Source organism: Oryx dammah, unplaced genomic scaffold (assembly GCF_014754425.2).
Source record: "Oryx dammah isolate SB20612 unplaced genomic scaffold, SCBI_Odam_1.1 HiC_scaffold_12, whole genome shotgun sequence".
Classification (NCBI taxonomy): Eukaryota; Metazoa; Chordata; class Mammalia; order Artiodactyla; family Bovidae; genus Oryx; species Oryx dammah.
Window position 1 is genome coordinate 68974520 of NW_024070196.1, and position 54807 is coordinate 69029326.

Here is a 54807-nt window from a genome sequence, read left to right on the forward strand (position 1 = left end):
ATGATTCATCACCTGGGACACAGTGGGGCTCCAGACAAAATCAGGGCTCAGTTAACGAAGAAGGAGAAGGAAGGCTGATGGGAAGATGGTCGAGAGAGTCAGCCACAGTCATGATGACAAGGATGAAAGAGAACAGGGCTGCCAGATAACTCTCTGCCTCAGTATGCCTGAGACAGGGAATTCCCTGGAATAGGACTCCCTGCTATCACTGCCTAGGGTGCAAGTTCAATCCCTAGTTGGGGAACTAAGTTTCTGCAAGTCATGCAGTATAGCAAAAAAAAAAAAAAAAAAATCGCATGGGACATATTTGCATGAAAACACTACTTTTTGTATGTCTGAACGTCAGACTTAACTGAGTGTCTTCTATTTTCATTTGCTAAAACTCTAGCACCCCCTCTGTGGGAAATAAGTCTTCAATAGTCACGAAAAGGAGGCCAATGAGAGTATTTCTTGGGCAAAAGGAGACTGGGACCGTCTAGGGAGAGGAACAGACATTTCAAAGCCTGGATGAGGTTTTGTTGGGGAGGCAGGTGGGTGAGGTTGAGGTCTCTTGTGTCCCAATCGCTCTTCTCTGTTCCCACCACCACCACCATCACCTCCACTCTAATCTCAAACACACCTAGGAAGTTTCTAGCCAGAAGCACCTCTCTTCTCAACACCCTGAAAAGCCAACTCACAAAACCAAAGTTGGGGAGGTGAGGGCAATGCTGCAAAATGCGTGCACGGGGTGGGAACATGGAAACTTGCTGTGTGACCTCAGGGAAGGCCTGCCTTCTCTGGGCCTCCTTTTCTTTGGCTGCATAATGAAAGGTTGGTCTGAATGGTCTCCAAGGGCCCTTTCACTTGGCCTACGTGTCTCCCCCGAAAGGAAAAACTAGAGGGAACAAAAGGACATGGGTGGTTTCTCTGGTCCCATCTCCAAGCCAGATTCAGATGAAAATGTCCGAGTGACATAGATTTAATATAAACAGTGATGCATTAATACTTACAAATACCCCAAAAGGAGTCCCAGATGGGCTATTTTTATCCCTTAAAACACACACACACTCCAACCCCCATCATCTCCACCCATGAGAGTTCCTCCAGTTGGTTTTTATAGGAAGACAAGAGTTCCAGTTAAGAGTGCTAATTAAACAGCTCTGACTGTGGGCAGCAGGAGGCTGGCAAAAACCTCCTCTCTGGGCATGATGTCACCGCAACTGTGCATTTCTCATGACCCAAGAATGTGAGTGTGTTTGCACTGCACGTCGAAGCTGGTGATGCAAGTGCGGCCTGGTAAACAGGCCCCAGACAGGCAGGCCCTGCGAGGAGACGCGGTGCAGAGGCCTGGCTGAGGCCCAGGTGGGGCTTAACTCCTTCCTGGCAGAACTGGATGCTGGGCCATGGAGGCTGAGCCAAGGAACCTTCTCTCCTCCGTCCCTGCTTCTCTCCCAGGCAGGGTCCCTGGCGGTGGCAAGCTCTAAATTTAGAGTCACTGAGACCGGCACTCCCACCCACCATTCGCTTGCTCCAGGAACTTGGGCCTGTGATTCCTCTGCCCCGTGTCTCAGTTTTCTCATCTGTATAATGGGGAGAGGAATCAGGTCCTTAACACCTACCTTCCGCACCATAGTCCAGAGCACCTAGACAACCAAGAGCTTTTCTGTAGACTCCGAAAAAACTCATTTGGAGGCAAAATCTGACCCAAACGGACTGAAGCTGGGTAGAACTTTTATTTATCAATGCTCACACTTCTCACTACAGCAGTATCTGTATGTTTGATTGGAATGAGTGGGCCCAGACCCCACCCAATCACCATTTAAGATCCCCCAAATTTCTGAATTCTGAAACCCATCCAGACCCAAGAGTATTGATCTAGCATTGTGGGCCTGGACCACCAGACTCTGGTTCTTTGAGAGACTTACCGAGAGATTGCCTTCTGCTGGAAAGTCACTCTTGGAGGACAGGGCTTAGCTCTCACCCCACTGTGCCCCCAAGCAGCCAGCTCAGTGCCTGGCACATAGCAGGCACCCAGCCGATATTTGTTGAATCAATAGCTGAAGTTATTCAGACCCCATAAATGCCATGGTGGTGATGAAGGGGAAACTGAGGCCAGAGCCTCTGAACTGGCCTGCCCTGGATCCTTTTCCATAGACGGAGTTATGGCTTTCCCCAAAAATGGTAGCTGCTCTTATTTCTCGGCTGGCCAGCTCACAAACAGCTTGATGACCCCCCTCCAACATTCCAGGGCAGCCTCCTCCCTGGCTGGCTGGTTTGTGGGCATCAATGAGTTTTCCTTGGCCAAAGTTTCAGCTGATTTTTTTTTTTTCAAAGAGGGGGTCCATGTGGAAAGCTTGCGGTGGGGAAGGGATGATCATGGGGTGTCTGGGGAAGACGGGATCTGGGGGGCAACCTGAGATTGTGGATGAGACCCCCAGACCTGAGTTCTGAGGACTGTGAATGTATTATTTTTAGCCCTAGGGCTGGAGAATTATCCAGATCCATGTGGAGCTGCCAGAATGGAAAAGTCCTCTGTAATGTGGTCTGACCCACCCTCAACTGCTGTGGGGCCCTGAGTAACTCTCTTTCCCTTTCTGGGCCTTAGCGTGAGGGAGATGAAGAATCCAGCACAGTGGATCCAAGCTCATGTTGTCGACACAGACTTGAGTCCACAACCCAGGCTCTTCCCCTCACTGGGCAGGGAATTAGGGTGAGTCATTTTCCCTCTCTGAGCCTCAGTTACCCCATCTGTAAAATTAGTTCATTAGTTCATCTTCCCAACCTCTTTCAGATGGCTGCTAGCACTGCCCCCATATTTCAGAGGAAGAGGCTGAGGTTCAGAGAGTGAAGTGACTCCCACAAGGCTGCAGAGCTGGTTGGGTAGCAGAGCTGGGATCTGTCAGACTCTTTAAGTATTTCATATCATGGCCTCAGGAGAGATCCAGCAGACAATTCACACTCCGTTCCCTGAAGCACTGACTTGTAGGGATGTTGTTCCGATGAACGAGTCCGGTACACAGCAATGATAAAGGAATGTTAGGGACTATTACCCTTGGCCTGGATGAGCCTCCTGATCTGATATTCCACGTTATGCACTTAGAACAATAATAACCTCATTGTCTGAGCACCCACTATGTTCCAGGCTACGTGCTTCGCGAGCATTAGTTCATTTCAGCCTCCCAGCCTCTCTCCAATGGGTACGAGCATGCGTGCATGCCAAGTTGCACTGCTCCCGTGTTTCAGAGGAGGAGACTGAAGCTCAGAGAAGTGAAGCGACTCCCACAAGGCTGCACAGCTAGTGGGTAGCAGAGCTGGAATCTCTGTCAGACTCTTAAGTACCTCAGACCAGGGCTTCACGAAAGATCTAGCAGACAATTCCACACTCCATTCCTTGAAGCAAAAGATTTCAGACACAGCCGGGCCGCCTCCTGATGTGCCCGGGCCATAGTTCTCCCAGCGGAACTATGAGGAAGGGCCTCCCTCCCCTGCCTCCCCTGCAGGGCTGAGGTGAAACACTGGTGATCTTGAAAAGGACTTTGTAGGCTCTGAGATGGGACGTGCATGCTATGCATACTAAGTCATTGCAGTCTTGTCCAACTCTTTGTGACCCTATGGACTGTAGCCTGCCAGACTCCTCTGTCCATGGGATTCTCCAGGCAAGAATACTGGAGTGGGTTGCCATGCCCTCCTCCAGGGGACCTTCCCAAGCCAGGGATCAAACCAGCATCTTATGTCTCCTGCATTGGCAGGCGGGTTCTTTACCACTAGCACCACCTGGAAAGCTGAGATGGGATAGGCATTCTCAACGTCTCAGTCAGGGGGAGGCAAGGGAAAAAAGTTAATCCTTCCCCAGCCACCCTGGCAAGCGTCAGACCACCTCTGGTCACAGAGGAGCTGAGCAGGAAAGGCAAGTGACGAACAGCTGCCTCCAGACCGGAAAGGCGCTGGATTAAGGAGACTACTCGAGAGCCAGGAGCTGAGAGAGAAGTGGTCCCAGCCCTTCCCCAGAACCCAGCTCTCACTGCCTCCAGCCCTCCACGGGGAGCAGGCAGCACTGCCTAGTGGCCAGGAATCTGGCATCCAGAGTCCAACAGGTCAGGGTTCGAGCCTCACCTCTACTCATCTCTGTTGAGTCCGGGGTGGGGAGTGCATTTGTTTTAAATATTTATTTATTTACGCGGCTGTGTTGAGTCTTAGTTTTGGCACATGGGATCTTTCATGGCAGCGTACAGACTCTCTAGTTGTAGCCTGCGGGCTGTTGGCTCCTCAGCATGTGGGATCTTAGCTCCCCAATCAGGGATTGAACCCTCGTCCCCTGCATTGCAAGGCAGATTCTTAACCACTGGACCACCAGGCAAGTCCCCTCTGCTGAGTCCTTTGGACATCCACTGTCTGAGTACAGTGTCAGAGAAGACTCTTGACAGTCCCTTGGACTGCAAGAAGTCCTGTCATTCTTAAAGGAATCAGTTCTAAATAGTCATTGAAAGGACTGATGCTGAAGCTGGAGCTCTGACACTTTGGCCACTTTATGGGAAGAACTGACTCATTGGAAAAGACCCTGATGCTGGGAAAGATTGAAGGCAAGAGGAGAAGGGGACAACAGAGGATGAGATGGCTGGATGGCATCACTGACCCAATGGACATGAGTTTGAGTACGCTCCAGGAGTTGGTGACGGACAGGGAGGCCTGGCGTGCTGCAGTCCATGAGGTCGCAAATGTCGGACATGACTGAGCGACTGAACTGAACTGAGTACAGTCTTTCCAACTGTGAAAAGGGGGTGATCATGATAAGAGCCTCACCAGGACTATGGTACGGACAAGACTTGGCCCATGGATATGAGTAGAACAATTATCTTCTACCTCTGGTCTGCAATTCTCAAGGAGCTTCTAGTCTGGAAGGAGTGATATGTCAAAATGCTTGGCACTTGGTAAGTGCCCACTGGATTGAAGGATGGGTGAATGGATGGATGGATGGATGGAGAGGATGAGAGATTTACTCCAGGTCACACAGGTCATGACAGCTCACACTGGGCACCAAAGAAAGCATAAGAGCTGGCTAGAGAGGGAGAGGAAGTCTGGGCGGAGAGGACTGTGTGAGCAAAGGCTTGGAGCTGGGAATCACCACAGCAGAGAAGAGACACTGGTCTTGCATGTTCTCCTTCAGTAACCTGCTCAACAAGATCCTATAAAGAGGGGGATCTGGATGGGCCTCTATTCTCCCAGTGTCCTCTGGGGCAGAGCCAGGAGGCTGCACAGCGAGCAAGGCCCCACAGCACAGAGGAGCAGGCAGAAGCAGGCCCAGCCTGGGGGTCGGACCTCCGAGGGCCTGGTCTGGCCATATTTGGTTTTCAAGGAACCGGGAGGCTTCTCACTGGCTCTGCTGCCCACGCACTGGAGCGAGGCCACCCACAATGGCTGAGTCAGGCTGGCAGCTGGGGTCTGGAGTAGGGGCCCCACAATGGGGTGACTGGAACACAGTGGTTCAGAGCCTGGCCTCAGAGTCAGGAAGACGTGGATTCAAATCCTGCTCGACCACTGATGGCTGTGTGCCTGGGCTGGCCGCAACACCTTCTCGGAGGCTCCATTTTCCTCACCTGTAAAATAAAACAGGAGCAGCAAGGACAAGCATCATCACCGAGCCTGCAATGTGCCAGCCAGTGCTAAGCGCTCTGCCTGCATTATCTTGTTTAATTCTCATCACGACAGAGAAGTATCAGGCTGGCCACAAAAGTTCGTTCGAGTTTTCCATAACCAAGCTTTTTGGCCAATCTTATGATTGTCCCCATGAAACAAAACACGTGAGACCAGTATTTCTTATCCAGTAATTCCTAACTGCAAGCCTTCCTCATGCAGACTCCGCCCCCTGGAGCGCTCCTCTCTCTCCAACTAGCTGTCCGCATACTTTGATGCCCTGTGTGAAGGATCAGGAAGAGTTATTTCCTGACAGTGGGACCTGGGTTTCCAGATAAAGAAACTGAGGCACAGAGAGCTAGGGTCACATGCAACTAACAGACAGAGCCAAGACTAGCTAGAAGCCCTTTGCCACTCCCCTGCATGCCCCTGAATTCCATTTCTATTTCTTCATCATTTCCCTATCCAATGCCCCCACAGCTCCTGTAAAACAACGCTCGGTACCTGTTTCCTCCACGTCCAATTCCCAAATTGCTGCCAAGGCCTTACTCAGCCCCTATCAGTCCTGTACAGAAGGTAGGCTAGACATCATCCCTGTTTCACAGATGGGGACGCCGAGGCTCACAGAAATGAAGCAGGTTGTCTAAGACCTTGCAACCAGCCAGAGGGGAAGCCAGGGAAGCCAGTGCCGTCTGAATTCCATTCCGGTGTTCTCTCTCACCACAGTGAGCTCGTTGTGAGCTTTCCTCCTAGCCACGCCACTCCTTGACAATTAGGATAACGGGGAAAATGATTTGATGTCCACTTAAAAGGAAAAGTCAGGCAAGTCTAGTGAAGCATTATGCAAATATATAAAGAAATTGGGGCGGGGAGAGGGGCTTCCCTGGTGGCTCAGTGGTAAAGAATGTGCCTGACAACGCAGAAGACACAGGTTCGATCCCTGGTCTGAGAAGATCCCTCGTGCCTCGGAGTAGCTAAGCCGGTGTGCTGCAACTACTGAGCCCACGTGCTGCAACTCCTGAAGGCCAGGCACCCAGAGCCCAAGCTCCACAAGAAACCACTGCAGTGAGAAGCCCGTGCCCTGCAGCTAGAGAGTAGCCCCTGCCCGCTGCAATTAGGGAAAAGCCTGCACAGCCAAGAAGACTCAGCACAGCCCAAAATAAAATAAATACATAAATTTTAAAAAATGAAGCTTCCTTTGAAAAATCATAAAAGAATGAATGAACAACCTGTAATAGTTTTAAATCAGATCATCTTGTCACAGGCAGGAGATCAGAACTGCTCTCTAAACCCATTAGCTCATCTCACTCATTTTTGGAGGCATCTCCGACCCTGTGCTATGCCAAGAGCTTCAGAAAGAGCCAGGCAAGGGCCCTGCCAAAGGAATCAATACCTGGACAGCGTTCCCCAGACTCTGGGATTGCACATCCCTGAAAGAGGCACACAGTTGCCAACACTTTGTTATTTGTCAAAGAACATTAAAGAAAAGGTAAAATAAAGCATTACTTTCTGTCACCATAAAATTTAAAAAAGACTAATCTCAGAATTTAGTAGTTTTTGAAAATTATCTTTGTATGTAACTGTCCTAGCTTTCTCACTAGCTGCAGGCCAGGCAGAAGTGTATCTACGATGGACGCTTGGCAATCCCCAGATGAGTGGGAGAGATAAAACACTTACGTAAATAACTCAGAGTAGTTATACTCTGAGTATCTTTCCATTGAAAGCCACAGGAAACTGTGCTGGCTACCTTAATAAAGATATATTGGAAGGGGATTTTATCAGAAGATTGGATTCTGAGAGTTACCTAGTAGACAGCAGGGCCAACCAACCAATCAACTATTCCTGGAAACGATGGAAAACTTCAAGAGCAAATAGAATCAGAGTCCTCTCTTTGGTCTTATCAAGTAACAATACAGTCAGAACGCTGCTGTCTCAATCCAAGAAATAGGCCTTCATCAAAACTCAGCCGTGCTGGCAGCCTGATCTCAGACTTCCCAGTCTCCAAAATTGTGAGAAATTAATCTGCTACTTAAACAAACAAACAAACAAAAACACACAAATCCAAGCAAAAACAGCCAGATGAAACCAGCTCTCTCTCCCTCCTTCTTTTGCTGTGTTAGCCATCTTCTCTCTCTAGTTGCAGACAGAGTTCCTCCATGTGTCAGAGAACACGATGGCTAATGCTTCCACATTTCCTATCTCAAGGCTCTAGGAACCAGGAACAGACCAATGAACTTCTCAGTTCCAGTGGGGGAGGGACTCAGTTCCAGTCCCCCTCTGGAACCAAGTGTCCGATTGGCCCAGCAGAGTCAGACGTCTACCCGCTAGACCAATCAACTATCGCTTAGAGTGTGATCTGTAACAACAAGGCGGCCCCCAGTAAGAACATCATGGTTGGAGTCAGGGAGAGGGGAAAAAGAGCTGGACCGCTGGGCTGGGCGGACCATACCATAGATGTCCATCACGAGGTGATAAATGCCTTAAGAGAGGTGCCAGTAAGGGTCGTGGGATTTCAAGGGAGGAAGACGCACCTTCTAGCGGTAGAGATTATGTAGAGCTTCTTGGGAGAGGTGGCTTTCGAGGTGAGAATAATCTGGAATATACAGAGATTTGAAATATTCTCTCAAATTAGAAGAGAAAAATGAGCACTGGTAGAGAAGGTGTCATCCAAAGGAGCTATCTATTAATGTGACACTTTGTCAAGATTTTTATAGTTTATCTAATTTTTAAAAATTTTTATACAATTGTAAATGTTACATTTATAATAATTACAAAACTTTAGCTGTATTCTCCGTGTCTTCTATAATACATCCTCAAAAGCCTGTCTTACACCCAATTCCCTCATCCCTACGTTGTCCCCCAACTAGTACCCCCTAGTTTGTTCTCTGTATCTGTGAGTCTGCTTCTTTATTTTTTGTGACCCCATGGATTGTAGCCCACCAGGTTCCTCAGTCCGTTGAATTTTCCAGGCAAGGATACTGGAGTGTGTTGCCATTTCTTTCTCCAGGGGATCTTTCCAACCCGGGGATCTTTCCAACCCGGGGATCAAACCCGGATCTCCTGCACTGCAGGCAAACTCTTTACTGTCTGAGCCACCAGGGAAGCCCCATTATATTTTTTACATTCCACATATACGTAACATCATACAGTATTGAACTTTGCTGGACTTATTTCACTTAGTGTATTGACTTCCAAGTCCATCCATGTTCCTGAAAATGAGAAAATTTTGTTCTTTTTTATAACTGATATATATATATCACTTGTTTTAAGGAAGTTTCTCTGTGGTAAAGGGTATCTTTGTAATTAGTATCTGGTGGGAAGATACTTAAGACTATCTAACAATGTGAAGTTCTCATCATTTACAATTCTTTTTCTTTATTTTTTGGCCGCAGTGCATAGCATGTGGAATCTTTGTGCCCCCTGCAATGGGCACTAGACTGCCAAGGGAATCCCTGCAGTTCTTTTTAAAGGTGCTATGTAATGCACACTTTCTACTTTTATTCAACAAACATCAACTATTCACTCATGTACAAGCACAGGTCTAAGATACACGGCTCACTTAAGTGTAGCTCAGTGACCTTGCAGGACCTTAGGATCCTCATTTGTGAATTGGGTGTGATTACATTTTGCCACTCAAGGCTGCTGAGGCTGGAGGAGGAACCTGCTTATGAACGTGTTCTGCAAAGCTAACTAGGGTTTTTCATTCTCTCTTCAAAGCACTCAGCGCTCCTCATCTCTGCTTCCTGGCAGTCTCCATTTCTGTTCTGCTTGGAGGTTTCCCTGGTGACTCAGATGATAAATAATCTGCCCAAAATGCAAGAGACCTGGGTTCAGTCTCTGGGTAGGAAAGATCCCCTGGAGAAGGAAATGGATACTGACTCCAGGATTTCTTGCCTGGAGAATTCCAGGGACGGAGAAGCCTGGTGGGCTACAGTCCATGGGGTCGCAAAAAGCTGACACGACTGCGCGACAAACTCTTTCAACACCCTTTTGCATCCGTGCCTGCAGGCTTCTGTCTGTCCTCACTGGTGAGACTCCCTCATCCTATTTGCCAAGCCTTATGATGTCACTTAATAAGTTTTGGAGACACAAGGCAAGCCTTGCAGAGACTGACAGTTTTCTCCTAGAGCGTCTGTCTGCAATTTGGGGAGCTGCCTCGTGGTACTGAGTAATGCTTGGGACCTGCGGGTGGCAGGCAGGAGATCCCTTCTCCAATGGCAGCAATGGGAGAAGGACGAATTGGCTTCTTCCAGTAGTGCTCCAGCCCTTAAAGGGAAACTCTTGAGCTCCAGAGAGTACTGAATAAGCCTGCGTGGATACTTGTGTCTTACTGAGAAATCTACACAGGCATGTTTTAAATGAACAACTTCATAATGTGAAAGAATGGACTCACCCCTGACACAACCTCTTAATCCAACAGCACCTTTAATTTGAGAACAGGATTTTAACAAACTAAGAAGGAGGTACAAGTTAAGTAGCAACACTCCTGGGATTGCACTTCACCCTTCTTTAAAGGCAGGAAACTTCCATGCTTGACTGGTGGTTTTGTTCTTTTTGTTTGTTTACATATTTTGTATAAGATTGTTATGAAGATCAAAAACGATAAAGGGTGAAAGTGCTTTGGAACTCCTACCCTGCCGAGTGAATCTGGCTGGTCCCAGTTCATGCCCTGAGGGCAGCTTTTTAGGAACTGCTTGCCTGGATCGGAGCAGGCGGAGTGAAGGTCCCAACTCCAATATCCTCCCAGGCCACCTTCTGCCTTCCTTCAGCCAAGCAGATGAGCCTTTCAAAATAGAGTCCCCTAGACTTCCATGGTCGTCCAGTGGTTAAGACTTTGCCTTCCAATGCAGCGGGTTCGAGTTCAATCCTTGATCAGGGATCTAGGATCCCAGTTGCCTTGAGGCCAAAAAACCAAAACATAAAACAAGCAATATCGTAACCAATTCAATAAAGATTGTAAAAGTCGTCCACATTAAAAAAAAAAAAAACCTTAGAAGAAAAAATTTTTTAATGCCCCTTAAGTAGGGATCCAGCGGCGTATAGTAGATTCCCTCCAGAGTCCTGAGCAGTTCCTCCCTGGCAGCTCACAAGCCAGATTCCCCAAGCCCGTCGGCTACGAGAGGAGCAGTCTGCTGTGGGCTGACTCCTCCCCAGCCAGCACCTAAGCAAGAATCGGTAACAGCAGCCCAAGACTGCTGATTTCACTGACCTCTCCTCAGTGGACCCTGGGGAACATCTTTCTCCTGGAGATCATGGAGGCAGCAGCTCTTCTAGGGACATTCAGGTGTAAGGGACACCTCCCCACCCTCATCATCCAGTTGATTCCTGTGGTCATGAACCCCCCTGAGAGTCATGTTAAAATACAGATCCTGATTCAGTAGGTCTGGGGCGAGGCCTGAGATTCTGCATTTCCAACAAGCTCCTAGGAGATGCCAAAGTTGCTGACCACGCTTTGAATGAAAAGCTACAAACCACAGGGCGCTGTTGTGAGAATTGAATGAGGGTATGCACAAACTTGGAGAAGGAAATGGCAATCTACTCCAGTACTATTGCCTGGAAAATCCCATGGACAGAGGAGCCTGGTAGGCTACAGTCCACGGAGTCACAAAGAGTCGGACACGACTGAGTCACTTCACTATGCACAAAGTAGTGGCTTCTCTGGTAGTTCAGCTGGTAAAGAACCCACCTGCAATGCAGGAGACCCTGGTTTGATCCCTGGGTTGGGAAGTTCCCCTGGAGAAGGGATAGGCTACCCACTCCAGTATTCTTGGGCTTCCCTAGTGGCTCAGATGGTAAAGAATCAGCCTGCAATGCGGGAGACCTGGTTCGATCCCTGGGTTGGGAAGATCCCCTGGAGGGGGGCATGGCAACCCACTCCAGTATTCTTGCCTGGAGAATCCCCATGGACAGAGGAGCCTGGCGGGCTGCAGTCCACAAAGGGGTCGCAGAGAGTCAGACACGACTGAGCGACTAAGCACAGCCCAGCACATGCACAAAGTAAACGCGTGACGTAGATGATCTACTATCCCCAAGCTGGGCTTAATAGCTGGCAGGTGGCATTAGTATCATGTCAACCAAACCCCCATTTTACAGAGGAGAAAACGGAAGCTCAGGCAGGTGATGTGACTTGCCGAGGCCACACAGCTAAGGATCCGTGATGTCACCAGCGTACTTAGGTCTGTCTTGATTCCAGAAGCCAAGGTCTTACTCTCTCTAGTACTAGAGTCCTGGGTCTGAGTGGCCCCTTGCAGCCATGTGACCTCAGGCAAGTCCCTTTTTCTCTCTGGATCTCGTTTCTTTTCATCATCTGAATAACTGCTGATCTGCCTAGGATGCCTCATGCCTTTTCCTCAAATGGGAAAACACATGGGAAAGTGCTTAGCATGGAGCCTGGGATGGACATGGATGTGCTTAGCAGTAAGACGCTGTTATAACCAACAGGGGCAAGTTGCTTAACTCTCTGTGCCTCAGTTTCTCTATCACCAAATAGAGCTAATAAGAGTCTTATCTCATTGGGGTGATCATGAGGAATAAATGAGTTACTGTAGGCTGACCTTAGCACAATGTCTGGTACATGTGTCCACTTCATAAGCAGTTGTTATTATTTTAAATATTCAGAAACCTGTTCCAGGCCCGAATGAGATGATGGGGGATCCCAGCGTCCCGCTGGCTGTGGTTCCAGGCCCTGCCTTTGCTACTATTCTGCCTTTATTAGGCCCAGCGTCCTCATCTCAAATCCAGATGAGGAGCTAGAAGGGCGGGCAGGGCCAGACCTGGCTGGCGGATGGCTGGAACGCTGCTGAGAGGCTGGTTCGATTTGGGGCCCCACCCCGCCTGCCCTCCCTCGCCTGCAGCGGCCCCAGCCGCCACGTCTACACTTGGCTCTGAGGTCTGCACCAAACACTCCCTCCCACCGTGGCCGCCTCCTCTGGGAAGGTTCAGAGCATTTCTACAGCCTCAGCACTTTTCTGCCCGCCCCGGGGAGGCCAGGCCTGTATGGAAACTATAAATTGGACACTGCTTACCTCGGGAGCCTGCAAAGGGGCCGTGCACCCTCCTGTCCAGAGGTCTTCGTGCCTCCAGTGAGGCTTCTTGGGTCCACCAAGGGATTGGTTCAAATTCCAGCCCTATCACCAACATGCTGTGTCAGCTTGGGCAAATGACTTCCCCTCTCTGAGCCTGTTTCTTTCTTTTATTTAATATTCATTTCTTTTATTTGGCTGTGTCAGATCTTAATTGCAACATGCAGGGTCTTCGTTGGGTCATGTGGAATCCTTCGTGGTAGCACACGGACTCTCTAGAGTTAGGGCGCACGGGCTTAGTTGCTCCACAGCAGGTGGAATCTTAGTTTCCTGACTAGGGACCAAACACATGTCCCCTGCATTGCAAGGAAGATTCTTAACCTCTGGATCACCGAGGAAGTCCCTGAACCCCAGCTTCTTTATCTGTAAAATGGGTATAATCTCAGCACATACTTCTCATGGCTGTGGTGATGAGAAATGACTGAATGGCACATATAGGGACTCAATATATGTTAGTAACTACTATTTCGTGCATGGGTGTGCCAGGCCTTGAGGGAGAAACAAGGATTTGGGGAGGGTGGGGATCTGGGGTACAGAGTAGTTCCACCTCCAAATTGTTGTGTGACCTGAAGCCTGTTCCTTGACCTCTCTAGGACTGATTACCTACCTAGAGCACGAGGTGGGCATCTAGGATTCTATGACGCCGTGATTCAGCTGCTGTGCTCACAAGCAGTTAAAAAATATGTAAGGCACCATGTGGGCAGAGATCCCAAGTGGTAGGTGGCAGGGAACTGTGGTTAAGATCAAGGGTTCTGGGTTCTAATCCTGTGTGAGGTGCTGGTGTGGCTTGGCCTCGCCAAGCCTGTCTCCTCTTCTGTATATGATGGAGCTCTACCTCATGGGGTTCAAGCCATGAGGCTCGTAGTAAAAATAAAACTGCCACTCATGTATTTTCATGGTTCCAACCCACTGGCCAGCAGTTATACAGGGCCCCTGCGATAAGCCTAGATGACACCAGGCATCAGGGAACTCCCGGAAGTCACAGGAAGTCCAGGCTGGCCCATCCAGAACCCTCTCCTTTGTTGGGGAGGCTGTTCCTGGGGTTCATCACAGCCCAGTGGGTGTCTCAGGCCCGCTTCTCTTCTTCAGGGCTCACTTGTCTCCCAGTTTCCTACACTGAAGAGTCACTCCTTCCCCACCCCTCAGCACCTGGGCCCGGGGCCCCTTCTCCTCCAAGCCCAGACGTTTATCTGACCCTGTCGCACAGAGAACACCACGGCTGGATGACATCATGGAGGAGACAGCCTTGCCAAACTGGTTTGCCAAACAGATCCCCAGCCCCACTCCTGGGGCTGCAGGCCATGGCCTTGGCGGCCTCCAGTTCTGCCCAGGAGGAAGACGGTCACAGCCCTTGGGTCCAGCCAACCCCAGCAAGAACCAGTTCTTCTCCAGGTCCCCCCCATGCTCCAGCCTCTCCTATAAGACCTTTCCCCAGCAAAATCCTCAGAGTCCCACCTGCCTTCCTGTTCTCTCATGCCGTACCCTCTTGGCACCTCTTCCACATGCCAAGCAGCAGGTGAGGGTTCTTTGTCTACAACTTTTTTTTTTTTTAATATTGCTTCTGTTTTATGTTTTGTTTTTCTGGCCTCGAGGCATGTGGGATCCTAGCTTCCAGACCAGGGATCAAAACCCACACCCCCTTGCATTGGAAGGCTGCTGGACCACAAAGCAAGTCCTTCTACCACTTTTAGAGTCCAAATACCACCTCTCCCCCTACTCTCACGAGGCAGTGAGACCCCAAGAGCAGGCCCAACTCTGACCCAGCTTTAACCCCTTCACTCCTCCTGGTGCCCAGCAGCCTCTGGATCTCCAATAGGCCCACCGTCTCAGCCTTGACTGGACTTACAGCCCTTTGTGCACACATTCCCAAGGTGGGGTCTCCCTGGAAGTCTTGGAATTGTATGTTATCTAGTCAATATGGAGAGGGCTTAGAAAGGTCAGGCCACAACTACCCCGTTGTGCAAATGAGGAAACTGAGGCTCCAAAGGAAAGAAAATTTTACCTGGGCTGCAGCTGGGTCTAAAACCCATCACTCCTCTTGCTTCTTGACCCCAGGACTGAGCTTTCTCTGCAGGACCCCGAATTGGGGGAGGGGAAGCCAGGGAGATGCAGGGATCTGGCGCTGCCAGCTTGGTAAAAATATTTATTTTCAGACTCAGAGACTGGAACAAAATATTACCCTTGGCCCATGAGCTGTTCCAGCCACTCCCCACTCTGCCAGTCTAGAGTTGGACCTAGAGGAATCTGAACCCTTTCTGGGAGGGCCTGAAGTGAGCTGGTCCAAGACCCTTATTTTATAGATGGACCAACTGAAGCCCAGGCCTCCCAGTGTTCACCCTACTCACTTGGCATTCAGGGCCCTTCACAAATGGAAGGTCTTCCATCCCCATTTCCTGCTCTATCCACAGCCTTTCTCGCCTCCTTTTCCCACTTACAAACCTCTGGCCTTATTCACACTGTTCCCTAGCCACTAATACCCTTTCACGTCTTCTTTGCACCCTTCCTCATGTATCAGTTTGCAACATCACCTCCTCTAAGAAGTCTTCCAGGATTTCCTCAATCCTAGAGGCAGCAAGGGAAACGAAAGAGGCTTTGGCATGGGACAGAATTCCACTCAAGTCTGAATAGCATTACCAGCTGAATGCCATTCAGCTGAACTGAATGGAAGTTCGTTCAGTTCACTTCCGTGAACTTTAGTTTCCTCCTCTGTAGAATTTGGGTTAATACATATCTAGCTCCGTGGTCAATTTGCAACCGGGTAAATCCCATGTCAGGATGCAACAGGTGCTCAGTAAACATCAGGGTCCTCCTCTTGGGACGTTTTGCTCCTTCCTGTACTCTGTCTGCAAGCTTCTCCAGGACCTTACGGGCTGCCCTTTGATCTTTATTTCACCGCCATCTCGCCCCGCCCCTTTCAGATGGGAAGGGAAGGCAAGTAAGAACGGAGGAGGACCCCAGCTCTGAGGGCTTGACGGGGGGCGGGGGGGTTGGGCGGGACCTGTGCTTATCTTCAGTATTACCAGGAACTAGTGAGCTCGTGAGTGTCAGATAAAGTCCACACAGAGACTCATCCGTGCCGTTTCTCCCTGCTGGGGGTGGGGAGCGGAGCTAGGACGAAGAAGGCCATTCATTGGAGCAGACAGCCGCCACTCAGGTGGCCTACCTGTGCCCCGCCCCAGGGGGCTGCTCCAATGGGCGCGCGAGGTTTGAATAGGACCTAGTTGGCCTTGGAAGGTGCTGACCCTCGTCCTGGAGAATTAAAAGGGCATCTAGGTTGGGAATTCCCTGGCGGTCCAGTGATTGGGATTCTGAGCTCTCACTGCCAGAGTGCTCGGGTTTAACTCGTAGCAAGGGAACTAAGATCCCATAACCCACGTAGCCAAAAAAATAATAGTAACAATAAAATAAAGTTTATTTTTAAAAATTACATCTAGTTTGACTAGAGAGAGAGTAGATGCGGCTTGCTCGAATTAAAGCGCCCCAATTGGGCTCTGTTTGCTCCTCCTCCCATGTGACCTTAAGGAGTCTCTTCCCTCTCAGCGCTGGGGTTTTCCCATGTGTAAAATGGGACCACCTCTCAAGAATGTGGGGGTGAGTAAGTTGACGTCTTTAACAGAGTCTCAGAGTGGATACTGCCCCTCTGTCTAGATGGGGGTGAGGTGTGGTGGCGGACGGTCACAGAGGCTCTAGACAGTGGGGCTGAGTCTCCTGATGCAACAGGCTGAAGCCACTTCCCTACAACCCCGTATCACAATGGTTAAAAGCACAGGTTCTATACTCAAAACGTTCTGGTATGAATCACAGTTCCACTACCTATCACTTGTTGTCCTCAACTGTAAAATGAGACGGTAATCTTGGGCTCAAACAGTCATCATAGGAATTATATGCCTGGTACATGGCAAGTACAAAATAAATGAGTTTATATTATTATTGTTATTATTTGACAGACAGGACTCCAGACGCCACCTCCCAGGCTCCAACTCCCTTTGGTCTCCAGGGGGACCTGCGGAAGGGACCCTGATCTCTAGCAGAAGGGACTGAGTGGTTTTTCCCAGAGGGGTCTGAGCTCTGGGGTCCCCTTATTTATTCCTTATGTTGTCTTGGGCATGTCGGCTCTCTCGGGGCCTCAATTTCCTCCATTTACTGAATGAGATTCTGGACTTGGTGTTCCCAGTTTAAAATCCCAGCACTGCAAGAGGGCGACCCTGAGGAGCTTGGCAGGAAGAAGTGACAGATAAGGTGAATGTGTGTGCAAAGGTGTGTGGGCTGGGGAAGTGGTGTGTGATTGACCTACTCCATCTGAGGCGGTCCCTGAGGTGCCCCCACGTAGGGTCAATGTGTTGCCTGTCACTTAGTCCCTGCTCTGAGGTGGCCTGGACCAGGTGTCCTGAAAGCAGCCTGGGGGCAGCGGCCAAGCCCGGGCACTGAAGCTAGGATGGGGCGGAGCTGAGGGAGGGGACAGGGTCTCACGAACAAAGAGGAGGGCGGAGAGAGGCTGTGCCGAAGGCTCCGCGAATAGTACGATCCTGGGCCACTTACCCCGGCTTCGCGCGCCCTCCCCGACTTTGGCGCAAAGTTGCGTCCTCCTAGCGACGCCCACTCGACCAGCCAGGGTTGCAGGAGCAGTGGCCCCAAGACCGCAATCCTGTACTTCCAAGGCCCGCGAAGGGCGGGGCCTCCACTAGGGGCGTGGCAGTCAAAATTGAATTTCCCCAATAGGGCGAGAGTGTGGGCGGGACCCTCCCCGGAATTGGCTGGCGCGGGGGCTCGGGGCGGGGTCCTAGGGGCTGCTAGCGCGGCTGGACAGGCGGTGCTAGCAGAATCCCGGGGACGGTTGCTGAGCGGCCTGGGATCCCGGTCGCGGCGCCTTCCGCCTGACCGCTCCTAGTCGTCCATCTGTTGGATCCCGAACGACCTATCCTGAGCCCGCGCGGGACGGGCGGACCAGACGGAGAGGTGGGTGTGCGGGGCCTCCGGGCCGCAGCAGGACCCCCGACGGGTCCGAGGGTGGCACCCGGATATGTGGACTCCCAGGGTTCTGGGACCCTCAGATCTGGGAGCTCCCACCCATCCACGGGGGCGCTAAGCCTTGGGGTAAAAGTTCTGAAACCCGGGGTAAAGACGCTTACGGATCTCCAGGAGGCTCCACGACCTCTAGGGGTGTAAGTCTACGGGGGCAGAAACCCCGAGGAAGCTCCTCCGTTCCTCTGAGGCCCATCACAAACTTTCGGGACCCCACACTGTGTGACAGAGAGCCATGGGACTGGCATGGAGCAGCGGCAGGAATTCCTAAGGAGAAAGAGTAGGGACCCCTGCCCCTCAGAAGACATGGGGGAACTCAAGAGTGTCCACAGAACCTAAGTCTGGTGACTGCTCATGAAAGACCGCAGCAGAGGGAGTTTGGGAGGTTGCCACCTGTCCGAGACTACAGGGATGGGGAAGCAAGCAGCGACTTGAACAGGCAGAGTCCCGCGAACCCCAAGTGTATGGACTAGGACACCCCCAGACCCATTCACCGGATGAGGTGACTCGAAAAGTGACTGTTCTGGGGAGGGGGAAGGGATGACTGCGGGATGAATCAGCGGGAGCAGGGGCAATCCTGAGGCCATTTCAGTCTCCGTACAGTAACTGAGCACCTCTGGTGTGTCAGGCCATGGGCCCCGGAAATTCCAGAAAGGTTAGGGCTGCAGGAGGAAGAAAAGAGTTACACTGGGAAGCTGGGCCAGGATTTAGGGGGCCATTTTGAGAGACAGTAATAGGGCAAGAGGGAGGGTCCTGAGCCCCTGAGGGCACTTTGGAAGGGGACTTCAGAAGCTAGAGGTGGCCAAGATTAAATCCTTTCCCTGCCCTCTGGGTCTTTGGGATCCTCCTTCCCCCACGACAATCCTCTGGCCCTTTCCAATCCTGTTTTTCAAAGTCCAGGAGCTGGGCGGATCAGTTTCTGAAGGCTCTTCCAGCTAGGGAACTGAATTCTAAGTGTGGGAATTGGCAGGAGGAGCTGGGTGTCGGACACCTGGCTTCATGAAGTCAGGGCAGTTGGCATCGGGGAGGGCGGGAAGGGGAGGGGTGGAGAGGGGTGTGTGCAGAGGGCTGTCCTCAAGAATTGGAAGACAGGATGTTACCTCCAATGGCTTAGGTTACCTGGGGAAGTGCGAGTGGCGAGAGCAGCAAGGACTTGGGCTTGGGCTTAGTCCATAGCCAGAGGCTGAGCTTTTGGGATGACTTGGGGCTGGGCAGGCCCTGGGGATGGGTGGGTGGGGCAGGAAGCCATGGAGTGTGGCGGGCACCCCCTGGTGGTGAACACAGCTTGGGTGGGCCTTGTTAGGCCCTGGCTTCACAATCCAGATCGCTACCCTCCCTGTTTGATGCTTAGATATGGCAAGGGCCCAGCTGAGGCTACACAGCAAGCTAGCAGTCCAGGTGACTGGAACTAGGGGCTTCTCCTCTTGGTTCGTTGGGTTTTCCAGCACACACTACCTGAGGGAAGAAGGCACCTCCCAGCTAGGAGTGACATCACAGATAAGAAGGATGGGACAGCAATGCATGTTCATGGGTTAGAGAGGGAAACTGAGGCCCAAGAGCCCAAGTGCCTGTGGTTTCTGGAGGCCTCCGAAGGCCTGACTCACGTCTATCCCCTGCAGAATTTCCTGAGCTGGCGTCAGGTGCCACAGGCACTGGGGAACTCACCGGGAAGGGACGGACGGAGCTCAGGGCCAGCCAGATGGCGGACGAAACCTTAGCTGGGCTGGATGAGGGAGCCCTGCGGAAGCTGGTAAGTGGTCCCATCATCTCTACTATGAGGACAGACAAGCCAGGCCAGAGAGGCAGGGTCTGTCCAGGATACCTCTCAGCTGACAAGAGGAGGTGATGGGGGAGGGGCCAGAGGGAGGGCTCAGGGAAACAGGGCTAGGCCTGTTCCACGTGGCCGGTGCAGAGGTTCTGGTGGCATGTGCCCATCCATGCCAGGTGCTGAGGTTGTTCCTCCCAGCCCCCCAGTGCCACCACCTGTTTAAACAGTAACTGGTGAGGACTTGCCCATGTGCAGCCACAGGTGTGGGGAGGCTGGATTTGCCTCTCCCAAGCAACAGCCTGGGCAGTATCCACCCCTGGAGGCCAGCCCAATGATAACAGTAGCAGCAATGATTAATAATACGCCAGGGCATAGCAGGGAGCAGGCTGGGCGGCTAAGCACAGAATGGTCACACAGCTCCAAGAGCCAGGAGGAGAATACTGTGGCTTGGAGAGGTGAAGTCACCTGCCCAGGGACACCCAGCTAGGAAAAGGATTAGCCAGGATCTAAAGAAACCCCCAAAGAGGATCATGGGAGAACAAGAGACCTGGATAAGTCAAGGCCAGAAGAGTACATCAAGACAGGCCTTGGGGACCCTTAGGAGCTCTGTGACTTCTAATCTATCTGTAAAATGGGAGGTGGGGGCAATGTGTGTGAACGTAATATCTAGGTCCTTCAGCTGGCATGAGGATGGAATGAGGCATGGGCCCAGATCTTGGTGTGGAAAAAGATGGGCCCCCTGTATCCCCTTTCCCTAGCTTCTTCTTGAAGCCCCTCCCCCAAAATCCGTACCATGCACAGAGAGGCAGTGGGGCAATCGAGCAGGGCAAGTATGTGCCCACCAGCAAGGGCAGAGAGCAGTGGAACAGAATGGGCCAGAGCCCCACCCCCTCAGCCCCTGACCCATGTCCAGCGGGTAAATTAAAGATTTACTTTCCCTGGGAGAAGGCAAATGACCCACCCCTCCCCCATTCCATTCCTTTGGAGGCAGGGGCTGGAGCCAGCCAGTTCAGCCCAGTCACTGCCATCGTCAACCCAAGGCACTCGGCCTTGGACAGCACCTCAGACTCTGGGTGTCTGCCACGGCCACAGGCGGCTGTGTGCAACCCGAAGGAGGTGGTCTTCCAAAGGCTCCCACCCTGTCAGCTCGACTTCCTGGCAGGAAGTCAGAATCCTAACGTGGGTAGTGGAGTGAAAGCCAGGTCTCCACGCATCCCCATCTCTAGGGGTCCGCCCAGGCTCGCGGCTCTCAGCCGCCACCCCCGCTTCATGCAGGCTTGGGCACTGCAAAAAGGGTTTCGGAGAAGCTGGAGCGTTGGCTGCAGGCCGCCCATCCCCGACCCCCTCCCTGGGAGAGGACTAGCAAGACCTCGCCCCTAGTCTCGGACCCCGAACCCCGCCTTCCCTTTCCCCAAATCCTTCCCATTCCGGGACCGGGCCCTCCGCAGCCAGGCGCCCGCCATTACTGCGCCCCAGCGCCGCCGAGGGTCCCGCCCCGCGAGCGCGCCGGCCTCGTGGCAGGAACGGGGGGCGTCCCGAGCCCGGCTCCTCCCCGCGGGGCCGGGCCTTATAAGGGAAAAGTTGACCCGCGCCCGAGCGTCGGGCCGATTTGGGGAACCCGAGATGCCCTCCGGACGTCGGCGCTCGCACACGCCTGCGAACTCGGAGAGAGGCTGTGCGGGAAGGGGGCACCCGGGGCCACGAACACCACGTGCGCCTCCGCCACACACCGGGACGCCCTCCGCCTCGGTCCCGGGCTGGAGATCGGGCACTGACCCTAGCTGGGTGACCTGCGGAAGCTGCTTAAGTCCGCGAACCTGGGTTTCCTCTCCGTAGCCGGGGATGTTAAAGCAGGCGGTGGCGGGGGTCTTCCGGTCTGGCTGGCTCCGGGCCGGGCGCCTCGGGCCCGGCTGCTTGGGAGAGGCGTGGGCGGTGCGGGCGGCCGCGGTGGAGCGGCCCGCGTGCCTTTAGCGCCCTCTGGCGAGGCCTGGCTTCGCTGCCGGCCGGTCCCCCTTCCGTACCTGGAGGAGCCGGCACTGAGCGAATGCCTGCAAAGTCTCCCCCGTGGTGCTGGTGGGGACAGGAAGACGCCGGGGCTCAGTCGCCCCCGGCAGCCAGAGTACAAAGTACCCGGAGGCCCAGCCCCCTGGGAGGAGGAAGCACCCTCTTTCCTCCCAGGAGAATTTCACCGGGCAGTTTCGGAAACCGCCCCATCTCCTTCCCTTTTCCCCCCGGCAGACAATGGCGCTTTGTACTTCCTTCCCTCCCAACAACAGCCCCCTCCACTCAGGGCAGTGGGGCCGGAGAGGGCGGGGAACGCGGGACGCACAGCAGGGACACAGTGGGTGGACCTTTGTCTCCAAGCCCAAAGGGAAGGGTCATTCGCGAGGGTGACCACTGGGGTGGGGCTGTCCATTCCCCCGCCCTGCCCCACCCACGGTGGGGAATCAGACAGAGGCTCCCATTTTCCAGATGGGGACACTGAGGCTCCCAGGGGTGGGCAGAAGTTCCCACATCAGCCTTTCTTCAAGGATGAGAACCCCATCTCAGTATTCCAGGGGGTTGCGAAGGGGAACCCAGGAGACAAAGGGCTAGGGCTCATTGCATCTCTGAGCCTCTTTACCCTCTGCACAGGAGGGGCTGCATCAGCTGGTCCCCCAGGCCCACAATCTCCTAGCTTACCACAGAGGGCTTGGGGCCTGAGTCAAGGTCAGGAATGGGGGTAGAGAGCTGAGCCTCATTCTCCACCCCCTCCCACATAATAGGCTCCCTTAAACCCCAGGGCATCTCTAGTCCAGACTGCAGGGAGTCCCCAGGATAGTACAGGGGTCCTCAAGATATTCACCATAGCAGACAGACAGCAGTCACAGAGCTATCCTCAGCCCAGGGAAGGCCCCAGAGTCATGGAAACCTGGGTTCAAACCCTGGCTCAGATCGCTTCTCCCTGAGCCTCAGTGTCATCTGTTAAATGGGAGTAATAGAGTGCCTAGGGCTTCTGTGAAGTTGGGACAGGTATCAGACTCAGCACAGGATCTGGCACACAGATTCTCAGTAAACATTATAGATGCCTCTAGGGATCCTGTCCTCACTTCCCTCACTTTTCTCTCTCCCCTCTTGTCTGACTCTGGAATCAGCCATACACAGCTCTGCAAGGTGGGGGACCCCAAGTCACCTCCCCTATCCCCACCCACTGCCCCGAAGCGGTGCCATTGTTCCATTTGACAAGTGAGAAAGCCAAGACCAGAAAAGCTGGGGATATGATTCTGACCACCCAGCCGAGATCGACTGGGGCTGGAGCCAGCTGGGGGGCGGTCCTGTCTTGAGCCTCCAGGGACCCTCCCATAGCTCCTAGGGAATGTGAAGACTGAAGGTTCCCTGGGGGGCTCTGTCACTTGTCTCTGCTCCCTTCAGACTGGCACAAGTGAGCTCATGGCTAAGCTGGGCCAGCCACACTCCCCGCTGAAACCTCCCCCGCTCCCACCTGACCCCCCCAGGGAGCAGGAAGGAATGATGGTGGAGGAGGCAGAAAAAGAATGGCTGTAGAGTGTTCCCAGGCCTGTCCCTTGGGGACAGGGGTGGGGGGAGCCGGTATGGACAGAGGAAATCACCGTGTGTATACTTGCCCCCACCTGGCACAGACCCCACCCTGGAGGCTTATCTCTGCCAACATCATCCCGGGGGCCCTAAGCCAGTCCACTCTCCCCTCTCCCACAGAGGCTCCATGGGGGGGATGAGGGTGGGGGCAGTAGGGCTGGCTGACCGCCCAGAGAAGGTACCTTTTCCCAGACCTGGTTAGACCAGTCACCTTCAATTTGCCACTGGAGGGGTGGGCCGAGAAGCTAGTGGGAGCACCTGTCCCCATGGATGCCCTCTCTAGGGCCCTGGGTAGACCCTAGTGCAGCTGCCTTATCTGTCTGGGGGGCTGGCCCTCACATTGCAGGCACCAGTCCCTTTGCCTCTTTAATGGTGGCTGGAGCTGGACCAGCATAGGGAGAAAAAGAGCCTGCGACCAGGTAGGGAGCTCTGACTCCTGAGGGCCTTCCCCTGCCTCAGTTTCCCCATCTGTCCACTATGGATGAGGCTGCCACCCATCAGCAAGGCTGTGGTGCTCCCGGACCGTGGCAATCTCCCTTGCTCACAGCTGGACCCCAGCAGCCCGAATCACCCTTCCCTGCCCAGGGACGCTGCTAGGGGCCCTTAGGATGGCCTCTCTCCGCCTCCACAAATGACTCTGTGGCTCTCGGGGTTCGATGAAGGGCTCTGAGAGGCAGGAGTTGAGTCACAGGAAGGCATGCCTGACTTGGCATCTGGCGCAGGTGGGTGGGATGCTGGCTGCCCAGTCTGTGGATCACCATGCATGGTGGGCCGTCCAGAAGCCCTGGCTGTGATCTGGGTCTCCCGAGACCAGGTTTGGGTGGGCGGGCAGGCATGTGATGGGCTTCGGGCAGAGGGAGCCAAGACAGACCACTCATTGTGCCCCAGGCTGAGCTGTGGGCGGCTGGTTGCCCGCCCTCCGCCCCTGGCAGCCAAAATGACTTGCTTCCCCCCGCCCCCCCGAACCGCTGCCTCCGCCTGTCCACAGTTGGAGGTCACGGCGGATCTGGCAGAGCGGCGGCGCATCCGCTCGGCCATCCGGGAGCTGCAGCGGCAGGAGCTGGAACGCGAGGAGGAGGCCCTGGCATCCAAGCGCTTCCGCGCCGAGCGGCAGGACAACAAGGAGAACTGGCTGCAGTGAGTGTCGGTGGCAGGGGGTGGAACACACGCAGGTGGGACCTAATGGGCCAGGGCTCAGCGTGTGTTGTGCAGGCAGGCCTGAGCCAGGTGTCTGCTGCCCATCTGGGTGTGCACACGGCCACGTGGGCACGCATTTGGAGTAGTACACAGGGATGTTTGCAGGCGTGGACCACGTGCCTGGCCACACCCGTGTGGTATTAGCACTCAGGTCCCTGGGCGTGCATGTGCCAGCGTGTAGCCAGAGGGTGTGCACAGCTACCTGCCCCTCTGCTGAGGTTCCGGGTACCCCATCCTGGCCTCCACCCTCAGTCCACATCCTCCAGGACTCGGCCGTGGCCGCGGAGGTGACCAGTCATGGTGTCCCCGCAGCTTCCAGCAGCGGGAGGCTGAGCAGCGGGCTGCTCTGGCACGGCTGGCAGGACAGCTGGAGTCAATGAACGATGTGGAGGAGCTGACCGCACTGGTGAGGCCTGGGCCAGGGGCAAGGGAGGGGGCCGGGCCGGTGAAGACCTGAACTCACAGCCCAACACCTGAGGCCCACCCCTCACCCACAGCTTCGGGGCGCTGCGGAGTACGAGGAGCGGAAGCTGATCCGAGCTGCCATCCGCCGCGTGCGGGCCCAGGAGATCGAGGGTACGCAACCTGGCCCTGCTGCACGCTGCCCTCAGTGACCCCTCCACCAACCCCCCTGGCCTCTCACCTGACTCTTCTCCCTTCCCTTCCAGCCGCCACCTTGGCTGGAAGGCTGTACAGTGGGCGTCCCAACAGTGGCTCGAGAGAGGACGGCAAGGGGCAGGCAGCACGCCGGCTGGAACTGTGTGAGGTAAGGGGCGTGGGTGAGGTCCTGGGCCCACCAATGCCAGCACCACAGAGCGCCTGTGTGTCTCTCACTGATTGAGAGGGGGGTGGTGGCGCCCAGCTTGTGTTTAGGGAATCCTGGGGCTCTAATCTCAGGCTTCTTCCCCACTCTCCCAGGCAAGCTCTGGTGACATGTCCCCACGCCAGAGCTTGTCTCTACCCAGGCCTGCTGAGCAAAGCCAGCTTATCTGCACTGCTCCCAGGCTCTTGTCTGTCTCCCATGACCACCCTGCTGGCCTCCCTGCTCCCAGGCCTACCTCCCACCCCCACACTAGCCATCCAGCCTCCACTCAGCAGACCGGGGATCTCCCTGAAATGCAAATCAGACCCTGGCTCCGGCCCAGCTTAGACCGTCCGTGGCCGCCCCTCCTGCTCCAGACAGCCTACATCCTTACCTTGGCTCATCGGGTCCCGCCTTCAGGCCCCAGCTGTTCGCAGGGTCTGTTCTCCGGGATGTGTGGGTGAGAGGTCAGGCCCTGCAGGTTCCCTAAGTGGCCAGCAGAGCCACGCCCCTCAACCTGGCAGGGCTGCCCCCTAGTGTTAGTCGCTCAGTCGTGTCCAACTCTTTGAGAACCTGTGGACTGTGGCCTGCCAGGCTCCTCTGTCCATGGGATTCTGCAGGCAAGAATACCAGAGTGGGTAGCCATTTTCTCCTCCAGGGGATCTTCCCAACCCAGGAATCAAAGCAGCGTCTCCTTCGTTGCAGGCAGATTCTTCACCACTGTGCCACCTGGGAAGCTCCCTACCCCACGGGTTAACCAGGCTGAGGCCAGGGTCAGGGGTCTCCACTCCAGGAACCTGTTAAGTCTGGGAGTCCCTGGTAGCTCTCCTGCTGTCCCCAGTCCTTGGCATCAGGACCTGGTCCTCTCTGAACTTCCTGTGACCAGGCAGTGCCGAGAGGTTGGGAAGTGAGGATCCGAGGCCGCCCGTGGTGCGCCAGCGACCACGCCTGAGCAGGCGCACCTGCGGGAAGCTGTGCCCAGCCCCTCTGCTTTGCATGCCCTGCCCGGGGCGCTGCCAGCCTAGGGAGCCTTGGCCTCATCCCGTGGGCCTCCCGCAGGTGCCGAAGCCAGAGGAAGAGAAGCAGCAGGTGGAGGTCCCAGAGCCAACCCCGACCCCCAGCAGCACCAGCCGGGATGTGACCACGGTGACGCTCCTGCTGCGGGCCCCTCCCGGGGACACACCCAGCCCACCTGCCTCAGCTGACGGTTCACCCACCACTACCTCTCCTGAGCCTCCGCTGGAGCCTGCCGAGGAGGCCCCGTGCCCTGCCCCGGAGGCTCTGGGCAGTCCCGAGCCTCCCCCCAGCCCGCCCAGGGCCTCCAGCCCTGAGCCCCAGGAGCCTCCAGCCAGGCCCAGCACAGACGGGCAGGTGGTCGACAAGGTGAGTCGGGATGAGGGGCAGGGTTGCCAAGCAGGTGAGCTCCCAGGTCTGGGAGTCAGGCCCCTGCCCACACCGTGTCTCCCCTGCAGCTCCCGCCTGGCCCCACGGAGCCCCCTGCCCCCCAAGGCCCCACCAAAGGTCGCTCCGACACAAAGAGAGGAGGTGAGGGTTCTGGCAGCAGAGTCAGCGCGGGCCTCCCCTTCCCTGCCTGCAAAATGGGTTGTGGTGCCTGGACGGCTCCAGCACCCTCGGGTCCAGGCCCTCTCTGACACTGCCTCCTCCCACTGCCCCCGAGGTGTCCCCGCCCCCCGCCCAGCCCACTCCCCCCCACCCATGGCCAGAGGCTCTCCTGCAGCCTTGAAAGGCAACGGGCCTCAGGCACATTCTTTTCCCCAATAAGGGAGTGCACCCATCTCCCAGCTGGAGCCGTGGGCAGTGCTGGCCAGGGGAGTGTCCCCCTTCCCCATCGGCAGGGAGGATCTGGGCACCCTTCCTCTGGCCCAAGCCTAGCCCCAGCTCCTGGCAGTGTCCATGTCATCCTGGGGTCAGTCCCCGAGCGGGAGGAGGGGCCTGTGAGAGAGAGAGAGGGACGCAGCTGAGTGGGGAAGCCGGGAGCTGTGGGAGTTGCAGGATGGGCTGGTAGGCTAGAGGGGTGTGAAAGAGAGGACTGCAAGAGGTGGTCCCCACCGTCCACTCTCCTTTCTCTGCCCCGCCCCACATGGCCGCTACCGCCTCCCACGCTGCCAGACCTGGCTGACCCTCGCCCCTGCCAACGCTCCCTGTCTGTGCTCAGCCCCCGCCAGCCAGCCCAGAACCGAGGTACTTGCCTGTTTTCCCCAACCCTGGGCTCTGGGCAGTGCCTGTCCCAGCCAACCACTGACGGCCTGCCCCATCTCGTCTAGAGCCCACCCCCATCGCCAGTGGACCTTCCCCGTTCCAGCGGGCGGGCTCCGTCCGGGACCGCGTGCGCAAGTTCACGTCCGATTCTCCTACGGCTGCTGGGCTCCAGGAAGGCCCACCCCGTGTGGCCCTCGGCCCCTCGACCCCTGCCAGGCTCCCAGGCCCCTCCCACACCAGCACCACCCCGGCCGCCGCCTCCTCCTCCAGTGGCCCCTCCTCTCGGGGAACAGCCCGGCCCCTGGCCCAGCTTCAGAGCTGCCCCCGGGAGGAGGGCCCCAGGGGGCGGGGCTTGGCCGTCAGGTCCCTTGAAAACAGAGCAGGGGGGCCCGTGGCCCGCTCAGAGGAGCCCAGCGCCCCGCTGCCTGTGGCCGTGGGCACCGCCGAGCCAGGGGCCAGTATGAAGACCACATTCACCATCGAGATCAAGGATGGCCGGGGCCAGGCCTCCACAGGCCGGGTGCTGCTGCCCACGGGCAACCAGAGGGCAGGTAGGCCTCCCCTCTGCCTCCCTGCTGCTGGGGGTTGCTTGCCTGTGGCCGCCCAGCTCCGCACACAGGACACGTGCCGTGGCCAGGGCTCAGGGTGTCTCCAGAGGGTGCCCTGGGAACGAGGGGCGCCATCAGCCTGGACTGGCAATCGCCCCCACCCCTGCCCCGCCTCTGATCCTGACGGTGGTCCTTCTCCCCCTCCAGAACTGACGCTGGGGCTGCGGGCGCCCCCCACCCTCCTTAGCACCAGCAGTGGGGGCAAGAGCACCATCACCCATATCAGCAGCCCTGGGAACCTAGCCCGGCTGGGCAGTGTCACTCACATCACCAGCTTCAGCCCTGCCTCCCTGGGTAGCCGAGGAGGCTGCAGCATAAAGGTGAGCCCTTCCTCCTCACCCTGCCAGCCTCCCCATCATCGGCCACACGTGGACGGCTTCAGGGTGTTAGGGCTCACTGGGATCCTCTCCTACTATACACACGGGAAACTGAGGCCCAGACAGAGGAGGTGCCCCCAGCCCACAACCAGTTGGTGGCAGAGCTAAGGCCAGACCCTCACCAATCAGCCACTAGGCATGTCGGAAGCTCACTGCGTGCCGGCCTTAAGCTTCCCACGTAATGATCTCCGATCCCTACTCCAGACTTGGCCAGTGTATTCCTCGTGAACAGATGGGAAAACGGAGGTCAGGGAGGGTGGTGAGGGCTTGCCCCTCCACCCCGACCCCCCATCCTGTAGCAGCCGCAGGGGCTCTGCTCCGACCCTGCGCTGGACCTCAGCCCTGAGGTGCAGAGCTGCTCATCTGCTCATCCAAGATCAGCCTGGCCCGTTGGGAGACTGGAGATTAGCGATTGCCATCTGCGTCAGCATCTCGGGGGAGGGGAGACTGGGCCAAAGCACCGATGGGGGCACAGGCAGGGGGGTGCCAGTCAGGTGAGGCAGCAGCCCAGCAGGTGCTGCGGGAACTGAATCCGCTGCAGCCTTCCATTATTCATCCTGGAGCCCAGCATCAGCTGGCTGGACGCTCTGCAGGGGAGGGAATCCCCAGCGAGCCACCCGGCTGCCCAGGTAATGGCCTCAGTGGTGCTCCAGGGACTGAGTGGGACTTCGAAGTGAGAGAGAATAGAGCCAGCTTTAGGGGTGACAGGGAGAGGGCGGGGGAAGGAAGCACCCTTCCCCTCCCAGGTTGGCACTTGAACCGCTCTCTGCCAAGGGGGTGAGGACAGGGTGGCTGAGGCCCTGGGGGTGATGGAAGACACCACCGGGGGCCTGGGGATCTGAGACCACCAGTTGGCCTCAGCGTCCCCCTCCAGAAGCAAAGGGAGGCAGATGGTGCACCTGGGATGCACCTGCTCAAAGCTGTGGTTGGATCTGAGCACAGAGGCCGGCAGAGGACGTTTATCTCAGGGACCAGGCACTCGCTGCAGCAGGTTGCGCGAAGTCCTGCCCCCCACCTGCTCGAGGCTTTCTGAAACAGCGTGGTGTGGCATGAGGGCAGAGCAGAGGATGCAGGCATCTGGAGCCTGGTGGGCTGGGTCTTCTCCGCTCGTGCACATGGGGCCCTGACAGGCCCGCTCCTTGCCCCCTCCCTCAGTCTCCCCACCCATGGGTCCTTCAGCACCTGGGCAGCCTGGCTGTGCCGCCGGTCTGCGATCTCTGCAGGGCCAGGGCCAGGCCTGGCGGTCCGCCTGCTTGGGCAGGCCCCCCCTCCCCCCACGGCCCCTTCCAGAGGGAGCCCAGAATAGGTTTCTATTTGGGCTACAGCCCCAGCTGGCGGGCGGCGGGCCGGGAGGCCAGCAGGGGCGGGGCAGGCTCGCTGCCCTTGCCTGCGCCCTCAGGACCAGCTGCAAAGCCTGAGTCGGCCAGCCAAGAGCAGCAGTCCCCAGCACGGTCCCCGGCGTCATCCCACCGCACAGCCCCCAACCAGCACCATGCCGGGGGTCCCAGGGCCGGGCTCGGAGCTGGCTGCAGCCCTCGAGGAGCGACTGGGCCAGGCCTTGGAGGAGCTGCGGGCGGTGGCTGAGGCGGGCCGGGTGGCGGTGACCCAGGCCGCTGAAGCAGCAGCCTTGGCCGTGGAGCCGGTGGCCCGGGCAGCCGAAGAGCTGCGGGCGGAGACGGCCGCGCTGAGCCGGCGGCTGGATGCGCTAGGCAGGCAGGTAGAGGTGCTGAGCCTGCGGCTGGGGGTCCCGCTTGCGCCCGACCTTGAGCCCGAGCTGGAGCCCAGTGAGCTGCTCCTGGCCGCCGCAGACCCCGAGGCCCTGTTCCAGGCGGCCGAGGATGCCGGGACCCCTGTAGCCCACCCGCCTGCCTTCAGCACCCGCCGCCGCTCCTCTGCCGGCCCTGCCCACAGCGCCAGTCTCGTAAGTCCCTGTGGGCTGCTGGTGGGGGGTGGTTTGGAGCCAGGCTCGGCCTCTGCCAGAGGACCTTAGGGGTGCCACCACCCGCTCTGAGCCTCAGTTTCCCTGTCTGTACAGGGGACTGGGGCGCCAGTGCTCCAAGGCTAAGGTGAGATGGTGCCATGCCCCTGGCCCTGAGGCACGCGTGGCGGCTGCCCTGGCAGCCCCTGGCCAGGGCCCAGCCCCCAGCCCCACCCCCACTCCCTGCCCCAGCCAGGCCGAGCCTCCCCGAAGCAGCTGCCACCTCGTCTCTCCTTACCCTTACAGCAGACCAAGGGGCCCTGCCAGGAGGGGATGGGGCTGTGAGAGCTGGGCTGGGGGCTTGTCTGCATGGGGTCTGGGGAGATGCCCTGGGACGGGTAGGAGGCTAGGTTGAGGCTGGAGGGGCCCCTTAGGGGGTGTCGTGCTGGGAGTGGGGAGCAGGGGCAAACTCCAGAGAGGACTTGGCTCTGGGCAGCCCTGGTCAGACACCTGGTCAGGAGCCTGTGGGCCTTGGTCCAGCTCTCTCACCGTGTGGAGGGGGGACACGTGCTGCCTGGGCCCTGGCCCAGGAGGACCCAGGCTTTGGGAACGGTCAGAACAGGGCACAGCCTGCCTGGGAGGGGGCTGGGAACGAAGTGGCAGAAGGAACTCTGGTTCAGGGGTTAGGCTTCAGCTCAGACCCCAGGCCGCGTCACACTTCTACAAGGTCTGGGGACAAGTCCCACAGCTGCCCTGAACCTCAGCTTTCCCTTCTGTTAAAATACCCAGTGTTCACACACTGCTCACTACTGAATGGAAATCACCATTATCCCCACCCTTAGTTACATCAAGACAGTTCTGGGTACACGGGAAGCCCAGCAACAAAGCTCTCAGTGCCTCTTCCCTGAGCCTCACACCAGCGTGGCCATGCTTGGGCAGGCGGTCCAGCTGGCTAGTGGTATCTCAAAGGCTGTGCCAGTAGCCCCAAGGCCTGGTCTCCTGTCCTTTGGAGGCACGGTTGGTTTCATCTACAGCCCTGCTTATAACCCATACCCTTTCCCTTCTCTGCAGATGGAGCCAGAGCCCGCAGAGGTCCCCTCTGCCACAGTAGAGGTGGCCAATGGCTCCGAGCAGACCCGAGTGGACAAAGCACCAGGGAGCCGGAGCCCGCTGAGCGCCGAGGAGCTGATGGCCATCGAGGATGAGAGCGTCCTGGACAAGATGGTATGGCCACATCTGGTGGACTTGGGGTGGGCGAGGGCTGGGGCGGGCAGGCACCAGGTGGGCAATGATGGGGGCTCTGTCTGCAGCTGGATCAGACGACGGACTTTGAGGAGCGGAAGCTCATCCGGGCTGCACTGCGAGAGCTCCGACAAAGGAAGAGAGGTAGAGAGCCCAGGCCCCACCCCGCAGCCAGGTCCAGCTGCCCCCCTCACTGAGGTCTATTCATGGACACTCCAGCTCAGTAACGCCCGCCCCAGTGTATTCTCTAGACTCAGCTTCGCCTTTTCGGGACCCGGCTCCTGCCTGGCCTCCTTCCTCTGGATCCAGTGCTTCCGTTTTTTAAATGCTTCTCTCCTGCTTCCCCGACTCAGAACCAGCTTCTCTTCTCCCTCCTAGACCCCGGTTACCCTCTCCCCCAGCAACTCCTGCTTCGATCCGGTTGCTTCTCCAAGTTCTGTCAACTGCTCCTTCCCTGAATCCAGATACTCCTCCTCCCAGCTGCTTCTCTCTCCTCAGGGTCCCCCGATGACCACCTTGGGCTCTGCCTCCTTCCCCGGGCACAGCTTCTCCCCGCTCCCGGACCCAGCTACTCTTTCTTCCAGCTTCTAGTCCCATTTGCTTCTCTAGATTCTCTCAATTACTCCCTCTCTGGATCTAGCTGCTTCCTGCAGGGCCCACGGATGGCTGGCCAGCCTCTATGCCCACCCACCTGCTGCTTCTCTAGGCAGGGATACGCCTGTGTTACAGAGGATGTTGGGGCAGTTACCCCCTTTGCCAGCTTCTCTCCCAACTACCCTGTCCCTGGATCAAATGGCTTCCCAGCTACCTCCAAGGACTCTGTCCGTGGACTTCCAGCTGCTCTTCTCCCCGCTAAGACCTATGAAGTTCCCTGCAGCTGCTGCCCTCTCAGCTTCTCCTCCCTGGACCTTGCTACTCCCCCCAACTGGAGATACTCCCTCCCAGACTCAGCCACTCATTGGCACAGACACTCCCTTCTTGGATCCACATACGCTCCCCCTTCAAGTTCAGCTGTTCCTCATTTCCGGGTGCACCACACGCCCCCATTCCCTCCCAGGTTATAGCTCCCCCCTCCCCCCAGCTACTCCCACGTGTCTTCAGTGTTGCTAACGAGTTGCCCTCCACCCCATCTGTGTGCCCCGTGTGCCCGTGCATATGTGCTGTGTGGGCGATGGTGACCTTTCTGGGCATGTGTGGGACCATCCCCCACCCAGACCAGCGGGACAAGGAACGAGAACGGCGGCTGCAAGAGGCCCGGGCCCGTCCAGGGGAGGGCCGCGGCAACACGACAACCAAGACCAGCACGCGGCACAGCCAACAGACGGCCGACGGCTCAGCCGTCAGCACGGTCACCACGACCGAGCGGCTCGTCCAATCCAGTAAGAGGCCAACCCCGGCTCAGGACGGGACCACGTTCCCCGCATGGCCCCTCCATCCTGCCGCTCACACCCTTCCTCTCACCCCTGCCCATGCAGATGACGGCACACGGACGGCCCGCACCACCACAGTGGAGTCGAGTTTCGTGAGGCGCTCAGAGAGTAAGGCCACCGGGCGCCTCTGCGCACCTGCCTGCCAGCCCACCTCCTCAGGCTCTTCCTCGAACTCTCACTCCAAACTTTTCGTCTGTGTGTCTCTCTGTCCAGCCGTCACTTTCTCTTCTCTGCCTCCATCCCTCCGCCAGCCCTCCCGCCCCATCTCCCAGCCCGGGACCTCACCGTGCTCCCCTTTCCCTCTCTTGCAGATGGTGGTGGCAGCACCATGACACAAACTAAGACCTTCTCCTCTTCATCATCCAAGAAGATGGGCAGGTGAGCACAGGTACCTGCTCCCAGACCATGGAGGAGTCAGTGCCACAGGGGACCTCGTTGCATGCCCATTCTACAGATGGGTAGAGCAAGGTGTTGGGAGATGCTGGGCACGCAGCCAGAGAAAGATAGAGTGGGAGTCAGGACACTCCTGCTTGCCTTGCCATTTCACGTAATTCTCAACCATGCCAAGTCGTTGGGGGAGGCCAACGATGTGTTGGGTCTTAGCGAGGTCTCCCCACCACACTGAGCTAGCTGAGGGCACTGCCACTTTCCAGTGTCTGCAGACCACGTCCCATGTCACAGAGAGCGTCTCTACATCTTTACCCCGTGGAGGAGGGGTACGCCTGTGTGAGAGGATGTCGGGGTAGGTAGGGTCAAGAATTCAGGCTGGGTGCTGCAGGGGTCCAGAGACTCTGCGTCAGAGACTTGTGTTCAAGTCCTTGCGCTGGTCGCCCTCCCCGTGCCCTCTGAAATCTGAGGCCACAGGCCTCCATTTCCTCATCTTCAGTGGAAGTGGTAAGCTCACCCTAACCCTTGTGCAATTTAAAATGACACAGAAAAGGCTCAAGAGACACAAGCTGTTAGGATTGTTACCATTATTGTTACACATTGGTGGTCACTGTTAGTTGATAGTGCCCAGAATGGGAATACACCTGTAACCTGGGGATATAATGAGCCTTGGAAGAGAACTCCTCAGGGGCCAAGTCTGTTGAAAAGAGCTCGGCTCCTACTTGATTCCTTTGCGCCTCAGTCTACTCTCTAAAATGCGTGTGGTGGGAGCACTCCGTTGCTGGCCGGCTTTGCTGGTGGTGGAGATACGGCGAGGGTGTAAGGTCTGCAGCGTGACTAGTCCTTGGCGAGTCGCGGTTGAGGCACAGGAGCGGCTCCCTGGGCCCTAACGGCCACTTACCACCCCTCAGTATCTTCGACCGGGAGGATGAGGCCAGCCCACGGTCTGGCAGCCTAGCGGCACTGGAAAAACGCCAGGCGGAGAAGAAGAAAGAGCTGATGAAGGCGCAGAGCCTGCCCAAAACCTCAGCGTCCCAGGCGCGCAAGGCTATGATTGAGAAGTTGGAGAAGGAAAGCGCGGCAGGGTGAGCCGCAGTGGGCAGGGCGGGGCCTAGTGCCTACACGGGGCGGGGTCTGCGCTCTGGTGGGCGGGGCGTGGAAATAAAGGTGGCGGAGATGTGGCCTACTGGGTGGGCCGGTGGAGAAAGTACCCATTGTAACCCGGCTCTCTACATGGCTCCTGCAGCAGCCCGGGCGGACCCCGCATGGCTGTGCAGCGCTCCACTAGCTTCGGGGTCCCCAACGCCAACAGCATCAAGCAGATGCTGCTAGACTGGTGCCGAGCCAAGACACGTGGCTACGAGGTGAGCCCTAGGAGGCCAGGTGGCCCAGTGAGGGCCTCCCCACCCCCGTATGTCCCCCAGCTGCAGCTGTACCCGTCACAGCCACCGTGTCTGGCAGGGACGATGGGAATTCCTCTTCTGTGACATGTAACAGGCCACGTGTGTGTGTGTGTGTGTGTGTGTGTGTGTGTGTGTGTGTGTGTTGTTCAGTCACATCTGACTCTTTGGGATCCCAAGGACTACAGTCCTCCAGGCTCCTCTGTCCATGGGATTTCCGCCATTCCCTTCTCCAGGGGCTCTTTCTGACCCAGGGATTGAACCCGCGTCTCCTGCATTGCAGGCAAATTCTTTACCATCTGAACCATATGAGAAGCCTCATAACATGCCCTAGATTCCCGAATAAGTGATTCAGTGGCAGGGCCTAGAGAGGGCCCTTGGATGGTGGGCAGGGTTCAGGACCAGACCCCACTCTTGGAGTCTTCCCCGTCATTGCTCTCTCAGTGCACTGGGTAAACGTCTGTGCGTAAGGGAAAGAGTGATGAGGGCATGACCATGGCCTTAGCTGGGTGGTGCTGGGCCTCTCCGTCAGTCTGGCCCATTAAGTAGCAGATACAGGAGTTAACAAACAGTGGGAGGAGGCACTGCCCACCTACCGTGCAACCTTGAGCAAGCTACAGGGCCTCTCTGAGCTCGGCTGCCCTAGATCTGGAATGCCAAAACACAGAGGGCGGAGGGCATGGGGGCGCTGACCAGTCCTCCCACTGCCCACAGCATGTGGACATCCAGAACTTCTCCTCGAGTTGGAGTGACGGGATGGCCTTCTGTGCACTGGTGCACAACTTCTTCCCCGAGGCCTTCGACTATGGGCAGCTCAGCCCACAGAACCGCCGTCAGAACTTCGAGGTGGCCTTCTCATCAGCCGAGTAAGTGTGGTTGTCGGCACCTTGCTGGTGTCGGCCCGGCGTCTGGGGCTGGGCGATCTGCGCCAGGTCCAGCCGCTTCGAGGCTCTGTGGAGCCGGCCAGCCCCACTGTCATTCAGCAGCTGAGACCCACCCCCCCACCTTCCCCAGAAAGCCCCCGTCCTCTTCCACCCCACCCACCTGCTGCTGAGCGTGCCAGGTGCCCGCCGGAATGAAGGAGCCGGAGGCCCACCTACCAGCCCGGCCAAGGCCCACCAGGTGGCCCTGTCCGTATCCCCTCCATCCTCTGTCTGCCCCCTTCTCCCTCTCTCTCTGCCCTTTCTCTGTCCTGCTTTCCTCCCACTATCACCAGAGCTTCCTGCTCCCACGGGATCCCGGCTGGAGATTCCAAAAGGAGGCTCCTGGCCCGGGCACCGTGCCCGTCCAGCCTATATAGGTGTTGCCAGAGGCTTATATAGGACTTCCACAAGCCCTCCACTTTGGAATCATTGCCCCATCTGTGCACCTCACCTCAGCACCCTCCTCCACCTGTCTCTCCTCCTCTCCCTCTCTTTCTGGTTCCCCCTGGATTTCTTCTTCCTCCTCCCCACCTCCACCTCCTCTCACGCCTTCCTCACCCCCGCTCCCTGGGGCACAGCCCTCCTCTCCAACCCCGGCTCCGATGCCATCGCCCCCCACCCCTCGTTCCCTCCCGCTTACCCCAAGAGTTCTCTGCACCTGTGACTGATCTGGCCCCCACCCCTGTCTGCATCGCACACCATTAGTGACGGGTAGTTGAGCGGCACGCCCACGGTGGGGAGGGGGCATGCGGGAGGCTGGCAGACTGCGGCACCGGGAACGTAACTGAACTCATGTCTCTGTGTGTGTGTGTGTGTGTGTGTGTGTGTGTGTGTGTATGTGTGTCTCTGTTCTCCTCCCCTCTCTCTTCTCTGCCTCTTCCCCCCACCCCGCTGCCCGGCTCGGGCCCGGCCCCCCCCTGCCCCTCCCCGGCCCCCTCCCCTCCCCAGGACCCATGCGGACTGCCCGCAGCTCCTGGACACAGAGGACATGGTCCGGCTTCGAGAGCCTGACTGGAAGTGCGTGTACACGTACATCCAAGAGTTCTACCGCTGTCTGGTCCAGAAGGGGCTGGTAAAAACCAAAAAGTCCTAACCCCCGCTTGGGGCCCACGGTGAGGAACGCCGCCTTGCTCGCCTGCCCTGTTGCGCTGGATCTGCTCGATGGGGGCTCAGAGAGAAGCCGGGGAGTTTGGGGCGGGGGCGGGGAAGCAGAGGGGCCCCCTGAGAAGAGCCGGAAGGAGCCAGACACAACCTGATCTTCTGGCTGCTCAGTACCTTGCAGATGAGACCATTCTCCTCAATGGGCAGTGATGACCAAGATGGGCAGGGCGGAGCTGGAGGAAGCCCAGGAGGCCATGGGATCCCGGGTTGGGGGAGGCACCCGACCTAGCCAGCGGGTCTAGGACAGCTCACTGAAAAAAGTGCACACTAAGCTGGCATCTGAATACCAAGTTCAGGCTAAAGGAGGGAGAGGAAACCCCGGGCAGAGGGATCAACCAAATGCACCGGGGTGGGGCTGAGGGATGTGGAGGGCATGGCACACCCAGGCAGGGGAGGATGTTTGTTTAGTCTGGGTGTGAGGGGGAGGAAGGGGTCATATTCAGGAGTCCGAACTTCCTTCTGAAGACAAGAGTCATAAAAGTGTTCCAAACAGAGGAGGGATGTAGGTAGCATTTTAGAACAATCCTTGGCTGAGGCCTGGATGAAGGACAGGGAGGGAGGGGATGGACTAGCCAGCTAGAGAAACTTAACTAGAGAAATAGGAGTTCTGATAGATCCACTGGGGAGGGAGGAGGGTCCCAGGCCTCAGTTGGTGCACTGGGGGGTTGGCTGTGCCATGCTCCAAGGTGAGAGGCTCAGGAGCAAGGCTAGTTTAACAGGAAGATGTTTCTGGTGGAGGTCCTGGATCCCCAAACCAGCTCTGGCATTTCCTGTCTGGTCACCTCACATCAGGGCGACAGTAGGGAATTCATATCTTGAGCTTACTGCCCATTACAGACCAGGAGTTCAGAGGAGAGAAGAGAGTGGTGGACTCAGTGTGTGTCAGGGGGTGGTAGGTCAGAGCTGGGACTGGAAACAGGAACTCCAAACTCCCCACCTTGTGGCTCTTTTCCTGGCCCCATCCCTTTTCCCATCCATTTCATAGACAGAAGAAAAGACAAAAGGCCCAGAAGGAGAAAAGAGATTGCCTGAAGTAAAGTGAATCAGGGACAGAGCTTGCAATGCACCCAGATGCCCCTCAGGGCCCGGAGCCATTGTGAGGGGCCACCCCCACAGGCACACATAGATTCAGAGAAGCCCTGCAGGTGAGGGGAGGATGGGCATGGCGCTGTCTCCAGGTCATATATGGACTTAGGAGCTGCTGCCCAGCAGGCCAGCCTGGAGGGAGAGGGGCCCAGTGCGGCCCCGTTCCAGTTGGAAAGTGTGACTCAGCCGTGCTGTTGTTCGGATTGCCTGGTGTTTGGCCTGTCACTGGGGCAGCCAGAGCCCTGTGCCGTGAGCCCCGGTGTAAACAATGGCTTTATAAGGTCTCCAGGGAAGACACCAGAGGTGGGAGGGAGCTCCACGATGGGAAAGGCCAGGATACCCGGGGAGATAGCTGCAGCTGGAAGAAGCTACAGAGAGAGGCTGCCTCTTCACCACAGTACAGCTGGAACAGGCCCAGTCTGGGGCAGAGACGACCCCCAGGGCACACAGCATGTCAGCCACAGAGTCAGGAACCTCTCATTCTCGGTGCTTCCAAGGACTCAAATGAGGCAAAGAATGACTGTGCTGTTGTTGTAAAGATGGGGAAACTGAGTCACGGGGCAGGGTTTGCTCTAGCTTCCACAGCTGGCCGGGAGTAGAGCCTACACTGAAACGGGTCCCCCACTTTCCTGGCTTCTTCCCTGAAGGAGTCCTGGAGAAAGGAGAGTGGGCCCTGGCCCTTACATGGTTTGACCTTGAGGGTCTGACCTTGAAGGCACAAGATGGCAGATAGTCCTGGGCCCTTGGGTGTCTTGGGAACAGGAACAATTCCTTTCCTCATGCCCTCCCTGCCAAAGGAAACTCGCTTAACAACAGTGACAGTGTTAACTGTATGCCAGGCATGGCACATGGGAGGCAGGAGAGGTCTGGCTCCAGGAAGTGAGGGGAAATGGAGCCACGGAGCACGCTCTGTCTCTGAGCCCTGGGGCTGTCAGTTATTTAGTAGCTGCACCCCCCCCCCGCCTCAGAGTGGGACGAGGGCTCCTGCAATACGGAAGGAAGGGGGTCCCAGGCAGGTGCCAACATCCAGGGCTGGGGGCCTGGGTCGCGTCCGGCCCAGCCCAGCACCTAATAAGCGGTGGAGCTGCAATGACTCCTCTGCTCTGTGAGCTTCCCTGGTAGCTCAGCTGGTAAAGAATCCGCCTGCAGTGCAGGAGACCCTGGTTCGATTCCTGGGTCAGGAAGATCCACTGGGGAAGGGATAGGCTACCCACTCCAGTATTCTTGGGCTTCCCTGGTGGTTCAGCTGGTAAAGAATCTGCCTGCAATTCGGGAGACCTGCGTTCAATCCCTGGGTTGGGAAGATCCCCTGGAGGATGGTCAGCAGGGTGTCCTGGCCCTGAGTGTGATGCTAATGGTCCAGTGTGTACTGACTGGGACACTCATCTGCGCCCCCCTGGTAAAGAACTGCCTCCCACACATACATACACCTCCCTGGCCTCCATCTCACATAGCAGAGATGTCCCTTGAGGTAGATGGGGGTTCCCAAGCTGCTCTACAGCAGGTCCCAGGCCAGGGAGCTGGCAGATAATCCAGGGTTCAGAAGGTCACTGGAGTGGTCCTGGATGCAGAGAAGGATTTGAGGCCCCTTGGGTACCACGGTCCAACTGAAAGGCTTTGCCAGCTAGAGTGTGCCTTTGGGAGTGAGAAGGAGGCGGCCCTCCAGAGAGAAGTGGATGGGGTCTGAAATCAGGGCCTCCCCAGGGTCAGGGGTTGGGACCTCGACCCTGCAGTAGGTCCACGGGCCTGGACACAAGGGATGGGGCAGGCATCTCCTCTTTCGCCTCCATTTGCCTGGCCTTGCTCCCCACCAGGGTGCCTCCAGGCTTGGGGGGGGGGCGGGGGGTTTCCGCCTTCCTAGAAGGCTTTTCCCCCATTCAATCGATCAGGAGTCGAGTTTATGGAAGACCCGCAGGCTGCGGCACTGGAAAGACCTTCGAGTAGAAGGGTCGCCGCAGGAGGTGGGGCCGGCGCTGACAGTCACTCCTGTGCCCCCTCCCGGCAGGATGCTGGTGGACTGCGTACCCCTGGTGGAGGTGGAGGACATGATGATCATGGGCAAGAAGCCCGACCCCAAGTGCGTTTTCACCTACGTGCAATCGCTCTACAACCACCTGCGGCGCCACGAGCTGCGCCTGCGCGGCAAGAATGTCTAGCTTCCCCGCCGCCGCCCGCGGCAAGCAGCGCCCACCATCCAGGCACCGTCCCCTCCCTGTGCGCCTGCCCACCGCTGCCCTGTCTGTCGCGGCACCTTCCCACGCAAACACGCAGCGTTTTGATAAATTATTGGTTTTCAACGACCCGGATTTCTCTCTACGTCCCTTGGGGATGGAGGTTGGAGGGCGGCCGGGCAAGGTGGGCCCACGTCCCTCAGGCAGCTGGGAATGCGGGGTCTCCCGGAGGGTATTCGGGGAGCTCTTGTTCCTCCCCCACCGCAGCAAAGAAAGAATCGAGTCTCAGTTAAGGCGGAAGGGGATTTAGTGGAGCTGGGGAGGGAAGAGAGAGGGGTTAGGAGGGACCCCCCCAATTCCATCCCTGCCGGCTCGGGGACGGGACGTCGGCCCTCAACGAGGGAGGTGCTCCCGGGCCGCTGAGCGCTTCATTCTGTCCCCAGGGCTCAGGCGGGGGGTGGGGGAGTGGCGCCCCCAGACCTACAGATCTGCGTGGTCAGGAGCGCCTCCGGCGGGCCTAGCGGGCGCCCGAAGGTACTCCGGGGGCACAGGATCGTCGGGCGACGCCTTGCGGTAGAAGCCGAGCTCCTGCACCAGCGCGTTGATCTCCTCGCGGGTCATGTCGCTGAGTGGAATTCGCTGAAGCCGGAGAGGGGCGGGGTCAGGGCGCCGGGCCCCGCCTCCCGCGCCCCCCTCCCCTCTCCCCCCTCCCCAGGCCTCACCTCCAGTTCCTCAAAGCGGTGGCCCAGCAACACGAGCTCTGGGTCGGCCCCCGGCAGGTGTTTCATCACCAGGTTGTGGCTGCAGACCATGTTAAGGCGGATAGTGATGGGCAGAGGCGGGTGGGGTCTCCCGGGGGCCTTGTCGATGTGGACACTACTTGCTCTGCCCAGGTAGGGCAAGGATCCTCATTTACACATGAGGAAATTAGGGTTCAAAGAAGAAGGCCTCCTCTCTGTTCTCCGGTCTGTGCCGGTCATACCTAATCATTTTCTCTTGCCAACCCAAGACCACCTCGGAATTCGCGGGGCAGCTCACTCTCAATCAGCCCCACTTGTCAGATGAAAACCATTCATCACCTCTCTCACTGAGGTCAAGTGGAAGGAGATTCTGGAAGATCCCCTCCCTCTCCTCCCTCCCCTAGAACAGAAGGAGGATACTAGAGTGGGATGTCCTGGGTGACGAAGGCCTTCACCTGCAGAGGAACCAGAGCATCAGGCCCCAACGCCCTCCAGGTACCAACTCTGAAGCCCAGTGTCACAGAGCAAGTCAGGCACAGGCTCCTGACTCCCAGCCCAGGGACCCTCCCCCATCCAGTCACTGGGACCATGCTGCCAACCCCTCAGAAGACTCAGGGAGGACAGAGCTGAGGACCCCTTCCTTCAAACTCACCTCCTTCAGGCGATTAAGCTGTCATCCTCCACATGTCTGGAGGGGGACAAAATGGGATAGGTCAGGAGCCTCTCACATCTACCCTCACCCCCATTTTACCCTCATCCCCCAGCTGGGCTGGGGCGGGCTGTGGATTACGCCCTGGAACAGAGGTTCGCAAGATGTGGAGATGGAGGCAGAAAGGGAACTCTGTGCAGATAGGGAAGCTGAGGCCTAACCACACCAGAGGACAAGAGGAGCAAAGCCAGAGGCCTGAAGGGCACTTACCAGCCTTGGAGCTGCACATCTTACTGATGGTTGTGCCTGTGTGCTAAAGTCACTTCAGCCATGTCCAACTCTTTGCAACCCTGTGGACTGTAGCCCACCAGGCTCCTCTGTCCATAGGATTCTCCAGGCAAGAATACTGGAGAGGGTTACCATTCCCTTCTCCAGGGGATCCTCCCAACCCAGGGATCGAACCCTCATCCCTTGGTGTCTCCTGCATTGGCAGGTGGATTCTTTACCACGAGCACCAGGTTGACCCAAGAGAAATGATCACCCTACTCCTCTCAGGCAGTAGAGACCTGGGCCTGGCTTGTGGCCCCAAGAACCTCAGGGTGGAGGCCGACCAGAACGAAACATCTCAGAACTTCCCTGGGAGGCCCCATTAGAGACGCCTACCATCTGGTCCCTGCCTCAGCCCACGCAGAGCTGGCCCTCCCTGCCACCTGCGGCCTAGCCCTACAGACCATCTGGTTGCTTCCCCGAGAGGCCCCTCCCATACTCCCTGAAGGGGAGCTAGCTCCCAACGGGAGTCCAAACCCTAGGACTACCGTTCTTGTCCTCTTCAGTCCTTCTTTCTCCTCCCCCTCCACCCCCCACTGCCCTCCTCCCCCCCTTTTTTTTCAGGGAGAAACCTAAAGCCCAGAGAGGGTCTGTGACGATCCAAGTCACACAACCAGACAGGGACTTTGGCGGGGCATTCCCTGGCAGGGGAGGGTGGGGCCCCCTGCCCTGCGTGGCAGAGAGGCTCCCAGAAGGTCATCCCTCCCCTCCGTGGAAAGAGAGAGAGACCAACCGGAACTGGGGTGGGGAGGAATTCCAGGAAAAAAGAGGAGTAGGGCGGGGGAGGGGTGGGGGTGGGGGGAGGTGAGGAGGGTGGGAAGTTGGGCTCCAGAAGGCAGATTTGGGAGAGTCACTAGCCAGAAGTTAAGGGACAGAGCCAAAGTGTAGGGGGCCCGTTGTCCGGCCAGATGGGGCGCTAGGGAGGGGTTCAGATTTCCAGGCCGCAAGATCGGGTGTCTGGGGCTTCCACGGTGGGTGCTGGGGCGTTCTGGGTCTGGGAAGTGGGAGGGGCAGTCCCGGGTCCGAGGGGAACGAGGGAGTCGGGAAAGTCCTGTGCCAGAACGAGCAGTGATTGCAAAGTTAAGGAGTTACGGGGCTTAGGGGCGGTGGTCCTTAGGCTGGGGGGCCGCCGCACTCACCTCTACCCGGGCTCGGGCCAGGCCTTGTAGACGGTTCCAGTCGGGCCGGAAGGTGGTGGTGGCGGCCGCGACTGCCGCGAGGAGGAGCAGCAGGGGCGGCGGAGGCAGCGGGAGGTGCATTGAAACCCGGCCGAAGATGATCCGCAAGCTGGAGGTGAACCGCCCGGCCACTGCGCCACGTCTGGCCCGGAGAGCTGGCCGGGTCCCCGCTGGAGGTCCCGCCCCGTTAGGGACCACGCCTCCTGCTTTCGGTCTCCGCCCACGACCTGCGTGGGGGCCGCCCGCGCGCTCCCGGCGGGGTTTGGGCTCCTCTCTGGCCCGCAGCCCTTTACTTGCCGGGTCCCAACAGTGTCCACCCTCCCTCTGCTGACCGACAGGATGGATGCTCCGACTGGATGCGCCCAGACAGTGCACCCGTACGCCGGCAGAGGGCGCAGGCGGGAGGCGCACGGGCACCGGAGTTTCTGGGTCAGACACCCGACTGGAAGATGGGGAAACTAAGGCCTGGGGAATCCTTGTTTGTGTGTTGGTTTTTTGTCTGGTTTGTTTTTTTACTTCTCTAGATGAGATTCCGATCTGGATTTCAATTTCCTGAGCAAACGTTATGGCGATGGGAATATTATGTCGGAGCTGGGAGGATAAAGGGGTTAATACACATGAGAGCGGAGAAGGCAATGGCACCCCACTCCAGCACTCTTGCCTGGAAAATCCCAGGGACAGAGGAGTCTGGTGGAGTGTTCTTGCTTGGAGAATCCCAGGGACGGGGAGCCTGGTGGGCGGCCGTCTAGGGGGTCGCACAGAGTAGGACACGACCAAAGCGACTTAGCAGCAGCAGCAGCAGCACATGAGAGAGCTCTTTAGAACAGCACCTCAAAAAGGCCCAGTGAGCTCCTTTCTACAAGTTAGGAAACAGGCTCAGAAAGGTAAAACGATTAAATTCTAGGTCTTGGATTTGAACCCAAAACATTCCCATGTTCATGTCACCAAGACAAAGACGACTAGATCAGGATGTGACTTCCCCTCTTCAAGCCTCAGGCAGACATTGTGCACTGATCGCAGTGCTTTTTTCCCACAGAATCTGGACTGGAACTCAGAATTCTCAGCATCCAGCCAAGGCTGTATTATGGCTTTCACCGAAGCTCTGTAGTTTTGCCTTCCTGGGCCCCTTCCTTTATTAAAATATCTTATATTAGAAATTGGAGGGACTACCCTGGTGGTCCATTGGTTATGAATCTGCCTTGTAATTAAAGACAGCACAAGTTCAATCCTGACAACTAAACCCATGTGCCACTAGAGAGCCTGCTGCCCCAAGGAAATTTTCCTACTGATTGCAAGGAAGATGCCACGTGATGCAGCTAGATAAATATTTTTTAATTGAATTTTACAACTGCTTTGATTTTAAAAGAAATTAATATAATCCAGGCTAGGTTCATTATTATTCATTCATTTTTTTCTTCTGATTAAAAAAAAATTAAAATTAAAACATTTTTGTGGGCCCCTAAAAGTATGATGGGCCATAGACACTGAACCTCATGGATAAGTCAGGTCTGCCTAGAGCCCTTCGTTCATATCGGTACCTCCCATTCACTGACTTGACTGTGAAGATATAATAGGCTTAGGGCTGTTATTTAATATTCATTGTCTATAAATACACGAGGACACAGTAAATATAATTGGTTCTATCCAGATTATTGAAATGATAAGCTATGTCTAACACTGTTTACTGCTGTGAAAGTGGGAATTCATCCAAGCTTTTTGAAAGGCAACTTGACACATTAAATCAAAACCCTAAAAATATTTTTTCTACCCAGTATTACACTTCTCAGAATTTGACCCAAAGTAATCTTGAGAGAGGGAATCAATGGTTAGGTTAAGATGTTTATCAAGACACTGTTTACAATGGTGAAAAACGAGCTTGGACAGAAGCATGTCACAGCAGGGGATGAGATATGTAAATGCTAGTACTTGCTTAGGTTGGGCTTCCCCGATAGCTCAGTTGGTAAAGAATCTGCCTGCAATGCAGGAGACCCTGGTTCAATCCAGGGAAGATCCCCTGGAGAAGGGAGATGCTACCCACTCCAGTATTCTTGGGCTTCCCTGGTGGCTCAGCTGGTAAAGAATCCTCCTGCAATGCAGAAGACTTGGGTTCGATGGCCTGGAGGCCTGGGTTGGGAAGATCCCCTGGAGAAGGGTAAGGCTAGTGAAGTGAAGTCGCTCAGTCGTGTCCGTGTCCGACTCTTTGCGACCCCGTGGATTGTAGCTCACCAGGCTCCTCTGTCCATGGGATTCTCCAGGCAAGAATACTAGAGTGGGTTGCCATTTCCTTCTCCAGGGTAAGGCTACCCACTCCACTATTCTGGCCTGGAGAATTCCATGGACTATATAGTCCAAGGCGTTGCAAAGCAAAATCGAGCAGTTGTTTAAAACGATGTGGCATAGTGTTGAATGACATGGAGAGCGTTCACAGTTATGGTGTTAATTTTTTTTTAAGCTCTAAAACAGTAATATCAATTGGGAATTGTGATGCTCCAGGTTGCAAGTCACAGAAACCGCAAGTTAAATGGGCTTAAACGATAAATGGAATCTCTTGGTTCGAATAACAAAATAGTTCAGGGAAGGAGGGCTTCAGATGAGGTTTGATCTGGTTGATAAAGTCACGAAGGCCTGATCTCTTTCCATTCTGCTTTCCATAACATCAGTTTGTCCTTAGCACAGTTATCTGCATGGTGTCAAGATGACTGCCAGCAGTAATCAGGACCACTACAGACTTCTTCACTCATATCTAATCAAGGGGAAATCTTTTTTTTTTTTTTGTAAAGTCCTCAGGAGAAAAAACAAACTTTCTTTCCCAAAAGCCCCCAGCAAAAGTCTCCTCATCGTTCACAGGTCCATCCATGGTCCAATCAAGTGGCTGGAGAATGGGAATGCTCCCTGACTTAACTGTTTGGGATCCATTCTTGAAGGCCATCAAGGATATGAGCTGCAAAGGATGTTGTGGTAGCGACAGAGTAGCCAAGAAATTGTATAAAATACGTGTATAGAAATATATATCCTAGACCAAAGCACAAAGTCCAGAAGGAAACAGCCCAGGAAATCAAAACGGTCATCATCTCTTGGTACTTGAATCTATAGGTGAATTTTTTCCCCTCCCTTACAGTATTTTTTCTGTAGTAAGTAGGTATCACCTGAACACAAACAGTAATCTTTGTTTACAAAAATAATGGGTCACAGCCTTGGGTTCCCACTATCCCACACCATACCCCAGCAAGGGCCCCAGACTGGCTGAAGCCAGAAGCCCCATGGAGCCTGTGGCTTTTCCGCTGACAGAGCCAAAGCTCGCTGCCTCGTGGGCCCACACTGTTCACTGGACAGGTGCCACCAAACCACTCTCGTTGCATTAACCTGGACACTGTGGTCTCTGGAGGGGCCGGAGCCTGAGCTGCTGAGCGTTGACTAGCCAGCTAGTGGAACCAATGGTAGAGACGCTGGGCACAACAGTGCCGGGAACATTCTGGCATTGGCAGCCACAGGAGGCCCAGGTTCTCCCAGAACAGATCTCTGCTCGTAATCCACACCCTGTGTGGCAGTTTGGAATCTAGGCCAGCAGGCTTCCTCAGGTGGGGCTGGTGCTGGGGTTTAGACTGTGACAATGCTAGGCTCAGACAAGGTCAGGGTCAGTTCTTAGCCTACGGCCACATTCAGAACTGAGGCTGGGGCTGGAGTCCAGGCTCAGTCAGTGACTGGGATTTGGTCTCAGTGACTAAGTCCAGCGGTCAGCCTTTGGCCAGTTCAGTGCACAGCTGTGTGACCAGAGCTGTGTGACCAAGGGTCAGGGCTCAGCCTGTGACTGGGTTCAAGACTCAGCCTGCCACCAGGCCAGTTAATGACCAGACTTGGGCCTCAGTCTCCACTTGGACTCGGGACCCCGTCTAAAATCGAAGGTTAGTCTGGACCAAGGTTAGAGTTCAGTCTGTGACTACGGCTTGGTCTTAAGCCAGGATCAGGGCTGGATCTGGGTCCAGAATAGAGGCCTCAAGTTGGGATCAGGCTTAGTCAGGCTTGGATCAGCCTCAGTACTTGACCAGACAGTCAGGGGTAGAGGCCTAGAGATGGGGTAGAGGCTCATTCTTAGTGTGGGATTGGGGCTCAGTTAACACCAGATTGGGCTCAAGTTGGACCTGGGATCAGGGCTAGGATTTAGTCTGGCTCTGTGCTCTGTTCTGAGCTCTGATAAAGATGTTTCCGGAGACCTGGGAGCTGAGGGCAGGTCAGCATTGCAAGAAAGGAGGGCCCCCGGGCAATCTGCTGCTGCGGCATTAAACCTCTCCTTGCCTGCTGAAGCCGGTTCTCCTAGAGCCTTCTAACCTACATGGCTCTGCTGCCCAAGATCCCCTCGCACCAGAATAAAAATAGCCGCTCACTTCAGAGCAGCTGACAGCAGTGCCAGGCTGCCTGGGAGGAGGGGGAATTGAGGAGAGGGAGGATGGATGCTTGAGCTGGGCCCCAGCTGTGTGACCTTGGGAAAGTCGGCACTCTTCCTCCCAGAACCCCTTTTTGAGGGCCAGGGTGGGATGTGAGGATGCCACCTCCCCCAGAGGGGACAGCAATATAACATGTGGCACTTGGTATCCGTAGGTAACTCAGGAGTGAAGCCTTGGGAGGAGAAATGCTCCAAGCCCAGTATACTTCCTCCCCCAGGAAGCCCTCCCTGATGCTTACCTCGTCCACCTTCCCACAATACTCCATAGCATCCTCTACATCTCAAATAATTTCTCAGCTAGTGGCCTTCCTTACAGTGGGCCTGGGTCAGGTGACCAGGGAGCCAACCAAAGGTGGATAGACCCTTCTGTACCATTACCATCCTCAGGTACCCTGGGAGGTGGATTGAGGAAGAGGAAGAAGAAAGTCTCTCCCTCCCTTCCCTGCTTCCGGGGGATTTACTCTGAGCCAAAGGGCCATGTGGGCACGTGTCCATCCTTTCCCAGCCAGAGCCTGGCACACTCCATATCTTTGCACCTGCTTCTCTCTCTGCGTCCCAGGGCGTTTCTTCTCTTTTCAGTTTGGCAACACAGATTCTCCTCCAAAGAATGGGTTCACGGCTTCCCTCGTGGCTCAGTGATAAAGGATCCGCCTGCCGGGTCAGCAGACACGGTTTGATCCCTGGTTGCAGAAGATCCCACATGCCAGGATGAGGGGATGGGTGTGGTGGAGACTGCTGAAACCTGTGTGCTCTAGAGCCCACCACAACCACAGAAAGGCCCGCACAGCAACAAAGGCTCCGCACAGCCAAAATAAAAATAAACAAAGTTTTAAAACTGATGTGGCTGAATCTTTTTTTTTTTTTTTTCTAAAAAATGAAAGGGTTCAATGGCAACCTGTGTGGGGGAGAATTATCCACCATCTACCTGAGAACCCCATGCCCTGTCCCCTCCTGGCTGGGTAATCCCTAGGGGGACTTCTTCCTCTCTCAAATGGGGATCTGATTACCAATCTCACAGGGTTACTATGGAGTGATTGAGCTAATGCATCAGCCACCTCCTTTCCTGTCCCTGACCCAAACAGCCTAGAGGGGAACACTAAGATTCCCGGGGGGCAGGACGAGATGTACTCTCTGCCTTGGAACACCGCCCCCTACCCCCATGAGTGAAGGATGGGAGCTGGGAGCCAGGAGGTACCTCCGGAGACAGCCGTCTCCAGGGGGGCGGTTCTCCCTGGCAGCTGCCCCCAGCCTGCCGCCCTGAGCCCCAGAGCCTGTTATCAACCTCCTTAGTCATCACGCCAGGAGCTCAAATATAGCTTTTACCCTGTTCCTTTCTCAGCCGGGGTCCGCCCCCCACCCCCTTCCTGTGGCAAGGCCATGTCTGGGTCTCAGAGCCTCTTTTCCTTCCCCTCCCCAGGAAGACAACTATGTGGGGTCTGTTTCGTCATCCGCCAAACGTGCAGGTTGGAAGAGATGATGGTGGTGGTGGCGATGGGAACTCCAGGGCAGCTACCTTCACCGAGAGCTTGCTTATGCCGGCTGTTGCTGCTGCTATTTCGTCACTCGGTCGTTTCTGATCTTTGTTACCCTATGAACTGTAGCCCGCCTGGGTCCTCTTTCCATGGGATATTCCAGGCAAGAATACTGGAGTGGGTTGCGGTTCCCTCCTCCAGGGCATCTTCCCAACCCAGGGACTGAACCTGCTTCTCCTGCACTGAAGGCAGGTTCTTTACCATTGAGCCACCTGGCAAGCCCTGCTTGTGCCGGGCTCTGTGCTAAACCCTTCATATGTATTATATGGTTGAATTCTCACAGCAACCTTAGCAGGTAGCTCCTGTTTTTAGTCTGCATTATACTCAAAATCTGAGTGACTCTCCAGGTCAGTTAGTGGCAGGGCCAGAAACAGAGTCCTTTGCAGAATCTGAGAGATGGTGGAGACCCTGCAGAGGACCCCTCTGCACACTTATTTATTTGCCTGACATTTGCCTGGCTTTTCAAAGGTATTGATGTCCCTGTATCAGCCCTGGTGGCTGAGCCTTAGGACTGGTTCCTAGGACCCGGATCGGTCCTCTATCACTTCCAGGGCTGCAACAGAAGCCAACTGCTCCTGAGGGCCTCAGTTTTCTCATCTGTGAAATAGAAGTCAGGGGGCTAGGCAGGGCAGGCTCAAAATTCCTTTCCATTTCTAGCACCACCACCATCTCCACACTCACCTCCTCCCTCATTGCCGCCCCATCTTCACCTCCAACTCCGCTACCACCCCGTCTTCCAACGCCTCTCCTGCCCACATCTCTCCTCCGCTTTTACTATAACCCTCGTCACCATCTCTTCATTCCGCCGCCTCTACCATCATCAAGCTTTGCTATTACCTCTATCTTTGCCATGACCATCACCTCCACTATCCCTTCTATCACATTATCCATCCCGTCACTGTCGCCACCTCACCCCCTGCAACATCACTGGCGGTCCTCCCCTTCCATCGTCATAATTGTGTGCGGTTTCCTCTCCACCCCTGCAGTCACCGCTGTCATCACCTCCCCCATCACCACCCAAAGACAACCTTTCTACCCCAGGACCCTACTGCAGCCTGGGTCTCTGCCTCTTCAAATTCCAGCCAGACTAGACCCAGAGACAGTCAAGCGGAGGCGGGAAGCCCATTCAGGAGAGGGGAAGGGGGCATCTGTCCACACGACCTTTTGGCAGGGGGCCACACAGGCCCATGAGGACACAGAGGGCACTGGTGGCCAGCAAGGAGCTCTGGGCGCAAAACCGAGCATTTTCTGCCTAAACGGAGTGAGAGCATTCCTTTCTAAGCAATCTAGCAGTTCTGGAGGAACTGAGATTTCAGGGACCGCTTAGCAGACAAGAGTGAGAGTGGGGAAGAGGCAGAAGCAGAGCCCACAGCCATATCCACCCGTATCTGAACCCTGTCACTCGTTCACGCTTCTCACTGATTGACTGGTCCATCCATTCGACCAACACTTCCCTAGGTGTGGGAGAGACAAGGCCCTGTGTGGGTCCTGGCCAAAGAAGTTCCCAGGCCTGTTTTTGACCCTCTCACCATCTGTTTCCCACCGCTTGGCCTTTCTCCACCCTAGCCCCTTCCCCCAGAAACCCCAATTGGCTCTTGTGGGTCACAGAGGCAGCTCTCTGTCCTCTCTGAGACTCAGGGGACCTCCCCAGCTCACCAGATGACCTTGAGAAAGTCCCTCTCCCAAACCACACCCAGTGAGTCCTGGAGAAGGAGAGCTGAGAGGAGCCCCCGGGCCTGGCGGTGGAGACAGGCAGCAAGGTGTCTACAGAAGAGGAGGGGCGGTGTTGAGGGTGAGATGGCAAAGGGTTCCAGTTGCTGGAGCCTGAGTGTCTGGCTCTGGGATGGGAAGGACAGAACCAGGAAGGGGGCCGGGCACCAGGGCCTGAAAATGGGGCAAAGGTGGGGGCCAAGGCAAGCCCTGAGTTGGCAGGGAGTCAGGAGGGTCACAGGATCAGGGCCAAGGCCCTGGAGAGGGGGCTGATCCTTTGAGTTACCTTACCCTCAGGTATGTCAGCGCCCCTCCCTTGTGCAAGGGCTGGCCAGGCCTATTGGAAGGAGGGTGAAAACAAGAAGAGAGCTTCCACTATGCTAGGACCTGTGCCAGGCCCATGGGCCCACTCCCCACCCTTTCCTCTCCTACCAACACCATTCCAGGTTCAGCAGCTCTTCCCCAGGGGGTAGGCCACCTTGCCCAACTACCTCTAGGTTGGAAAGTGGGTCCCTGTGCCTTTAAATTCTCAGCAGGTTGAACCGACTGATGACATCACTGGTTCCCGGGAGCGGAGGAGCCGGGAGGGAACCTGGGGCTGCCTGGGCTGCAGACATGGAGGGCCGGGGCATCGGTGGCAGCAGGAGGCCAGGGACCCGGGCTGGCCTGGGCCCCCTGCCCATGCCCCATGGGATTTCACAAACTGGGGCACCCTCCAAGGTAAGACCCCTAAAGCTAGTCTCGCACATTCCTGACCCTTGGTCCCACACCCCACACACATTGCAGGCACCTTGGTGCCCCCAACTGAGGGGCTGGAATTCTCCTCTGCCCACCAAGCAGGGACTGGGCAAACAGGGTACCCTAGGGTCTGAGGGGGTAGCGATGGGATACCCAGAGAGAGATGGAGTTAGCCATCTCCAGGACCCTATGGGAGAGCCCTGGACTGGGTATCAGGGGACCCAGCCGTGCTTCAGCTTTGCTGTGTGACCTTGGGCAAGTTGCTTGTCTTCTCTGAGCCAATGCAAAATGAGGAGGCTTGTCCCTGAAGACTGAAACTGTGACATCTGGGATGTCTAACTTGTTAGTACTGGAGGCGGTGTGGTGTTTAGGTGGGGTGTGGAGTAGGACACTAGAAACCAAGGAAGATGCCCAAAATGCAAGCCTCAAAGAGCTGAGTTTGGGGACAGAGGTGGAGACAGTTTCAGGTTCTCTGAACCGAGAAGGACGCGGGATACAGGCAGAACTGCATCTCTGGAGGCAGGGATGGGGCCGCCCCAGGGTGAGTGCAAACCTTCATCTGCCCTCCCTGGCAAAGGACACTTCATCCTGACTTCTGGAGACAGGGGCATCAGAAACAGGACAGACGGGAAAGGGAGAGGGCCTCCCTTCTGGGCCCAGTGCCCTTAACTCCACTGCCAGACAGGAAGAGGGTACTTGCTGGCCTGCTTTCCCAGGTGAAGTGACGAGGGTAAGAGGGTACAACTTGCGCACAGACATGTGCCACCAGGATCAACAGAACCCCGGACTTGCTCTGGATTTGAAATCACTTGGGAGGATGGACAATTCCCTGGAGCTCAAATGCAATCCTAGCAAATGAGGCGAGACCGGGCTCCCCAGGATCAGTGCGGCCACAGACCCTTCGCCAGCTCCCTTCACTTTACAGACAGGGAGACAGAGGCCCTGGGCAGGGAAATGCTAGCCTACGGGCACACAGAGCTGGGCTTGGGATCGGCATGACGCGCCCCAGCAGGGCTCTTGCTCCTGCAGATCTGGGAACAGGTGAAGGGGACAGAGGGGACTGTGACCAAGCAGCTGGGGATGTTTATCGGAGGAGAACATGAGGGTTCCTGGGCGCAGTGGAGGAAGGGGGGCTGTTTAACAGGCTGGACCCAGGATGTCCAGAGTGGGCAGACCTAGGGGGTCAGGTCAGTAGCCCTTGGCCAGGAGAGCAGCACGGACTGTAGGGGGAGTGGGGCAGTGCTCAGGGAAGCTGGCTCCAGCCCCCCAACATTCCAGGGTGGCGAGGGAGCAGATGCCAGCCAGGAGGTTAAGGGGAGCCCTCAGGCCCAGGCTTACACTCTGCTTCCTGTAAGTCGGGGATTTTAAACTCTGCTTCTATGAAAGAGGTATCACAGATGAAAGAGGGGATAGTTTTCCGTGTCCCGTTTCCTTTAAAAGAGAAACTGATTCACAGCAGAATCGATTGAGGTGAGAAATTAGAAGAACTTCCTCAGAAAGATATGCCTTTTCTAGCTAAACAGAGTCTGCTCGGATCTCTGTGGAGTGGAGGACTGCTTAGGGTTGGTTGACCCTGAGTCTCTGCCCGGTCCTGTACAAGATGGGGGTTTCCCAGGTGGTACTAGTGGTAAAGAACCCACCTGCCAATGCAGGAGACGTTGAGACACGGGTTCGATCCCTGGGTCGGGAAGATCCCCTGGAGGAGGGCATGGCAACCCACTCCAGTATTCTTGCCTGGAGAATTCCATGGACAGAGGAGCCTGGCGGGCTACAGTCCATGGGGTCACAAAGAGTCAGAGATGACTGAGTGACTTAGCACGCATGCGTACAAGATGGACTCACGTTTTCAGCTTCCAGCGAAGAAGTCAGCCCCAGTGCCCTTGGAACCACGGTTGGCTCTGACGCCTGTGGGGCCACGAGCAGCAATTCCGCCTTCCTCAGAGGGGCCAAGGCTGGCTCTGGCGTCTTCCCGACCCATCTTGGCTCCAGCAGCCACCCCTGGAGGGCAGAAAACACCTCCTGCCCACCGCCGCTCGGGCCTAGCTCCAACATCAGTGGGCCATTTGGTGATGTCTGCCTCGGCTGGGCGGAAGCCTCCTCCTGCGACCTCAGGATCAGTCCTGGCTCCGACGTCCCTGGGGCAGCTCCTGATGTCTGCCTCAACTGGGCCAAGGCCTCCCTCAGCTACCCCGGTGCCCAGGCTGGCTCCATTGTCCAGGGACCAGAAGCAGGTGCCACCTGCCTCCATGGGACCCAAGCCAGCACTGGCTGCTTCAGGCCTGAGCCTGGCTGTGACATCTGAGAAACAGCCCCCACAGTCCCCCTCCAGCCCTTCCCCAGGGCCCAGTCCGGTTCTGTCACCATCTCAGGAACAGGTCCTGGCTCCATCATCCGTGACACCAGCCCTGGCCTCCACAGGATGGACACCAGCTAAACAGAGGGATGCTCCAGCCCCTAGACCTCCCACCGATTCGGAAGGGCATCTCCCGGCCCCAGCTCAGGCATCTAGTGCTGTGGGCTCCCCATCCTTGATCCAAGCCCCCCCAGATCCTCGGGTCTCCCCCGCCTTCAGAGCCCGGCCTGAGGTCCCCCGCAGCAGCCCTGAGGATCCTGTCTTGCCCCGGCCACCCCAGACCCTGCCCCTGGATGTGGGCCAGGGTCCTCCAGAGCCTAGCACTCGCTCCCCGGGACTTCTGTCCCCCACCTTTCGGCCAGGGGCTGCCTTAGCCCAGACCGTGCCCCCACCTCTGCCCAAGCCGCCTCGGTCTCCCAGCCGCTCCCCCAGCCGCTCCCCCAACCGCTCCCCAGGTATCCCCCCAGCTCCTGAGATGGCCCTCCCCAGGCCTAGCACCCAGGGTGCTGGGCCTGGTGAGCGTCTGAGTCCCAGCCTTCAGCACAGAGAAGCTGCAGTCCCGGTGACCACCTCCTCTTCTACACCCACCTTGTCATCCTCCTCTTGGTCAGCCCAGCCCACCTGCAAGAGCGACCCTGGCTTCTGGTGAGGGCCTTCTCCTGAGAGGCTGGCTGCCAGGGCTTGAGCTCTGAGCTTGGGCCCTACTCTGCCCCAGCTGACCCCCCTGAGGAAGAGTCCCTGGGAGTGTTAGACCCACTCTGGGATCCTCAGGAGACAGCAGTCCCCTCGGAAGGGACTTGCCCACCCCTGCCTCAGTTGATCTCCCCTGGAGAGTCTGGTGGGAGGGGTCCTGGGCCCACAGTGGGTCCTCCTGAGGGTATTCACCCACAGCTTGTCTCCCCATTAAGAGCCCTGTGGGAGGGAGCTTGAGGGTAAGGGGTGGCGCCCAGTAGTAACCCCTCGCATCCCCCCATCCCCAGGATCACTGTGGTCACGTGGAACGTGGGCACCGCCATGCCCCCCGACGATGTCACGTCCCTTCTCCACCTGGGCAGCACCAGCGGTGACAGTGACAGGGCTGATATGATCGCCATAGGGTGAGGGGCAGGGCGAGCAGACTCCCTCCTGAGACATGATCGCC

General features: G+C 56.6%; 3 protein-coding genes and 1 long non-coding RNA gene across 11 annotated transcripts in view; 3 read left to right on the forward strand and 1 right to left on the reverse strand.

Moving 5' to 3' along the window:
• Window positions 1-217: 217 nt before the first annotated feature.
• LOC120871271 lies at window positions 218-10598 on the forward strand. The gene is made up of 2 exons (XR_005722994.1): window positions 218-248; window positions 10495-10598. It is a non-coding gene; the product is annotated as an uncharacterized LOC120871271 (long non-coding RNA).
• A 6908-nt stretch (window positions 10599-17506) lies between these two features.
• SMTN (smoothelin) lies at window positions 17507-40127 on the forward strand. 8 transcript variants are annotated; one of them, XM_040251110.1, is made up of 21 exons: window positions 17507-17648; window positions 19334-19464; window positions 24065-24213; window positions 24586-24679; window positions 24771-24849; window positions 24942-25039; window positions 26135-26458; window positions 26548-26620; window positions 27206-27277; window positions 27361-27846; window positions 28051-28223; window positions 31270-31422; window positions 31509-31584; window positions 32655-32819; window positions 32916-32978; window positions 33182-33248; window positions 34169-34342; window positions 34504-34621; window positions 35372-35523; window positions 36529-36692; window positions 39833-40127. In XM_040251110.1, the coding sequence occupies exons 2-20, from the start codon at window positions 19414-19416 to the stop codon at window positions 36671-36673; spliced, it is 2712 nt and encodes a 903-aa protein (XP_040107044.1). In that variant the 5' UTR covers window positions 17507-17648; window positions 19334-19413; the 3' UTR covers window positions 36674-36692; window positions 39833-40127. The 8 variants fall into 8 exon arrangements, with proteins under 8 accessions (XP_040107044.1, XP_040107042.1, XP_040107043.1 ...); XM_040251113.1 differs by lacking the exon at window positions 36529-36692 and adding an exon at window positions 30109-30201 and having other exon boundaries at window positions 17544-17648; XM_040251108.1 differs by having other exon boundaries at window positions 32655-32978.
• Window positions 40128-40287: 160 nt separating this feature from the next.
• On the reverse strand, window positions 40288-43534 carry SELENOM (selenoprotein M). The gene is made up of 5 exons (XM_040251145.1): window positions 42854-43534; window positions 41391-41426; window positions 41159-41193; window positions 40721-40799; window positions 40288-40637 (listed from the first exon to the last, which is right to left on the reverse strand). Exons 1-5 carry the CDS (start codon window positions 42971-42973, stop codon window positions 40479-40481), a joined length of 429 nt encoding a protein of 142 aa, XP_040107079.1. The 5' UTR covers window positions 42974-43534; the 3' UTR covers window positions 40288-40478.
• A 7628-nt stretch (window positions 43535-51162) lies between these two features.
• Window positions 51163-54807, forward strand: part of INPP5J (inositol polyphosphate-5-phosphatase J) — a 10184-nt gene continuing 6539 nt past the window's right edge. Inside the window, exons 1-3 of the mRNA XM_040251097.1 lie at window positions 51163-51295; window positions 53164-54311; window positions 54647-54763. Coding sequence (XP_040107031.1) covers window positions 51191-51295; window positions 53164-54311; window positions 54647-54763 — 1370 coding nt within the window. The 5' untranslated portion in view covers window positions 51163-51190. The remainder of the gene's footprint in view (window positions 51296-53163; window positions 54312-54646; window positions 54764-54807) is intronic.

Excerpts from the sequence above, each read along its gene's own strand:
- SMTN (XM_040251106.1), top strand. The coding sequence starts at position 19,414 with ATGGCGGACGAAACCTTAGCTGGGCTGGATGAGGGAGCCCTGCGGAAG. Across the intron at positions 24,680-24,770 it reads TGGAGGAGCTGACCGCACTG|CTTCGGGGCGCTGCGGAGTA; the intron begins GTGAGGCCTGGG and ends CCTCACCCACAG. Across the intron at positions 25,040-26,134 it reads GCCGGCTGGAACTGTGTGAG|GTGCCGAAGCCAGAGGAAGA; the intron begins GTAAGGGGCGTG and ends GGCCTCCCGCAG.